Source organism: Varroa destructor, unplaced genomic scaffold, assembly GCF_002443255.2.
Source record: "Varroa destructor unplaced genomic scaffold, Vdes_3.0 BEIS01000007.1, whole genome shotgun sequence".
Lineage (NCBI taxonomy): Eukaryota > Metazoa > Arthropoda > Arachnida > Mesostigmata > Varroidae > Varroa > Varroa destructor.
Genome location: NW_019211460.1, coordinates 37353795 through 37412495, shown reverse-complemented (window position 1 = coordinate 37412495; position 58701 = coordinate 37353795). Strand labels below are relative to the sequence as shown.

At 40.8% G+C, this 58701-nt stretch overlaps 5 protein-coding genes and 1 non-coding gene across 16 annotated transcripts in view; 3 read left to right on the top strand and 3 right to left on the bottom strand.

Annotated features, from left to right (window-relative positions):
* Positions 1–11743: 11743 nt before the first annotated feature.
* TRNAM-CAU (transfer RNA methionine (anticodon CAU)) lies at positions 11744–11816 on the bottom strand. Its single transcript has one exon. It is a non-coding gene; the product is annotated as a tRNA-Met (tRNA).
* Positions 11817–23417: 11601 nt separating this feature from the next.
* Sqor (Sulfide quinone oxidoreductase) lies at positions 23418–29197 on the bottom strand. 7 transcript variants are annotated; one of them, XM_086974441.1, is made up of 6 exons: positions 29045–29193; positions 28128–28292; positions 27113–27214; positions 26589–26864; positions 25386–26244; positions 24009–24846 (listed from the first exon to the last, which is right to left on the bottom strand). In XM_086974441.1, exons 4-6 carry the CDS (start codon positions 26856–26858, stop codon positions 24665–24667), a joined length of 1311 nt encoding a protein of 436 aa, XP_086830567.1. In that variant the 5' UTR covers positions 26859–26864; positions 27113–27214; positions 28128–28292; positions 29045–29193; the 3' UTR covers positions 24009–24664. The 7 variants fall into 7 exon arrangements, with proteins under 7 accessions (XP_086830569.1, XP_086830567.1, XP_022669229.1 ...); XM_022813494.2 differs by having other exon boundaries at positions 28128–28215; positions 29045–29187; XM_086974442.1 differs by having other exon boundaries at positions 27113–27204; positions 28128–28215; positions 29045–29187.
* Positions 29198–29429: 232 nt separating this feature from the next.
* On the top strand, positions 29430–32918 carry CaBP1 (Protein disulfide-isomerase A6 homolog CaBP1). Its single transcript, XM_022813492.2, has 3 exons — positions 29430–29656; positions 30848–31028; positions 31304–32918. Exons 1-3 carry the CDS (start codon positions 29573–29575, stop codon positions 32365–32367), a joined length of 1329 nt encoding a protein of 442 aa, XP_022669227.1. The 5' UTR covers positions 29430–29572; the 3' UTR covers positions 32368–32918.
* On the bottom strand, positions 32910–38058 carry LOC111253702 (transcription factor E2F5-like). 3 transcript variants are annotated; one of them, XM_022813498.2, is made up of 7 exons: positions 37905–38058; positions 36155–36264; positions 35811–35951; positions 35364–35475; positions 34544–34846; positions 33874–34023; positions 32910–33547 (listed from the first exon to the last, which is right to left on the bottom strand). In XM_022813498.2, the coding sequence occupies exons 1-7, from the start codon at positions 38013–38015 to the stop codon at positions 33410–33412; spliced, it is 1065 nt and encodes a 354-aa protein (XP_022669233.1). In that variant the 5' UTR covers positions 38016–38058; the 3' UTR covers positions 32910–33409. The 3 variants fall into 3 exon arrangements, with proteins under 3 accessions (XP_022669233.1, XP_022669234.1, XP_086830571.1); XM_022813499.2 differs by having other exon boundaries at positions 34580–34846; XM_086974445.1 differs by lacking the exon at positions 37905–38058 and adding an exon at positions 37658–37836.
* A 261-nt stretch (positions 38059–38319) lies between these two features.
* Positions 38320–48717, top strand: LOC111253698 (transcription initiation factor TFIID subunit 6-like). Of its 3 annotated transcripts, none has more exons than XM_022813482.2 (7): positions 38321–38571; positions 38747–38952; positions 44818–45009; positions 45320–45522; positions 45711–46476; positions 46667–46964; positions 47077–48717. In XM_022813482.2, exons 1-7 carry the CDS (start codon positions 38385–38387, stop codon positions 47292–47294), a joined length of 2070 nt encoding a protein of 689 aa, XP_022669217.1. In that variant the 5' UTR covers positions 38321–38384; the 3' UTR covers positions 47295–48717. The 3 variants fall into 3 exon arrangements, with proteins under 3 accessions (XP_022669221.1, XP_022669217.1, XP_022669223.1); XM_022813488.2 differs by having other exon boundaries at positions 38321–38575; XM_022813486.2 differs by lacking the exon at positions 44818–45009 and having other exon boundaries at positions 38320–38571.
* A 6632-nt stretch (positions 48718–55349) lies between these two features.
* The window catches only part of tup (LIM1_Isl and LIM2_Isl domain-containing protein tup), a 93573-nt gene continuing 90221 nt past the window's right edge, over positions 55350–58701 (top strand). The window contains exon 1 of the mRNA XM_022815087.2: positions 55350–58386. Within this exon, the coding sequence (XP_022670822.1) occupies positions 58365–58386 (22 nt within the window). The 5' untranslated portion in view covers positions 55350–58364. The remainder of the gene's footprint in view (positions 58387–58701) is intronic.

The following is a 58701-nucleotide window of genomic DNA, read 5'->3' as shown; positions in this document are numbered from 1 at the left end:
TATATATATATATTTGAGCGTTGGCTTTGACGTTTTATTAGCCTGTTCTTAGGTCAAAGCAGACTGATTCTGTGATTCAGGCTTAACAAAAATGAGTGATTTTAAATAGTCGATCCATGCACAAATATGGATCTCACTAATTGACACCATGATTATTGTGATTAATTAGACATTCTCGCGTGACCTTGGCTAGTTTCGAATCGCTAAAGTTGACCACCAACATATCATATTTAAATTATTGAACTTTAGAAAAGTGTAACAAGCCATATACAGGACTATCAGCTCTATTTCACATCGTTCGTGTGCGGCCATCGCCCTTAGCTAATCATGCAACATCGTCGTTGGTAAAAGCCAGTCTAAAATAAAAGCTTAACGGATCCTAAGGCTGAATTAAGCCGCCATCGTAAATCCATCTGTTCGACAGATCTCGTTAATGGCATGTTTTTGTCTGTGTAGTGGTATTATCTTTGCCAACCAGCAGTATACTGTAGAATGCTCCCTCCTTAAAAGTCCTTGTCCTGGGCTTTACGAGTGCAATCCATATTCTTAATAGGATATCCTGCAGGAAATTGAGAATTTAGGTACATATTTGAAAAGTCCTACAAGCCTCATTCAAAAAAACTTTGTCGTGATTGCACCTCGATGACGCAGGCTATCCGAAATCATCTCAACTCTCGCCTATATTTTCTTCCTCAAATTTCCCGGAGTTCGAGTAAGCGGCCTAGATGATCACAGGTGGCCTGAATAGTAAATAAGTTGGCTTCATAAAATTTCCAACTTTACTCAGTTCTCATCTGGCCCGAAGCTATATTCAATCTTGACCCCATGGGGTATGCCGTACGTGCAACCGATATAAAGCCAGCCGTGTCGAGGTTGACCCATGCATCGGCCAAATGAATTGCTAGGTCGAAGTGTTTAATAGAAAGATAAATATCTGTGGATGCATCTAATTAAGACCGTCTAGAGATATGCAATTACATAGATCCAGAGTGCAAATTAACTAGCAATAATTTAATTTTCGGTTAAATTACTATAGAATAAGAAAACAGGCTAATTAATGACTATTATAGCTGAACATGAACATTATAATAATATATGCCCCATACAAGCCAACCACCAAGCGATGACGTCCTTGACTTTGTCCTATGTCCTATCCTACAATTTATTTCCGGCCCACTGCTATGTCTGTTTATGTTAAATAAGAAAAACACAAAACAAAGTCCGTTTTTTATTGAACGAAGAACTAATGGTAACACAGGAGAGCAATAGCTCTGCAAGAAAGCGCTATAAACAAAGCTTTCTTAGGGGTCGAAGATTAACTTGCTTTATAGTACGACTTGATCCTCTAAGCGAGAAGCAAGTGTACCCGAATACATAAAAGGAGGAACTATAACGAAGTATCTATTAGAAATGTAACGTGACCGATTTTCAAACCTCCATTATGCCTGTTCATGTAAGGCGGGGCATTATCGTATAGGCCAGGGAACATCAAAATTATGTTGTCTAGCTAAGAAACACGTCCTTTGACCGTCAGAATCTTAGGACAGGTCGTTTTTAACTCGATTTTCTTCACTCATTGAACAATAGCGCTCGATCGAACGTGGCGCCAGCAGCCGACTAATTGAATCTTTACTTTGAATTCGCAGTAGTAGCTACGCTTAGACTGAAATGGTGTTCGAACTACGTATGAAATAGTCGTAGTGAGGAAAGCTGTTCCATGCAAGTAATTGATTAGTTTTTATTAACGACTCGAGGTTAGGTTTGATAACCTAAACCTCTCTTGGAAGGAGGGTGCCTTTGCAAATCTGGGCAAGCTTCTGAAAACACACCGTAACCGTTTTAGCTACGTGGCTATGATAAATTGGATTATTCGTCAGTGCTGAAGCATTCAACAGATTGCTTGAGTTAAGGCTTATGCTAATACTATAGTACAATTATAATGTTGCCTAAAAAGAAGGTCAGTCGTGTTACAGGAGCGGTCGAAAGGATCCATCCGCCATCGTCAGTGAAAGTGTTTCGATCTATACGTTTAACCATGCAATTTTCAGCGTTTGCTAATGTACACCAAAAGCGACGATTCCAATTATAAGTCAGCGGAAAACAGCATTTACTTCTCTAAACGGGCAGCAAAACTTTTTTTGACCAACGAAAAATATTACTTACGTCAACTTGACATGATTTTCCAGTTGAACACTTGAGACGTTCATGATAAGGTCGATCTTTCGTACGAGCGATACGTGATCAACTTAACCAAAGGTCTCCCTCTAATTAAAACGTATACAGGGGATGCATTTGTGTTTGTTGCAATTGAAACGAGCTACTTTCTAGGCCGAGAGGTTTATTTCCGATCTGAAAAAATATGCACAAGTATGACAGCTTCCCAAAACTGAATAATAGTTTCCTAGACAGTTTTCTATCGTTTCCCCTAAGTACGCACTGCAATAATAACGATGACAATTTCGTCTGCTGGGAGCAATCATCCCTCTCGTTCTGTTTTAGAACATTGCGGGCGTACTTCTACATTCGTATCACTATTCTATTCTGTAACGAACAGGTGTGGATGTTTGCAAATGAGAAGCCTGATAGGTACCGCAGGCCATCATGCTGGAGTACTGCTTTATTATGGCACCAAAAAATGCACCCTGCTACAGCAGCGAAAGCAGAAGTCAATTTACAAGCCCTGATATCTGTATCAAGGGCTTAGGTATATAGTACGTCTGAGTGTAGCTGGCCAACGATTAACAAAAGTCCAAATGCTTTTTACATAACGGCAGTCGGTCCCAGCTGTACTAATCTAGGATACATATGTATATATCAGACGACGATATATATGTATATATCAGAGATGTGTTTCTGCCAGATCTAATCTACGTTGAACATGTTAATACTCGTAGTTTAGACGATTGTAATTTGATTATAAGGGCCGGCTAGTCGCGTTCAGCGAACGAGTTTTTAACGAGGCAGTTTTTCAATTGTGCCGCCGCCGCCGCCGCCGTTAATGCCGCTGGTACTGCCTCTGATAGAAACAGTAGTGAGAACCGTCAATTATTCTGCGCGATGCCCCACTGGACAAAAAAAAAAGACTAAGTAGAGCCTTATTCCAGCATCTGAGATTCTTAGCTCCTGCTCTTGAGCTCCTAAAGCTGTAGAGCCTTAGACGGATTCCTCAAATTGCCTTAATCAATATCAATGGAACTACGTTTGTTAGATAAAACCATATGGAAATTGGAGCGAGTAAGCCAAAATACAGTAACGTCGATATTGTAGTAATAAAATAAGAGTACGTTTTAAGAAAAAACAAAATATTTGAGAGTCCCACTTCGGTTGTTAACGATCGATGTTTTTCCGCGGGTCATTGTTTATTTACCATAGCTGATATATCAACTCTCCCGCGGAGCAGGCTCTCATTTATGAACATAGATCATTAAGTTAAAGTTGGAGTTCACGCCAGAACTGGATCGGATTAAACCCTAGGAAGTGTGCATAATTTAAAGAAATAATTTATGTAGTTTACGAATTGTTTTTTTTTTTTCAATTGTTATTTTGTTTACATACCTAATTACTGTATGAGGCATCTTTATTTTTTTTTTGTCGTAGTTGTCCGATGTTCATCTCATCATTGAGACTGTAAGGCTGGAAGGTTGAAGCTTTTCGCAAACGTCCTTATTTTCCTCTGTTTTCTTAGTTGAAGCTTTAATCAGTTGAATGCCAATCGAAAGGCTTTCCTAGTATTCCACCTACAACACCGTTCGATATCTTTTTTTCAATAGACTGTTGCTGAAAGCGAAAGAAACTTTAAAGCTGTCAGCTGTCACGACCCCTGAACGCGTTCTGTTCACCCTCGACACGCTATGTATAAGAGCACGTAAGTTTTCTCTCATTTTTAACCCAACAAGAAATTAGATCCATTCTTAGTTTAAGCCTATAGCTATTATCTGGACCAATCTCTGCAACGATCAGTTTGTTATTTCTCATCTGGGATCAGAGCAAAGTTGCATGTGGAAACATTGTTTCATCTAGCGAAAGTTACTACTATGACATTTAACTCATTTAACAGATCTTTTAAAGTACTAGTACTTCATGTATGGCAGTATTTCTCCTAATTACTAGAGCATCACAAAAAATCAACTATGACGACGACCTTAAGCATTTCGCGCATAACTAGCCTCATAGCATGACAGTTCACCCGTCTATACCCGCTACGCGTCAAGGGAAACAGCTGTTGGCTGACTGTTATTTGCTGCACTCTGATAGCTGGTACTGTTCGAACTCAAACTTGTCGAACTGCCGAACCTATGAGAGGCTGTCGAGGATTTCTGCGATGCATGAGCCATGACCCTGTATCTACTTAGACTAGTTGTTCGCGGCTACGACACAGTGGGGTGTATAGAATAGGCAGCAAAAGAATCCCCAGAATAACGTGCCACGTGGCTGTGTCGAGTGAAAGGAAGACTTAAGCCTGAGTGCCGGCAAAAAAACGGCTTTCGAAAGTTAAAGTCCTCCAATATCCACTACCCCCACTACCCCCCCCCCCCCCAACCATACCTCACACCCCGTTCTGTCGCCAAAAAGCAAGGCCGATGGCATTCATAGAAGTTTCAAGGACGAGTGGGGGAGTGTGCACTGTTCAAGGTCTGATTGTATGTTCTGCGCTTCAGTCTCTGCCTCACTCTATCAGAGGATAACTGTATGGCCCGCTTACCTCAATGCCATCCACACACTCTAATCGTTCGTTGGCGGCCACGTTTCGTACAAATAGACAGTGGGCAGTGATCGGAGTGCTGCTAGTCGTGGCAGAAATAGTAGAAGTGATAGTACTGCTGCTGCTGCTGCTAGTAGTAGTAGAAAACACACGTTCACCGTTCCACTCATGAGCGCATGTCTTTGTTGAGGGTGGCTGACTGGAGAAAATAGCTCTTATTCCGAGCAACGACCAGCTCTGAGGGATTTTGGTAGGAACAAAGTAATCCTAAAACGTGCCGTTCGGCCTTGATATATATATATATATGTATATATATATATATATACATTACGAACGAAAGATGCTCTGGTTCGACGACGAAATAAAATATTGAACGGGTTTTTTTTTGTATCAAAACTAGCACTAATAAAAAGTGCCATTCTATTGTTTTCGAATCATGATTTTGCGATTAAGTTCATTTTCAAGTTCACTTCGTGCTCAGCTTCATTCATCTGTAAATGGTGCACAAAGCGAAAAGTATAACTAGAATTCTTTAAGACTATATATAGTAACGCGTAGAAGTTGTCTTCGGAAATCTTATTGAGCTTTGCCTATTTCAGTTCTTAAAATAGATGTACATCTTTCCTGGCCCGAAGCAAGATTAACATAGCATTTAAAATAATAAACGCTAGTGACCAAACGCGTTTTTACATGGATATGACTCGTCAGCCAGCCTATGCGACACTTGCTTTTGTCACGCTGCTAATCGACATTAGCACGGTAACCACCGAGCGCTCAATGGCTTCCATGTACCAGCTGATTTACATCTATCCACTTGACAGGTACATGTCTTCGCTAGCGCGCGTCTCGTTCAACCTGAATCGACCCTTCACGCTCGGTATCCTTTTTCTCCCGGAAGAACAGTGTCGAACATAGAACCGATTCTTAGGGGCAAAGTTTGATTTTCGCCCTGGAACGGAACGTTCATTTGGCTAGTCGTAAATCGACCGAAAATCTTTTCGTATTTGAAAACAACACCACAGCAAGTCACGAGAGCGTTTGTCATACGCATGAGCGGGCGTACCGTTAAATGTATGCTTCGGTAGAAATGGTGTTACGCCAACCAGTGTGTTCAGCCTTAGGAGACAGCAGGCCGCTGTTTAACGTTACCTCTATCATGAATATAGCTAGAGTTTTACCTCTGCACGATCCTAATAGAACGTGCCTAATAGCAAAACTGATTCGGTCGAAGCCCATCAGTGACGCTTTTAGAGTCATTACGGTTTAGGTCAGAGCGGGCATGAAAAGTAAGAGCAGATGCTTGCGAAGCTTCGTACAGGCGCGCCTTACTTCAATCTTGCCTTAACTGCCTCATTCTCCCTGTGGATTGATCGATTGGCCAGTGTTACCCACTCGAACGCCACGCACGTGTTGCCTCGTCCTGTCTCGTTCAGATTTGCTCAGTTGACAATTAACATGTGTCAACGTGACGTTACAATGGAACAGAACAAAACTTTTTGCTCTATATCAATGGACCTGCTTGAGGTCGCCTAAGATGAATTCAGATCGAGCGACTATGAAGAACTCTGGCGGCTATTCAGCGTATGACTGCCGATACAAACGACACGTGTAAGATACACTCCTATCTGTAAGTAAATAAACAAAATGGTCTTTGGCATCGAGCTGCTGAACCGAATATCTAAACCTAGATTAAATCTTTAATCATTGAGAAAATAAGCGTTGGATGCGATTCCTCATATCGTTTCGGTGAAATAAGTTTCATGTAATAAAATTATCGTATCATTTAGCCAGTAGATGTTTTCTGAGCGAGTTCCATGGCTGTTTACATGATGCTATCTTCAATAAGTCCAAATTTTAGGACTTGTCTTTAAGCTACGGGCCACACCGATCCTCACAAGATAGCTTAAATAATTTAATGGACTCATGGTAGTCCAGGTGTTTTGTTTAAATGGAAACCATTTTTCCTCTATTCCGAGATGTGGTCTACCTCTATGCACTAATCAAATGGATCCACCTTTATGAACGCTACAGGTTAGAGTTCCTTACTTAACGTTATATAACGGTGGCGCTAATAACACTGTTACGGCAAACCGCGCCTGACGCTACCCCGTTCGTATCCGATAGGGGAACACTTGACCAATAAAAGGTAATCTTCTTATTTGAATAGTTTGTCTGGCCGTCTACTGATCGAGAATATGTTATTTCAAGAAACTTGCATAGGAGTGTTAGCGGAGAAACATAATAGTAGAAAAGGGATATGGAAGCAATATATGCGGCCGCCTGGGTCAGTCACTTTTTTTGCTAGCTTGGCCAATTGGCCGATTTATCCTGGCTGCGTACCGCTATAAGATCGACTGAGCTGCTAGCGCGTGACAAGCGTGTCTCGGTCAATGCAGCAGCTTCTCGACGGGGTCACCGTACCCTTAGCTGTCGTCCAGAGAGGGCACGAAAGGCGACGAGACAGGCGCAAGTGAATCGGTCGATGGAAAACATCTCTGCGTATGAGCAGCAAGCTCACTGCAGTTTTCCATGTGGCTGTTAGATTGTGGGATTTACCAGTACCAACTCTTACTTGTAAAACTTTAATTCCTTGGTTACTTAGTCGAATGTGCTGTAGTGGTTCTCTCTCTCTGGAAATCCTTTCTATAGTCTCTTCAAAAGCAATATCAAAATGGATTTAATTAACTAATTGTAATTCTTCATTTCTGTATAGCGTCTTGTAATTTTTCTCTTTTCACCAGCCTCTTTGAGCTCAATACTTGTCTTCAGCTTTTTTGGCTTATCCAAAATCCTTTTTACTGCTCGTTCTGTGTTGTACTTAGTAAAAATAACTAGATAGATTCAAGATTGGCAGATTCTAATATCCTATGTCGTTCTGATACTCCGTTAATAGCTAATTCAGGCATCTAGGTCATGGAAGCCATGAAAAGAGATCAAGCTGTACCAGCTATGGGCCAAGTTTGTGAAGGTCCAGGCCGACTCCGTTAGCCTGCCAGCCAATCAGCCGGCAAAGCCGCACGACGATCGCGGCTAGCAACTGGACTAAGCTCGAATTGCATAACAACGCCTGCCGCTACGGTCATTCGTATATGTGTGACCGGGAGGAACAATGCTGTGGACCATGACAGGGTTACGGCGGCTCCACCGGTCGAAGCCACACAGATGACCTTCAATTAATAACACCTCCAAAACTATCGGATTTGTTTACATTCAACGCTCCCTGTTTCTTGCATGCTCCACGTTGCGCAAAGCGAGTATATAGTTAATTTTTACGAAGTGGATCCGGTTGGCGGGATTGACTGTGATGGCTGAATTTCAATCGTTAGATCAAACCGCAACGTCCTACATGACTAGGCATACCCATTCGATTGCTTGAACAAAACAGCTACCGAAAATGACGTTATGCTAAGGCCATGCGTATTGTACAGCGCATGATAAATGTGCGGAGAGGACGAGATCACACTGAGGTATAAAATCAACAGGTATTACAGCAGAGTGTACACTTTTTATGTATAATCATATGTAAAGTAATAAAAAACGGGTTGTACCGGTCTTGATACAAAGTGCCGCAAACCCGTAGAGCTCACTATTGTCATGAGAAATCAAAATGGCGTTTACCAAATGAAATGATTGGTATTTGCGCCGCTGCGTGGAAGTTTTTCAGTTGAAAGTACATTGAAATTGAGCGGATGAAAGAAATTGAGTGCAAACTGCTTCCGATTTCATAAGTAAGTTATACATATATACCACAATGACATTAGCAGGTTCCATTAACTATTATATGTGCATATATTGAAAAACACACCGTTGATGGGGCAAAATTACACGGCCTCGCTTAAGTACACCTTGTGAATATAAAGAAATTTCTCTTTAAATATATTTATATGTAATATAAAGAAACAACTGCCAGCTCGGATGGATTAACATAAACCACCGGAAATCTGGAAGTTTCATTTATGACATTGAAAAGTATAATGGAAACCCATGAGAAGCCGGCGTGGTGGAATACGGCCACAAAATGTCCCGAAGTTTGTATAATCCCCATGGATCACACACGGCAAAGGTAACCTAAACATTTTTGGGACATTTAGTTGTTCTTCAAAGTACGATTCTTGTGTTTGAAATTCCGTGAATAAAATTGATGGCTTCTACGTAGTAGCAAAACGAGACGATCTACCCAAACATTTATATGCACACATTCATACACGTATCATCTCGTGCCAAATACATAAATATTATAATAGAAAAATACTTTGAAAAACCATCATCGAGTACGTTGCGTAACCATTAGAGGATCAATACTGTCATCTATCATTTGTGGTGACGTAAATCAGTAATACGTTTCTAGTAAGTGGGGTTCAAATGCGACCCAAATAAAATATCGCCTAGTACTGTTATTATGACTAAAGTCTTTGTCGATATTTAGCCATAATTTGTTTTTATGCTAATAAAGGATTCTACTTTGAATTGTTTTTTTTTTTTCTTATTTTTAAGTTTATTTCAGCCTGTTTCGTTAAGACGATGTTAACTTGTATATTATAATATAGTCAAAGATTATTCAGAAAAAAACTTTCGCAAGACGCGGTGTTGATTATATTTTGTTAAGGTTCCAGATCTGTTCGCGGTAAGTATGTAACGGTGAGTAGTTGTTGCTATTACTTTCTGGCTACACAGAAGCGAGAATCATGTAAACTTGTTTTTCTATTGCCTTTTATGCCACAGTTGTAAGCCAATCGGATTATTCTCTGGGGTTGGCGGGGGAAGTGAAAGGGCGTATAATCCGGTTAGCCACCCCATTTGTGCATCTGTCATCGTCGTATTATTATCAATCTACTATATTCTCTTCGAGCCAGCACGTAAATGAATTTTTACGCGTCGTTGATTGTATTAATTAAAAACTGAAAATTTTCAACACTAGATGCTATAAGATAGTGAACAGCACTTTGCTTAATCTTAAGCTTTCAAAGTAGGTGCTTACCGTAAAATAAAGATCAAAAAGGTCGCTTTGATTCAGCCTTTGCTAGATCTAACGGTACACCTTTATGATAGAATAGTTGGCATCAATTAGATAAGAAGTTGTAGAATAATAGAAGCAGAATTTAATAAATATGCGATTTTTTTGCTCAACAAAAGCAGTCCTAGCAAAGAGTAGCCTAGGCTAATGCGCTTTAGCAGCACGTTGCGTGCATGACTTCCACCCTGTAAAATGCAGCCAAATACAGGTTCGGCAGAGGCAGGCTGATTTTATAACGGTATGTTTTCTTTATCCTGGTCCTGAACGTTGCACTGCTGTTGGATTCAACCCGTGTAAATTCCAGGCTACTGCCATCTGTCATTCGTGGTCGAAAATTTCACGGCCGCATCTACAGTGCGTAGCAATGATTGATCCTGGTTATACGACCGCCTTATTCCCTCTCCAGCCCTATCCGCTTTTAGAATTGTACACGATCCGTCTTATAAAACCATTCCAAGGACGAAAGACATAATTACGATAGAGTTACTTTAGATAGAATGATTTTGGTTTCAAGTGACTATAATGAAAAACGGCTACCCAAGCTGATCAAAGTGACTAAAGGATAAGAACGTGTCGTTTTCGAAAAAAATTTAAAAATTCTATCCGTTAGAGTTATCCTTTATCCTTAGAGCTATTATGTGTACCTGCTTTACAATCACATGTATGCACAGTCAGCAATGAATAGCGGAGATCCAATCACACTTATTTTTTTCTATATCTGTCCAAGGTATACATTATCCTTGTTTTGTCCACCCGTCGTTGGTGATGCTGTTAAAATCATGATAGCTGAAGAAGAACGGACGAATAACTGAAACAGTTTACTGATCGTACGGGTATGAATTGATGTCAATATAATACAATAATAAGGGAAGCTGTGTGTTGTGGGTTGCGAGACGGCGCTGCGGCTATTTCCATCCGCCCTCTACAAATGGTGCCGTTGTCTACGGCCGTTCGTGCCTATTTGAGCCAGTTCTGCTTTACCCACACATCCGGCCGCCTAGCAAGCTTGCCAGTAACGTTTCGTGAACGTTGTCACTTCGTGTAGCGTCCGCGCGCGTGACGGTTACGCCGATGAGTCCGTTATCGAGGACACGTCTGATCGCAGTGACGTCACCGATAACGGGCGGCAGAACGTCTCATTGACGTCATGCTGGCCTTGGCCTTCGCCTTCGAAGGTCGAGGTTACCTTAAAACTGCGACAAGCGGCAAGCGGACGAGTAGAACAAACGAACGGGCGGTGCTCGAGTGCAGCTAATACTGCAGCTCTATGCGAGACTGTGCGCGTATATATGTGTCGACTATGCTGGCTCCACCACACGATCAGACGATACCCACTTTCTGGGAATCGTAAATAGATAGGTGGGCAGGTAGGTAAGCAAAGAGAAGGAGAGAGCAGCGGTCGCGCGGCCTCGTGTATATAGCACGGACAAACGTGTATCATCATGATTACCAGTGCGCAATCGCAAACGATTAATCGTACCTACTTATCGCCCCACGACGATTTCGGGGGCGAGAGAAAGAAGGGGAAACTAAGAGGGTAAATGCACGATCTGATTGCATTTCTGCGATAATCTCGGTAAGGTCAAAACATAATCGTTAACCATTTTAGTCTTGATCTCTTTGTCTGTCTAAAGCACTTCGGGTCTTATAACAGCTCGCTGAGAATACTTGACAATTACTGCAATAAGAAGTACGGCTCACAGATCGAACAACTTTTGAAGATCGTTGTATTGATTTGATTGGAGTCACTCGCGGTAGCCAACCATTTTCTGCTCCACTCCAAAAAACTATGTGGTGGTTTTGAGCTCGAGACTTGCATTTTTTGAGACACCTGGAAAATCATAATCACTATACATTTTCAGGCAGATGGGTTCTCTTAAGTAAAATGTTCTTGGATTCCTACGTGCTACGCTTTCAAATAGGCAGGTTTCTACGCACCTGTAGCGAAAGCAATGTAAACTTGTTCGTTGTTTATTGTTGTTAAAATTAGTTATTAGGAATATGCTATTGTAAAACTTTCGCCGCCTTGCCCCGGGTGAGGATCGAACTCACGACCTTCAGATTATGAGACTGACGCGCTGCCTACTGCGCTACCGAGGCGGTCGTGTAAGCCAGTGTTATACAAACTAATAGAAGTAGCATCCTTTATGCGCTATGGGTCATCACGGTTACGAATTATGACTAATTATATTAGTTATTACATTAATAATAATATTATAAATATAATTACTAATAATAATTAGCTAATTACGACTGCACCACTCGTCAGTGTGCCACCCATTCAATTGCTAAAATATGCACTTTGTAATTATAGTATAAATAAAGGAGGCTGCACGCATAATGCGGATAATAGATACACTGCTACCACTGGGCTTTCCTACTTGATTTCGTGCCCAAACACCTCATGACTCGACTGTTACTGGCACCAGATATGCTGCAGAAGAAAAATCCGTATTAGCAGTCCTAGTTAGTATATTGTTTATTGAGTAATATTCAGTTCTGTGTTACTATCCTCTGGCAGAAAATATCAGATACTTAACGTAGACATGGTAATAGGCCTGTCCTCTGCTCTCGGTGTCGTCTGCTAAATCTAGCACGTAGAATCGAGCCGCTTCTATCGCCGGCCGATTTAAAGCTGACGAGAGAAAACTGAAAGGAAGCAGCAGCGGTTATAGTGAACTGATCAAAAGGACAGATAAGTAATAGACGTTCCTTGTACAACTTAAGGCTAAGCTGGATCTAACAAACAGAGATCAGCATAACAGGTGTTTTGTAACGGTTAGAAAAATGCCGCCTTGCACGTGATAATTACTATAGCATGCAAATTTCCAACATCACTTCGCAAGCAACAGATTTACTTAAATTAAATTGTTGAACTGAACTTTTGTCTATATATCGATGTTTTTTGCCTAGAGTAAGTTAAATTCTATGCACTAAATAACTGGCACTTTACGGCAGTATACAAACAGTAACTAATGTGTTAGTCATATCATTGTTGCTTTAATGGCGTATCTATTATATCATCGTAGCTATAATGATTATATTACTGATGACTAACTCCGGACTGACATAATCAGTCAGGTCGGTCGTCTCCAATCATCTCAAAACGACAAAGTAGGACAGAATTTAGAAATTGCAGATCCATTATAAATATGCTCTCAACAATTTCAAACCCAAGCCTTCATAAAGACTAACCCATTTGCTGTTACATCGTCTTTTATCTTAGCGAATGCTTTTTACCTGGTATAACGTAAAAAAATTAGACTGCAGAGAAAAAATGACACCCGTGACACGGTGTATAACGACAGTTTTTGCGACTTTTGCTGCTACAGAAATCGATCGGCTCTCGGCGCTATCCTTGGCATGCCTCTGGTCGATTTCATGGTCATTTACGCCGCATCAATCCACTCGTTACGTGGTGGAATCCCTCAACCATCGAAACAGCCCAGATTGAGGGACACATCGTTCACGCCACTAGGGCATCACGTTGCTAGTGTCAACTAAGAAACGAAAAGCAGTGTTCCACGTTTCCGACACGACGCCATAATTCGGAGCCAGTAAAAAAAACTACTAGTAATTATTTGTTACTATTATTATTGGGATTTACGCCGCAAAATGGTTGTAGAATCCTACGTGACCGAGCAGAGGAAACAAAATAGAAGCATCACACTTGCACCTATTCGTTGTCCGTTGCACGAGGCAGAACGCATCGTACTTATGCTGTGTACGCTCTGAAGCTGCTTCATTAATGTGTCTTCTGGAGTGCTGTGCGTGCTATCGCAATGACTTGCTTGACGCTCTCATCTAATGAGGGATATTGACGCATACAGCCGATTTCCTGAGTAGCCGATTTCCCTGAATGAGATACGACCCCGTAATGTTATGGCGTGGACTGATTTCATCAAGCAATTCATATGAGAATATCTCCAATCAGCTAATTTATTTATTTAATTATGCTGAACCACTTCCTATCCGCTGACAATAATCGTTTCCGTAATGGCAGGATAGTCTAATTGGATGACGGTTTGGCTGAAGGAAACAAGAGGCTGTCGGTGCAAATACCGAGCGACAAATAGGATTATATAGAGAAACAAGGAACCGTGATCCCTGTTGAAGTCGAACGCAGTGAGAGAATATATAGGTAAACTAAAATAAACGTAATACTGCATTTGCATATTTCGCTGCGTGTATAAATAGTATTCTTTTTTATTTAGCTTCTATTAAGTCAACCGTCGTTGAATGAAAACGGATCATAAAAGCAGCAAATGTTAGCATTTTGAGATAAAATCATAGATTAGATATACATATCGATGTTTTAAGTTGTATTCAACGGACAACAGCACGTCGTCATACGCTGACGTAAATAAGTTATGCTCAGCTGCTCTCGTCCCCCGTAGTACCAAATTAAGCTTGAGCTAAAACTTTAGTTATAGAAAACTTGTAGGAAGGCAATAATGATCTATGGATTGAAGCTAAAAAAAAGCAGTGATGAATTGCTTTTATGTTCGACGCTCTGTCAACGGCCTTCGAGATGTGATCAAAAGCGAAATTTTTTCCGCTTTCGACCACATCTCGAATTTGACAAATAAAAAACATTAGCATAGGTTAATTCTTTACAATATTTTCGTGCATGAAGGTCAAATTAAACAGCAGCTCTTTGAGCGAATGTTTCATTTACATGACTCAGATACACGACCTTTGATTACACCTATTCGGAGACAAGGCTGGAAAGTATTTGAATCAAAGGGTCTCCTTGTGAAGAAATTTTATTCACCTAGAAGTTACCAAATTCATCGCACTTTATTTATGTGTGTAGTAGCCCAGTAGTTAGTTGATTTAAATGGAGTCATCTAGGGCAACCTTGACGCGAAGAAGCTGCTCCTTTAGTTGTTCTATACAAACGTATATTATAGCTGGTCTTCGGCTCTCCGGTCTCGCCGGCATTGACCGTCCAGACCGATAGATCCGAGTTGAAGCGCAACAGGCCGAGGAGACTCGCGACGCGCCCCTCGGTATTCGAAGGTGTTCAAGGCTGAGAATGATGTGGCGAGGAAGAGAAGCATGAGGAAGCCAAGAAGATTTTGCTTCGTGTTAATACCTGTGCTGCTGTTGCTGCTGCTGCTGCTGCTGCTGTTGTTTATGCAAAAGACGAAGGATACCGCATGAATAATACTACCGCTTCAATTTAAAAGCGAGAGAAACTGTATCACGAGAAAAGTCCTCCATGGAATGTTTGCTGTAATGAGAGCTGTTGTTGTTTTTTTTACAGAGCGATCATGTCGGAGCTGTACAACACGTTGTGTAGAAAACGGTCAAACGTTGAGAAAATTTAGTTGTTCATTACGTCCAAGACTGCGCTCTCCAGCGCAAAGTTCAACTCGATTTACTAGACTTTCGTGCCACGTAACTCCTACATAATATTACGCGTTACAAATAATTAAATCTAGAGATACTCCTCTCATATAAACGCCAAGGGCAAAAAACATTAAATCTAAAACGTAATAAATTACAGTTATTTAAATCTTTCAAGAAAAATAGCTAAACGTAATGAACATCGAGAGCTCCTGCTTGCATAGTGGTAAGTCCTATAATATATTCGATAATTGGATTATACATTTATATCACAGCGAATCCTTGCATAACAAAACACCAAGCAGAATTTCATTTATCATATTCAAAAGGAGATTATTACCGTAATTACGGCACGTTCAAAAGATGACGCAGCCCGACTAGAGACTCACCTGATATTTGCGTTGTTGCCAAAAGCTTTCCATGCAATTCGTGTTTGTGTAAACTCGACCCTAGAGTGTTATGGTTTAAGATAAAAACGGGGGGGAAATACACACAAAACAGTTTTCTCAAAGTATGATCTTAAAACTTGCAGTTTCATGAGCTAACCTTTTATAGACTTTTTTCACTGAACTCTAAAAATCAGCGCAACATAAAAAAAAAGAAGTAGGATAGAGCATTGTGTCAAAATTAGGTTTCATAAACCTAAAAATGTGGATAGTTAGCCCCGTGTATATTAGTAGATGTAATATTAATTAATTTTATCAAAAATGAGTCGAAGGTTTCTATGAACAGTTTGATAACCAGTTTAAACTGGTATTTGATTTAAAGATATTAGCGAGTTGCGTAATTTCCTCGCATCAAGCTCGCTTGATTTTTTAACCGAGATGATTTTTTATTTCTTGGTACAGGCTTTACGGCAAAGCATGGCCTTGCGCCATTTCTTTTACACTGGCGCATTTTGACGATGACATAAGTTCATAAAAGGTCACTCACTAGTCACTACAGGACGGCCTCCTGGGTTGTCTGCAACGGGACAACTTCCTGAGAGGCCTCAATAACTACCGAAGCGAACTCTAGCTAGTGGACGAGGTTAGTGATCGTCCAAAAGCGATGGCCTCGATTCTCGGTGTCGGGGTGCCGTTGTCCGTCCCATGACCGGGAGTACACAGACAAAAAGTCAGACACAGAGATAGATAAAAATCGAGAGACGGCGCTGCACAGGTAGCGTAGTCCACCAAAGGACGAGTATTTACAACGACAGGTTGGTGCCAGGATTGACCCCAATTGCAGTGGTCCCTTTTTATATTTGTTGATGCCCAAACCCCACTGGACATTCCTAACACTGCGCTACCGAGAGGCAGTGACCGCTGCTCTGATCAAACGTCTCATCGGTAGAAGTCTCGCTCGCCCCGGACGTTGATCGGAGAGAAAATTCTGCGATTAGGCAGCCAGCCAACCAAGGTCAATCCTCTCCTCCTTCTTGGTGAGAAATCTTGAAGATCCTCTCGCTGAAGTGTTCTTCTTTTGAAAACATCCTGCAGAAGGAGGAGGAGGACGAGGATGAGATGGAATTTTATTCTAATGGTCTTATTAGAGCTGTTTCTTTTTTTTTGGTACTGATGATTCATAGTGTGATAAGCCGAACGAATAAGCAAGGTCACATCGAATGCTTGTACAACACATTATATTACACGCCAGGGTAATATAATGTGTTGTTTACATACACGAATAAGTCTAATGGATAGCTCGTTTCAAAAGAATATTTCTATTAATTAAGAAAACAAGTTATGAGCTCTGAACTTATTTACTAACTATATCTATGAGCTCTATCTATCTATTTTAACCTTTTAATTCAGAATTTCTTATGGGCGTCTATCAAAATTAAGTAAGCTATGCCTTGATGAATTTTTGTTTGCTCAAATTGTTCTCCTTATCAAATGGTTTCCTTTTTTTTTGTATGCAGGTTGGTTACGAAGAGTCGTCGTCGGCGCTAGACGAAAGTAGTCGTTTCTGACCACTAGAATTGATGTTCATTTTGAAACAGCGCCGCTCATAGACACAACGGCTATCATCATCGTCCACGCTAATATATCACCGAATGTATACATACTGTGTATGTACGCAAAAAAGCCGTTTGCTTTTCATTCGCATTTTTATGTACAACGTTACCAATAAGCCTACAACAATAGCAAGTATCTTTTTACTAATTAAAACAATGGAATTTATATTTTTTAAAAACATCTATACAGGTCTCACATTTGAAATTAATGTATAGAATATTAAACTAGTGATCAAGTTGAACTATTTGCCCCAAAGCAGTGGTACCAACAGTATCCTAACAGCTCGTCGGATAAATTCTTTTCTACAATTTCGACATAATTACTACATGTTATCTTACATATATACGTCTTAAGAATAATATGATATAGTATAGTTGCGTGAAATCTATTTTAATTTATATAGAATCATACCTTTGTAGCGTTCCTTGATAGCTTGTTAGCGCGTTGAATCGTGTTAGCTTTTGAAGGGCGTATGTATTATATCTCAATTGTTACGTTTTAAACGAACCCTAACTAGTAATAAAGTTCTAAAAGCGCGTTTTATTAAAACCATAACATTGCAACCGAACGGGTAACATTGAATTGATAATCGATAGTGAAATCCTAAGGAGTAGAGTGGCTAGCGAACGCAATACTTGAGACAATGAGATGTCTTTGAAAGTATACAATCTAATGTTCAATGCATGAATTACAAAACAAAAGTTTGGAATACAATTCTATGCTTCCATTGGAAGTTTCATACACAGTGAAACTTAATAGGAGCAAGTTTCCTCATTGTGGAAATTTTTACAGGCATGGGTATCATGATAATTTCAATAAGGCACACTGATCCGGAGCCAACAAACCCTTCAACGAGCCCAACTAAATCGATATAAAGGCATACTTGTGTATCTCATAAGAACAAACTCGGAGCTGGTGTAGAGTGACAGTATCATTTTTTCGGTCTCGTAGGCAGAGTTTAAATACTCAGGTAACCAGAAAAAAGTCTGAAAGTGGGTTTACATAGAATTGAAAAATCGAATTGCCCGTGTGCTAGTCGGGCCAACAAAATCCGATATAAATTACAAAAATGTGACATTTCTGTAATTTATTATGGAAAGAACACATATGCAACAAATATTTTCGGACCAATATATAAATAATGCATTCATTAAGCAAGGTTACTATTTTACAACATTCATTGGCGGGAAAGTTTGAACATTCTGCTCTTCCAATCTTGGCTTGACCGGAAGTAGACCTTATGTCGTCATCAAAGTGAATGAATGACATTGAGTCAACTCGTCGTTTAGAGCCCCCTTATGGTGTAGCAGGTCACCCACCGGCCGAGGACAACCGCAAATCGGTGGCAGTAATTCCACCGAAAAGGCCTTGGCTGCTCAACGCTATCTGAAATACTATGAAAAGCTCTAGGATCCCATCAGCATACTATGCATATCCTCGTAACTGACCCACCGTTGCGGTTCTGCTAACTTAATGCACTGCAGTTAACTATGCGCATAGTGGTTCGTAGGCTCATCTTAGTTATATGCACTCTCTTGTTTGATTCTAGCGTACGACGATTCGTAATAAAGAAAGGTAATATTTTTCACTTCCGATGCTTGTTTTGGGTGAAGATACGGCTCCTTCTATCGGGAGGCTCCAAGCAGTATTGATGAGCGCAGTCAGTACACTGTAGCCAGCGTGCTATCGATTGATCGGCGGTGCGGCCAGCGAATGGTCAGTTACGCTGAGCTCCAATGAGAAACTAACCCAAGCGGAAAATAGTCTTGCAGAGGCTTGGCGGGTTTCTCTCTCCGTCTGTCGCTTCTCAGTCTGTCTTTCAATAGAGGCTATGTCCTTTATTTCGTCCCGGGCCGAACTTCGAAGGACACTCCGATATCGCACTTTGAAAAAGCCGAAATCTGACGGGATACTTTACTACAAGCGCCTCGCTTCGATTGGTATCCTAAACCAAAGCCCCCACTAGTGACGAATTTAAATATAGTACATTATCACTTACACGGCGCGTATTCGCTATACTGGTGTATTTTTATGTGCGCGTTTTTTTCTTGCCTTTTAGCTGTGTTTTTATCGGATAAATATGTTGCATATATTAGACATAATAGCATTTATTAACCGAGGGAGTCGCTTTTTGTGTCAGCTCGAAACAATGCGCAGGGCCACTTTCATGAATCGTTTGTAGGCAACATTGACACTAGGGAATGAACTAACAGTAGACAAGTGGCTCGCACATGCGGAAGTGTGATGGAACATATTCGATGACCTGCACGATGGAAGAAAGGCTATTTCCGTGCATGATCGATACAAAAAATTCTGGCTCAAGAAAGAATAAAATGCGGGAAGTGCTCCGCACTGGTATTTCAGTGGCTTTAGATGATGCCTCAGTAGGCATAGAAAGGGGCTTCTCAGTAAGTTCCTTTAATGAAGTCAGACGCTCTATTAACTGGAAAGTTGGCTCAGCTCAAGAAACTGACTTTAGAAATTGGTGAACAAAGACCCTAAACGGGCGATGGAAGGCGTTGGGCAATGTCATTGCGTGTCTCCAGAAGCCCTGCGCACAATGAATGGGGAACTCCATTGAGCCATGTCAATAGCCTGAATTACCATGCATAACAGGAACGTTAGCAAGTAAAAATATAAATATATGAAATTATATAGAATAATAATTCTATATAATATAAAAAATATGACTTCTAAAAATGAGTCTCTACATAAATCTTCTTCAAAGGCGGGCTTGGCTTCATTCAAAAGTGAAGAGCGTTCAGAATGAACAAATAGAATGAATGACCTTTTGTAAGAGCAATTTCATATGTATTTGCTTAGCATAAGGTATCTCCAAAATAATACTTTAGATAGGTGTTGTAAGGGCTAAAACCGCTTACACGTTTCTGCGCGCGGCTTTTTAATGAAGGCGTACTTCACATAATATTGGTTTCAGCAACTGAAGAAAAAACAGCCGGCAGGAATTTTCTGCATTAATTTAAGAGACTAATGCAGAGAAAAGGAAAAACATTTTTCATTATAGGCTTTTAACAATACAGGGCAATAATAGCAATCCTGATATTGAGATATCTCAATTAGTCATGTATGCAATTAGATGCATTGAAACATTACTTTATTATATGCGAAAAGTGAATATATACGATAATTACTATATTGGGGGTTGCTCATTAAGTTCTTGCACTTAAAATTGAATAAACCGAAGTAAACGACAGTCGACACTCGATTTTCAGCAATATAGTTGTGTGGTTATGTTGCCTCTCTAACTAGCAGCTGCATATGCCTCATATTTGAAGAACCTAATAATAGAATTTTAAGTAACTTGAAAATATGCTATTAAATCCACCAAATTCTAATCGAATCTATAACAAATTTCACAAGATAATTTAAGCAGATATGGAGCTGTGCAGTTGTGTTGATTATAGAGTTTCGTGGTAACACTGACCAAGTCTTAGGGACAGGCTTGAACTAATGGACGACGATGTTAAACACCAATCGCAAAAACAATTTTTTTTTTTGTTGCACTTCGTATATGCAGGTGAATCGCTCAATATCTCAAGATGAGAGTAAGTGTTAAAGGTCATTAAAACATTTGGTTGGCGTAATATGGGTTATACGAGATTTATCAAACGAATTTAAGGGGTTTGTCAGATACCCTATAGACGGTATGAGGGCCAAACGAGCAGCGTGACATATATTACAGCTTCCCCCATATTTGAAGTACTTAACGCACCATCGTGGAAACCAAATTGCGACGGAATTGATGCATGACGATACGAATGGCGATATGACAGTTTAGTCGGTTCGTCCCTTGCCACTCGTTGTTTTTCATCATACCCGAAACAAACAGATCCCCACCAATTTCTCAGATTTTTTGCTCAGAGTTTTTAAGGTTGTTTCTAAAAGCCTCTGTTGCTAACAGCTCAGACCAACGACGTAGCAGCGGAGAGCCAGCTGGGGGATATGGGTCGATTGAGACGATTTGGGCGTTATACATTCCCGATGCTCTTTGGAGAAAGGAGGCTTCCACGCGGTTTAAGTGTGTAAGGCTCTCCACTGAGAGATCTTTACGAAGAAAGAATAATACGTTATTATCGGAGCTACCTTGGAGCCAAGCCAGCTGAGAGCCGCTGCGAAGGCCAAGCTACGAAGCGATTTGATCGCTCATGAGGCAACGTCGGGTTCTCGCACCTTTCGGTGATGAGCGCGGTAAAGCTACCGTCGCGGAGCAAAACAATTTTAAGTACAAGAACCGGTTATCATAGGCAAGAGGTGACCTCACAAGGTACAAGCTATTAGCGGCCACCTACTTCCCCTTGTAAACTTAATCCCCTCCGTCTCAGTCAGGTTCGCCATCAGCCCCAAACCTGTGGCTGCCGATGGGGCCGAGCCTGAACTTACAAGGTTATCTTACCAAAATTGAAACCAAAACTGGACATAGTTTTTTCTTTAAACCAGGCCACTTGTTTGTCTCAAAGGCGAAAGTTCGGCTATTTTGTTGTTATTATGGTGATTCTGTAGAATTACGGCACGAAGGTTGAGCACATTCATGGAATCACCCACTTCAACCAGCATGCGTATGAGTTTCTTCCTATGCCCGAATGGAATGTTAGCTTGAAGTTAACGAACACCGCGTACAGCGTATTGGTTGACGCAACCAATGCGTTCTTCACGTCTGCTATTAGAATTCTGCTCACCGTTTTTGTGGAGTACTTTTCCTGAACCCGTGTTGCTCTGTTGAGATGGCATGGACACTTTCTGAGTAGCTGTTCATTGTTTTTCGTCAGCAAGCCGGAAAGTAGCAAATAGAAAACACTTTTCCTCGTTATTTTCTCTCATAATATCCGTCCGGTTGGGTCGCCCTTGCTTTTAAGGATCGCTAACAGGGTAGCATTTTTTCACCTAACTAAACGTGTAACACTATGTTGCCGATGGTACATTCAAGATACTCAATTCTAGAATCTATCTAGCTAGGCTGGCGGCTTTTTTGCAGCGTAGGCTCCCATGACCTTCTATAAGCTTCCGCACAACTTTTGTAGAAAGATATCACATTAAAACAACGTGAGATCTTCTATTCCCATGAAAACGGGCATTACATACGCTATCGTATTCATTAACGCAAGCATATCCGAGAAATGGTTTACGAGGGCGAAGATGCTAATCGGACAAGCCGCCAAGCTGTCGAGGTACGTCAACCACTCTTATAATTGTCATTGTGCATCGACAATCCAGCGGGTCTCCAGCCGTGCTAGATATCTACCGTAACGATGTTGCGGTGCGCTAATCACGACAGTGCGTACGAAATTTAAAAAACCTAATGAAGCCTTGACTACTTGTACTATGATTTAACCTCGAGGCTGCAAGAGGTAGAAACGCATGTAGAAACACACGTGTTTTAGGATGGTCTGAAATTGATAACCGAAGTAGAAAGAACATTTTTTACTTCCCCCAAACCCGAAAGAGATTTTTTAAAACGGACGGATTTACTTTTTTTCCAAAAGGTAATAACCCGGTGCGAGGTGTGCTGATAGCTAAACCGGAATTCCAGGAGGCATGATACGCTCGATTTGGATGTGGTGCAAAAACAACCCTTTGTAGGATAGGCTGTACTTCAGGGCTCTCTGAAAGCCCCCAAACAGTGACGTAATCTGTTTGGGTGATATTGTACTTATTTTACTCAGACCACGCCGGCACAGGCGATGCCTGCTGTTGTTTTTAAGGGCTACCAACTTCGCGGTGCTCTTTAGAGGGGTTTTGCATGATTGTAACAACCAATGTGAACGGCGCATCGCGGGAGATGTAAGATTACCTCCTATAGACCTGTATTAGGCTTACTCTAACAGCTGGCCGACGTTCAGAATTCTTGTACGAGATCAGCACGGTCACACGTAGACGCTTCGTCGTAGCCAAGAGGAGCGGCTTACTACAGCTAATCGCGTCATCAGTGATTATAGTACAGCGAGGGCCTAGTCAAGACGCCCTTTTAACCGCTTTCTGGATACGAGGCTGAAGAGCTGCTTACATAAAACGAAACTAGGATTCAAGCAATCCGTTCTGCTCACGATGCTAGCAAGGATAACACGGGAGACGCTGGGGCAGTTCAAGAAGGTAAGGGTCTGATGGGAGCCCTTGGAGTGGCCACGTTTCGAGGACGCTAACTGATCATAAACGCGAGAAGTGTACGGGATTGTGTTGGATAACACAAGTAGGTAGTACACGCAATTTATATCTCTTCTGTCACTTCAACACATGAAATTTCGGTAAGATTTTCAGCATTCTCTTTACGTAGAATAGTATAAAAATATCACACAGGTTAGTATTTTTTTAATTAATTAAGAACAACTCTATATGTAATTCGACATAATAACATATATCTTTATATAAGGTAATAAAAAGGTAAAGTAAACCAGTTCCGAAAGGCCTGTCCACAAATCTCGCAGTTTCGACAACGCCTTCACGAACTGCACTTACATTTAATTTATTTTAAACAATTACATAAACAACGGTAATTTTATTTACCACAGATTGAGTTGGCGGTATTCCATCATTTTGCGAAGACCGTCGTATTAACGCACGATCAATTTCTCTTCCGTTTTGCACGCAGCTGCTGCTTCTGTTATCAGGTGGATTATGCTTCGAAGTACCTGGTTCAGTGTAGTCAAAAGGTAGTCATACAAATACAAACTCAAACCGGAGGGTGTCTTTTAAGATACAAAATAGAAATTTCTAGCCTCCTCATGTAGATCGACTAATTAAGGCCAAACATAAATGACCTGTTCGGTAGGGTACACTCCCTTCAGGATTATACGACATGCGCCTTTATAATTCGACGACAAATACGTGTAAAGTCTTATTTAAAAGTCCGTATCCTGCATTATTGGAAGACAACTCATATAAGAATCCATTTCTTTTTCATTTATCTAAGTAATAACAAGTTGAACACGAGTAATAACTCAAGTAACAGCTTACGTTATATATTTTTCTTATTAATAACATAAAAATAATTCAAAACCCAATTATTTATAATTAGGCTTTGAAGTCATGCATTATAATGTTCGTTTAAATAATAGTAGTTGTTTTTTGTATATGTAGTTTTCAAATCGTTAGACATATCGAGTAAGATAAAGTTTCTGATTCATATAGAAACATGCAGGGGCTCCACCCTTGATAACACCGTATTGACCGAGAATGATTTGGCAAAATAAAATCTACGATCATATCTAGAGCCATATGCCGTCCTCTTTTACATAGTAAGTTTGGGAGGCCATTGTAGCCTTCCAAACCTATTTATATAGCAAATGTTTTCAGTGCGACGCAAGTAACTGAACACTTAATAGGGCCCGTTGGACAACACTACCACTGGCTAACACCATTTAGTAACATCATACTCCTTACTACTGTTTAAGTAGGTGCTGTTATAAAAATCGCAAACAACAAACAATCATGCCCCCGATATATTAGCACATATGGTATCATTTTCTTGCCCCAAATCACGCGTAAGTAGTATTGAGTCCAGTTGAATCCACGGATTCAGATAGTGAAAAGGGGCCGGGAAGGTAATACTAATAATGGCCCATAGTTACACATAACAGACTCCTACGAAGATCCGAAGCGCATCAAGCGTCGTAGAGTCGAAGGCCCCGTCCATTTCCCTTTGACAAACAGTTTCCAATATATCGCAGGGATAACGTCTCGTTTAATATAATACATGCTCCATCGTTCTTTGCTTTGATCAATGGGGAAAGTTTCCATGGGTTCTGAGGTGAAACCATCAAACTCTGTAACAAAGTTAATGTAGACAAAAATATCATGCATTAGTAATTATAACCGTAAGTCCCGCCGCAACCTAATGTTATCTCCTGCTACTGATTTAACATGAAGATCCGTCTCTTTCTAAAATTTCGCTTTGAGAAAAGCTAGTTTGCCATCTGTAATGGTCTTATGGTGCCAAAACCTATTTGAGCGGATGTAATTTTTAGAACGCTCGTCAAGCGTTCAATGTTATGCCGTAAGTACACAAAGAAGGTTCATAGTGCGGTTCGTAATAACTTGAGCCTAATTGCAAACCGAAGTTAATTTTGATGTCCTAAGGATGCCGTGCCCAACAAGCGGTTCTTAAACAATTTTATTAATCGCTTAAAGGAAAAACTCAATGCACGCTAGCCATGCCCATATAATACAAATGCAAGAATACAAGCTACATGTAATAAACACGAACAAAGAATTATTAAGCGCATTTCTAGATTCGGTTAATTAATGGAAGATAGGTACAGATTGATTGTTATTTGATGTCCTCTCTCTAAAACAAGATATTTACCGGCAAGGATACACTTATTGAAGCCAGTAGTAAGTGGACAAGATGTGTATCCGTTATAATACGCTTTGATGTCTTTGCCAGAGTTAAAGGCCCTCACATTTTCATCTAATATGGCCAATGAGGCAGCGACTGCTGCGGCAGTTTTTGGAAGGTGCGCGGTACAGTCGCCGATGGCAAACACATTCTTGAACGTGTTGTGTTGGAGCGTTCGCCTGTTAATATCGACGAAGCCTGCGCTGTCAGCTAAAGGACTCTTTGCAGTGGCCTCTACAGGAAACATCGGTGGGGTGACATGAAGCATTTCGTAATCTACTGAAACTCGTTTTTTCACATCTCCCTGTGTCTGCTCAAAGATAGCTTTTTGCTGACCTGGTTCGACCTGCACAAGCTTGTGGTGAAGGTTTACTTTGATGCCCTTTTTATTGGCAACCTGCCATAACGAATCGGCGTACTTCTTCACACCAAAAAGTACCTCGCTAGCTGTATTATAAATAAGATTCGCCTTATCCCGCTTTCCTTGCTTTCGTAGATACTCGTCGCTTAAATAGACGGCTTTCTGTGGAGCACCAGGACATTTGATGGGCGTCGATGGGTATGTAAAGACAGCATTGCCATGCTTGAAGTTGCGTAACGCACTAAAGGTTTTTGTCACCGTTTCGGGAGTGTAGTTAGAACCGACATTAGGTGTTTTTAAAGCTTCGATAAGGCCGGGAATTTTTGAAAAGGCTGGATAAATTCCGGTAGCTACGATAAGAATATCGTATTTGATTATTGTCCCAGAGTCTGTTATAACAAGATCTTGTGTCGGCTCAAAACTAGATACGCTCTCCTTTATCCACTGCGCATAGAGCGGTATCACCTAAAAGAAAAGCAGAGAATAGGAATCAAAGTGTGCAGCAAATACAAGACAAGTATCGATGTTAGCTTCAGTCGCATATACGGGACTTCCCGGGAAGTTCTGTGTACGTGTGTATATATATATATATATATATTTAAAACGCAGACACGTTACATGTCGATTTTGATAACCGCATTTAGTACGGAAAATTAAACTAAACTGGCCTATATGCCCTAGATAGTCATGCGTTAAATTCCTTCTATCATTCATCAACTAAATCAACTGGCAATTATTTAACACATAGCATTTAATACATAGTGTTTTCATAAACGTTTTTAAGATTCAATCCAGTTGTTTTCAGGTACCTTTCGCATTGGCAGGCGGCATTCGTTCAGCTGCTTAAGTCCGACACCAACAAAAGTGAAGTACGGCTGATAGTAGTGAAAATCGCCGGGTTCAACGACGATGGTCTTGAACTTGTTTCCGAGAACGGCAGTCGCGCCCAAGCCACCTGAACCTCCTCCTACCACAAGGAGTTGACAATGCTTTACTAGGTTCGACGACGGTGACGACGACGACGACACGGAAGGAGTGGCCTTAGAGCGCCACGCATTGAGGACAGTGCGACCGATCATCGTTGGCTTATTGTAATGATTTTTACACAGAGGCGAAATACAAGTTGCCGTACACAAGCTTCTAACTGCCTTCTGCTTTAATCGAACGTTCGCTTGCAAAACGGTACTATACTCAAGTGCCGCAGTGTGACATCAGTTAGCTTTAATGTGATAAAGGAATTAAAAAAAATGATCTACTCAGAAGAAGGTCTTAAAAATGCATCGTAAGGGTTCACACTGGCTCATCGGTAAGCTAAAATCGAAAATAAACTTACCGTAAAAATTACGCTATTTAGTCAGGATAAAATGCCGGTGTTTCTGCCGGTGGTAGCCTTTGACTAGGTTGATGGTCTCACTGTACTTGAAGCTTGGCACACCTCATTTCATATATAAATATGACAACACAAACATTAACATCATAAAGTAATTTATTAATGAATAATTCACTAAACATTATCCAGAATGAGCTAACTATACGTTGTCAATATTATTAAATTTGACATAGATGTGGCATCAATCTCAGCAGTTACTACATCAATTGTTTTCTCTAGCTAATATATAAATGACATCTACTCATGGAAATATAAGGCAAACTACGCTTAACCAAGGATGCTGTTTTTTTCTTGTAGAGCTAGCACCACTTGCATGACTCACCCAACTAAGATATATATATATCGAATTTTTTGTTCGTATGATATTATGAAGTGTATTTTGTTATTCCCTAAGCGATTCTAATAACTAGAAAAGCGCTTATCAATAACTTGAACAACAAAAAAAACCACAGAGCACTACTGTTGCGAGCAAATAATCTATACCATAATTGGTTGTTATTATACAGCAGCAGAGTAATCATACAGGATATTTTAATAAATGCAAGTTTACATAAACGGAGATTGCTTTCATGTTGTTCATGTAGCAATAAAACGCATAACAGAAAGAAAGAAACCAACTTCATCGGAAGCAATTGGAATGATATGTTTTCGATCCTCAAGTTGCACGCTTTATGTTTGAGTTTTGGGTCCGGTATCTAAATGAGGTCGAAATAACAATCATTAACAAAAACGCGATTGTATATATTAGCTATACAGAATGATTCTTGTCGCGCAAATACGATTCGCCGGAGCCTTCACGATGGAACTTTATTAATCATACTTTTGTTATCATTGGCACATATTGCGGATCAACCTTAATCTCTATACAACGGGTTCATTTAAAAGTATTAGTTTATGCCGTACTTTTTTTTTTAAAGAAACATAGCGCCAAATATCACAATTGGCATTAACAGCTCACCAAATGGACGCGCTGTTGTGCCACTATCTTTACTATGTACAACGTCAACAACAGATAGATGGTCCATAAACGATCATAGTCTTCCTTCCTTAAAAAGACACAGCATTTGTCTGTACGTAGCCTTCACACTCATTCGAGTACCGTACAGTCTATTAACAGCACTTGCTATAAATCAGACTCAACACAAAATGTTTTCGCTACAAAGTCATGTATGGCCTCACAGTTCGTAAACGATAACAACATTTGATGATGTCATTTGATCGTTTACCAACAGGAACTAACACTATAGCTGCGCCGGCTACGGCGACCTTTGTTGTCCTTCGACTTAAAGGATCAGTCGTGTGCCACTGATCTAACTGCTTCAAACTTCAGCTCAAAAACATAACCGAGACCAAAATGGCTAGCATACGCTTTCTTGTATTGAAGAAACGATTCAAAATTTGATCGCGTTGACTATAGGTGGAGTAACACTTGTTTCATAGATTCTACTAGCGAATATGTGGTCCAAAGACTTTTTGATGGAGGAAAGAGCAGAACGATATGGATTTATGGACAGTTAAAACAGCAACAATGCGGAAACAATGAAGAAATGGTTATAGTCAGAAGTGGCAGATAGGTTGGAAAACTGGAGACCGTCGCTTATTCCAGACTATTAAGTGTAGACTCGATGACAATCTCACGTATCCCAGCATGCAGGCATTGGTATCATGCTTTACACAATCTTAATACGGTTTCACCCAGCTGTGGACAAGGGAGGCAGTTTTACACACAGACCCCATTAAATGGACTACATTTACACATTTTTCGACGATACTTAAATGCCATCAATTCAAAGCATGAAATGAATGGCAGCAACGAACAAAGGCCAGCTTAACGGAAGCGACTTGATTTTAATTTGACAAATAACTAAAACTAACAAAGACGCCAGGAAATGTGTCTTGTTGATTTTTGCATAGGCGATTTCACAGCAGAAACTATACGCTCTACATGTGGATACACTTATTTTACAATATGGAATAATAGTTCACTTCCTTCCTAACTGTCAGCAAAAACATTCTCTTAATGATGATTTTGTTGAATGGTACTCTAGCTTTGATCTTTTACTAGGCCGTCCTTTATTGCGCTTATGTAATTACAGGTGCGTCATACATTGATTAAAGGTATGATGATAATAATATTAAGAACTAGCAGTTATCACAGTTTCCATAACCTAATAACCCATTTTATGCAAGCCAATTTTAAATTTTCCCGCCATATGACGTCACAGCCAATAGGGTTTCACCACGCGGGCAGCTGACACGCCAAAGAAGCCGGTTGGTTTGTTTAGTCCGTAATCAGCACCATTTGGACGAACAGCCTTCAAGGCAGCATAGCGTTGTTCTGAGTGTGCTGAAGTTTAGCCAGAGTAGCCTCGGAAGGTGCGTAATTAAGACTGGAGCTCGAAAATGATGAGGTGTGTCTTTTTGTTGGTATCTGTCTTGATATGTAGGGCGGCGGCACTGTACGACTCACGGGACGACGTTGTTGAGGTATGTGCATTTGCAGTGCAATCCTTAGATCTCTAGCTCCATTGGGAAGCATGGATGGTTGTGTATTGACGCATCGCGCTCCAAGGGATGGTGTTTAATGCGCAATCCCTTCTGTTATTTCTGACTGTTGCCACGTATAAGCAGAAATCCTTAATCCTAAATGCATCTGCGTAAACTTTTTTCTTATACAGCGATTTTATTTATAGATGCTATGTATAGGGTTTAGTCAAAAGTACACGTTGGCTTAGCGAAACTAAACTCAACCTGCAATAAGTATTTTGTATTGTATTATTGTTGTGTAGCAAAAGGCATTTTGGGTCACTTGAATATAGAGAATTCTGCATTGCTTGACTGTTGTGATACGATATATGCGCGTTAATGCAACTCGGTGGAATAGTTACTCGTGTAAACTAGGGCCACGAACATATTTGGAAACGGCGAAGGACCAAAATCCTATCAGAGTGGTTTTACCCGTACTAGTGCTTCTTTCGGAGAACTGCTTCATGGGTCTAAATGAACGCTTTGGGAAATAGTTATCTCGCATACGTTTGTCCATTTTTGGATTACTGAACAATTAAGCAAATAAAGGGCTCGATGCATTTAAGACTAAGTTAGAAAGATTTTGTTTAGAATTATTGGTTCTGTTTTGTCTTTGTTGTTAGTTTTATTGAATATAACATCCATGCTTTTGCGCACGTGTACGGCATGGCCCGTGATTCTACGCCTTTTTATTTTGCCCGTGAATTACACCTTTATTAAACCTTGATTTTACAGAACAAAAACACAAGCAATAAATCACCCTTATATATATATATCATTTCTAATTAAGAACTACAACACCTTTGATTCTTAGTGACTTGTAGGCCAAGTTGGCCCCTAAATGATAATGATCCTTTTGATTTTACTAGTAGAGTTCAGGAATATATTTCGAACGTGAAATGATTTTTCGTAGATTTACGGTAAAAACACGATTGAGAACGACAAGTCATTAAAAATCATGTTTTGCCGCATAGAACGTGTGACCGCTCAGCTGATTAGTTAGACAGTGTCAATACAAGCTGACAGCGTTTTACCTAGGCCAGGGCTAAATAGTTGGCCTAGTTTGTTCCTATCGGTTTTTTTACGTCTTTAATAACATCGCGTTTCAAGAAGTTTCGACATAGTAATTGAGATAATACTTATCTCTCACAGCTGACAGACAGCAACTTCCGAAATCGGGTGCAAAACAGTGATGAAGTCTGGATTGTCGAATTCTTCGCCCCGTGGTGCGGTCACTGTAAAAATCTGGCCCCTGAATATAAGAAAGCAGCACGAGCTCTCAAAGGCGTTGTGAAAATTGGAGCTATCGACGCGGACCAACATAAATCAATCGGTCTGTTATTACCATTGATTTCGTAATATTTAAAGAGAATCGGTGATAATCGGAATCTGATGGTCTTAAAAAATAATGCTTGGAAGCTTTGTTCTTCCGAAACTAGTTCTTCTCTTTTGCAAGATAAAATCACTTCAATACAATATCTCTTGCTAAACAAAATTCTGAATTGATAAACCGTGTCCTTTAATAATCGTACTATTCTTTCGTAGGTATCGGTATCATTTGCTGGGTTTTTCTATTTATCTAATCTGTATTTGATTGGTCCTAAACAGGTGGTCAATATGGAATTCGTGGATTCCCAACGATCAAAATATTTATTCCTGGGAACTCAAAACCCATCGAGTATCAAGGAGCACGTACCGCTGACGGACTTGTTGACGCTGCCCTGAGAGAACTGAAGAATGTTGTCAACAAGAGGCTTGGCAGAGGAAGCTCTTCTAGCGGTTCTTCTGGGACAGGAGGATCTGAAAATGATAAAGATGTTGTGCAACTAACCGCAGAGAACTTCAAAAAGCTGGTCCTTGATTCGAAAGATCTTTGGCTGGTTGAGTTCTTCGCACCATGGTGTGGTCACTGTAAAAATCTTGCACCACACTGGGCTAAAGCGGCCACACAGCTGAGGGGTCAAGTGAAACTCGGTGCGGTTGATGCTACTGTGTACCAAGAACTAGCCCAGGAATATGGCGTTCGCGGATATCCTACTATCAAATATTTCCCGGCTGGACCAAAGGATCGGTCATCTGCCGAAGAGTATAACGGTGGTCGAACTGCCGATGACATCGTTGCCTGGGCATCGGAGAAAGCGCTCGAAAACGCTCCACCGCCTGAAGTAATTCAGCTCACAAATGAAAAACTACTCATCGATGCATGCACTGATAACCAACTATGTGTGGTGGCCGTTCTACCGCACATACTTGACTGCCAATCGGAATGCCGTAATAACTTCATCACTGACCTTAAAAGCCTCGCGGAGAAATTCAAGAAGCAGAAGTGGGGTTGGTTGTGGTCCGAGGCCATGGCTCAGCCGAAACTCGAGGAGGCCCTAGAAATCGGCGGTTTTGGCTACCCAGCTCTAGCTGTGGTCAACTCGCGCAAGATGAAATACTCGCTTATGCGCGGCTCCTTTTCTTTCGACGGCATCAGTGAGTTCCTTCGGGAGGTGTCCTTCGGAAGAGGCCGTAGCGCACCTGTAGCGGGCGCCAAACTGCCGAAGGTCGAACCGATCCAAGCTTGGGATGGTAAAGATGGCAAATTGGAAGAACCAGAGGATATTGATCTATCTGATGTGTCTCTTGAAGACGATGAACCTAATCCGGCCAAGCGCACCGAGCTTTAAAAAGGCGTCTTGGTCATGAAAGCGTATACCAACAGCATGATAATTAGTCGAAGTTTTAATAAGACACCAGACTATTCCACACCGATGGCCACGCTGGTCCAGCACAGTACATGGCCACACAATATTATATTCTGTGCAGCAGATTAGCAAACTAATCTTGCGTAGTAAAACGTTGAACTGTTAAAGCAGTTCTGACAGCGTAACACGTTTTCCAAGCTTTGTCAACCAGTTGGGAATATATTACAATCCACTTGATCCTCAATCCGTACAGCTCCTGCCAATGTCTACGACAACGTAGTTCTACAACGTTGTTGTAAATCTACAAAGTCGTGGAGCACGGTACCATTGTAGTTTTGTAATTAAAGTTTTATAAAAAAAAATGGAAGAGATAGCTCTCGCGTGGAAAGTTTATACTATTATCGTGGGTATAATAGGGACACTGAATATCGTGGCACAGATATGGAGCGCAGAGACGCTGTTTCCAGACAAGCGTATATATATATATATATATTATATGTAAATAAAAGTATGGAGAGGCGGTATAGGGGTGATACTTTGTTTTCATTCATTATTTATTTCACATGTGATCTTTTTGTAGGTATTTACAACTTAAACGACGTGGTGAACACCCGGGTCACCGACACATATTAATAAATACATCATCAAATGTTATACCCCTCCCCAATCCTTTAGCTATCCGCCGGACTGCCTGCTACAGTCTCGCTGACGACAATTGCATATGTTCATTTTTACATTGAGATGCTGTTCTAGAGGGAGGTTTCTATACGAAATAGGAAAGTTGCCCAACTCTCTCTACGCATAGCAGTGCTACAATTATTTGCGTGCTTGCTTGGAAAAAATTTAATCAACTTGCTCACGCAGTGCATACAAGAAAGTGAAGGGCTAGCCGCAAAAACTACAGCAACAAAATTACTATTATATACTACAACAAACGGGAAAAAGCCAGGCAAACTAATTTAGTTTTCCTCGTTGTCACGGTATCTGCACAATGGCCGAAAGAAGCTTGGAAAGCCCTCTCACTTTACTCCTCGCCAAACAAGTCACAGATCCCTTCTGCCGGATCGAGCGTATAATTAAAGTCGTTTTCGCTAGGCGCAGGTGAGAGTATGACAAACGGCGGTGGATTTGACGTTAATAGTGAATCGTACTCAATCAATGCCTGAAAAGTACAGGACAAAAATAAACAAAAACGTTTGTTGTAAAGCTTGACATGATGCGTAAGATACTATTGAAAGCAGATGGCAAATTTACTAAATAGTAAGTTTGCCATCTCGTTGTGGATTTGAGATGGTAAGCTGCCACAATAAGACATGCCGTTCATAACGAATGAGTGTAAAATGGCAGTAGTACCTTAACACCCTGAATTTTGTGGAGTACATAGATAACTACTAGCTTTATAAGATATATAGTGAATTTATCTGTGTTCATATATCCCTAATAAAAATACTGAAGCAGGGTGAAAACGAAAAAATTGTGTTAAAATACCCTCAGAATATCGTGCGGTTCCTCCTCGCTGGGGACCTGAGTACTGCCGATAACAGTTGTATCGTCGTCGTCGTCGTCTGTCTTCTTGACCTGCTTTCGCAGTTGACCTTCGTTCGCCGCTGTTGAACTTCTCCGTTTGCGGACAGGGGTCTTAAACAAAAATCGATAGTGAGTGAGGGTGGTTAGAAAGTTAAAGATGCCGTCCTTCCTTGGATGGCTTCGACGCTACTAAAAACCGACTAAAATATTTCCTAGTTATTGCCGTCCCAAAACATATATTTATGTGCGTCATGAATTTGTGAGCTGCTACTATTACTTTCGAGGATAATACGATCGCCATACTTTCGGAATTGGCCTATTTTTGTAAATGGACAATCTGGATTCCGCAAATCGTTAAAAAAGTAGTACTTTTCTTACAGATTATTTATTATCCTCTACCATAGAATAACCTATAAAACGAGGCTTAAATTAATTGGATATTTCTGATAATGAATATTGTAGCCTGAAAATCAACAAACAGGGGCTTAGGGGCAACTTTTATCATATTCCAGATCAGGATACATAGTTAGTTAACGTGACAATAAACAAAAAACACCATATATATGTATACATATATATAACCTATTTATAATTATCTAGTTCTCATTGTTGCTCAGCACACGAGCGATACCTGCTGTTGTTCCTCTTCAGGTGGGTCAGTTCGTACTTTTTTAGCTGGGCTAAGTCGTGCGGCTTCTGTGTCAGTAAGTGTCTCCTTGATTAGGCTGTCTAAAGCGTCGCCTACATTTTGATCTGTTTCGCCGTTTCCACCCGTCGAAGTTTCGTCATTATTTCTCTCGAGTGTTGCTATATTACTCGCCAGTGCGTTCGGTTTGCGATCAATGAGATGTACGTCAATCGGGCCCATATCGCTTCGGCATTGTACCCAGAACCCATTGTTTGTTTTATCCCTAACCGAACGTGGATCAATCACCTGTAAAGCAGAAGAAGAAACATTTAAGTAATACATGCAATATTTTAGTATTTTATTTGTAATAGACTTTTTGTGACATAGTTGTAAGGTAAAAAGTATGCGACACAAGACCTCAGAAGGAATCTCCTTCTGTCATTTCCCTATATTAAACGAGAGAAAGAAGAGTATAGGTAACGCTAAATAGTTATACGTCAACTCAGAATTTTTTTAGCTCTATTAAAACAAGCACCGTGTTACTTCGTATGTTATTTAAACAATCCATCAAACTCTCATTTATCTAAAAAAAAATAGCTTAAAGCCTTCCAAAAGGAACAGATTAAAGAAAGAACCAAATATGCAACAGCTCTCATTCAAAGAATAGGTTACCGATTTTACCAAAACGCAACCGTTAATCTAGATAACAACGATGATAGTTAATTCTTTTATCAAAATTTAAGAAGCTTTTTTTAACATGAAAGCTTCTAACTCTTTTCAATTGGCGAATATCGGAAAAAGCCATTCAAGGGTGGCTTTTTACCTTTACTGCTGTGTCTAAAGGTCCCTGCAGTGTTAACAAGCTTTCGCCACCCATCACATCCCATAGCTCACGGTACGTTACGAAGGCCTTTCCTCTGTTTGATATATCCTCTCTGAAAACAAGAATATAATAATAAAGAATCCAAGTAGGCGTATACATGCATTACAATGTGGCGTAATAAAAAATTTAACAACATTATACAGAAACACTGGAGGGTCCCAGCACTGACAAAGGGAAAAGATGCACGCTTAGATATAACTTATCCTAAACATTAAAATTACAAATAATCTTGTGTATAATGAGAATGATGGTTAGAAATTAAGTAATGGCTGGCTAAAGCCGCTATTTTACACTAAAAGCTCCAATTTTTTTTATTTTATACACAAAATTGCACGTTTTACTGAAGAAAATAGAAATTAAGAAAAAGTAAACCAGTTACAAACTTACCGAATATTGAGAATGGACTGTTTCACCTGCTTTAGATGTTCATCTAACGCCTCTTCTACGTCTTGTTGCTCTTCCACCTGCGCCGTGAGCTCGATGCGGCGCTGTGTCAATTCCTCCGTGTTACATCCAGGACCGCCGCCCCTACATAAAAAAGCAAAAAACGAAGCAGTAAGGAGCGTTTGATGCACGTAAGATTTGGAAGTACACAGTTTTGTTTCGTTAGTCCTCTAACGTAGTTTCAAAAATAACTGGTCGGAAAACATCGTAGTTCTGATGCTGCACAGTAATACATACATATTATATAGCATTTCAACAGTTTCTAGCATACGAAAAAGATCACTTACTTCCATATAATAGAGTTTTTAGTTCGTTTCTCAATTAGCCCGATTCCTTCCAGTACGCTTGTAATATCGTATATTCTGCGCTTCTGCCGAACCTCGAGAATGTCCACAGCCTAAACAATTATAAAAAAAGCTTAGCCTCAATTTATACTTGAAATACGAAGTAGAGTAAAATTGTGGTATTGAAAAATTTATAAATAACCATTTCTTAGAATTAGAGTAACCATGCCGAACTCACAAGATGGAGCAACATGTAATGTTTATTCTATCAAGTCATTCGATTGCTGGGATTTGTTATTTTAGGTTAGTAATTATAACTAAGCCACGTTTAGTTGAAATGTTGGAGTAAAAAACGTTCCGGAATTGCTGTTCTTACAGTCTGAGCTATTGTTGGCGTAAAGTAGAATTTCGTCTACGTGAAATCAGTCGAGCATCTATGAGTAAGTAGCCCATGTTCGAATCTGGATATCCACTAAACAAGTTCACACTGATTTTTTCTTCAAGATCTCAACGATGAGGAATGAGCAACAGCGTCTCATCATTGAACTCTATCACCGCCAGGAGATTAAAAAAAAATTTAGGTGTTGAAAAATACAATAGCTCTTTTTGTGATATTAGACGATACTGACGGTCTGTTTTACTTCTCGTAAGATACTTGATACGAATCTTTGATAGTAACGCTAATCTGAACGACAGTAAGAATAAACATTAGGTAATGTAACGGTAATGATTTTGTCTGCAACCGCATTTAAAAGACGCGCACTTGCTATCAAAAATTAGTAACGTACTTGAAGTGCTACGCCTTTCTTATCCTTAAGTAAATATATAGTTATCTTATTAACAGGCATAAAGTGCACTAATGGTTAACAAGGTTACGCCATCTCTTAGTTCGCTGCCTTAACTGCTGTACAGGGTGGTTCATGAAAGTGTCAGGTTTGTTCCTCCCAGAACTCCATGATCAACTGTACGTCTTATTGTGATTATTGATGTTCGACTCACATCTTTACCTTGCTTTCTCTTTATTGATTTTTCTATTGACCCTAAACAAAACAACATTGTAGTGAGTGCCTTTGTGTTAGGATTTCGCCCCCGTATATTTCTGACCGGCTAACCAAAGTAAGTATTAAAAGGTTCTTTTGCTAAAACGTTTCCTGCTGAAGATACATTCGTTTTTTGCACAGTGCCACAATGCACATTGCTGAAATCTATGTGTTTTGAGTTTTACGTCGGTGCCGCCGTAAGGCTGGTGGCTCCCTGCACGAAACGAAGTATGTCTATGCCGGAATTCGAATCCAGACCACCACGTGTCCCTAAGATTAGCAGGCAAATACGTTACCCACTAACCTATTACGGGAACTGCTACATGAAGGCTACCCCGTGATCTTCCGCTTAGAACGGCTGCAAACCCCTTCATAACACAATTGTTTGTGGCGGGTGCGCCGTCCAAATCGAACGTCGCTGACTCTAAGCGTCAAGATGAGGTGGTTTGTTGACAAATATGACTACACCTGGTCGAGCGTTGCTGTTGATGGCGTTAATTTCCTTTAGATCGGGGCTTCCTTCAGTAGTACCGTGAGGATCGCCCCCGCCCATCTGGCGTCGTTCTCATGTCAGGGGTGAAATTTGAACTTGGCGGCTTCATTCGGGTCCAAGACGCGGCCAACCCAAATTTGAATCGGCTCCCGCCGAAGTACCGGTGACTAGTTGGGGTCAAATCAGAACAGAAAACGATGCTTGAATCATAGCTACGTACCTGCTTGAGATCGAGTATTCCATCTTGAGCACCTTTGAGAAGATCCACAAACTTCGTAGTTAACAAACCAAGCGATTTATCCGCTCGGAGAAGATTAGGGTCCGCCGCCATATTCAATGTTGCTGTCTGTGAAATGTTCGTTCGTTATATTAGCTCGGCTTAGTTCACTGGTTAGCCTTTAAGGAATTGGACCGCCGGAGTACCACAATCCACCCGTACGAACTCGTTCACTGGCCGATCTAAAAATGATAAAACTCAAAACTTCCCGCAGATGAGTCGTTTCAATGAATACGTTGTTGTACTATAGACATAACTTGAAATCGACTTTGATAAAACGCTTCTTTCAAACAGCAGATCTCGCCGCCCGCGCAGTAGAGCGATGCGTTCATTGTGCGATGGTATTTTGAGCTCATTGGAGAGAGCTAGATAGCAGGAGGCAGCTTAGCGGTTAGTCAGTTTGTGGCGGTAGCTGTGAGTGCTATGCGAGGTGCGTGCCTTCAATGTGCGAACTTGAAATTGTTGTTCTATCGACAGTATTCAAAAGTGTTTATTATCCAACGAAGTAGACAAATTCACAGACGCGCAAGTGACACAAAGCAAGCCGACACAGGAAATGTAAATGCTTTTTGGTCATTGCGACCATGGCCATTGAGCATTTTTACTTCTAGTAGGTGAAATATCTGTTTATAACATCTTAAAAAAGGCTGAAATTTAGAAAATTGTTTGCCTTAATAGCAACATCGTAAGCCACATTATCTGTGTTTAGTTAAAAGTGCTATTGTGCGTCCGTTTTTGACGGTGACGGTCCTATTTGCGGTATGCAAACTACTGCTCAATCTTAGTTTCGGCCTGGAATAGGCCCCGTAACCGACGTTCGATGCGTCTTGATGAGCGCAGGATGTCGGCGAAGGAGCGAGCCGTGAGTCAGCTGAGCGTCGAGTCGGTGAAGATGATGGCCGAGTCAGTGGGAGTAACAGCACTACCAGAAGACACCTGTAGAGAGATCTCGGAAGACGCTACTTATCGGTTACGGGTCATCATCCAAGAGGTGTGATAATTAGCTAGGTCATTTTTTTTAGTTATTACAGACATTAATTCAGTATTAACTGATTTCATTTGTAACCATTTCATTACCTAGGTAGTGCGGTTTGAACAACGCTTATACGCAAACTAGATTTTACAAGCTGCACTTTTATATCAATTGATCAGCGTACGTATAATCTAAAAGTATGGAAGCAATTTAGCGAAGCGGTCAGTGCATTTACTGTAGTCCGCGCAAGAATCATGATAAGTGTTTACCTTTACTTTTAACGGATACTTCGAATATATACAAGTGCGAGTCACAGAATATTTAGATGTTTTATGCTAAAGTTCTTTGACACAATGAACCGGATTGGTGACTTCGATTGTTCAGTCATCTCTTGCGTTCGACAGTTTTCTGTATGCCTGTACTGGTTTCAAGCGTGTGCACTATAGATGTTTAAAACAAACTGTAGTAAAACGATATACACGAATTAACACTAATATGCATTGCACATAAATGAATTAAGATAAGACTGGAAGTTTTTAACTTAAAATTAAATTTAGTCAATGTACTGTTCGAATAGATCATAGGGATTAGTACAGTATCGGTTAGTATTAAGTTAGATAACTATATTAAAGTTGTTTTACCTAATGCAAACATTGATTGAATACCATGCATAACAAATAATGTATAAAATATATATATATATATATACATATGGTATATAGGGGATTCAAGAAATCTATGCACAGTTGAAATGATAACATCAGTTTTGATTAACATGCAATTACTATGTGAGTTGCAAAAAATTAAGCCCTTCTCATTCCCCCCATTTGTTTCGAAGATGTGTTCATCAAGATATGCTCTTATATCGTGATAATAAAGTGCAAGTGCATTGTTCTATTGTAAATAAAATTCCAAACCACGCGTGGTAAAACAGATCCAGTAAATGTAATTAACTGACCAATTAAATTAACCATTTAAAATGGTCACGCTAGTCGCTTGCTTCCTAATTCCTAATTGCTAATTCCTGCTAAATTTACATAGTATTTCTGCGAAATATATGGATTCACAGTGGGTACAGTCATGTCGGTCACTTGTATCGTATAACTATAATGTAGCTTCCCCAAGAAGTCGCTCGAATGATCCTCCCTATAAACTAGTGTTTTCCGCATTTTCCTAACTCACAATACCATTTTCATTTATCCGGAATTAATAGCCTGTGACATTTTTCAAATGTAACTTTTTTTTTATTTATAACGTTTTGAAATGCAATAGACGCTGATGCCAAGCTCACAATTTGATTGTCGAATAGACTTTTTGGATGTTTCATTCCACCTTTTTACTGTTATTTCTTCAAGCTCGTTGATGTTCTTCAACGTCATCTGGGAACGTATGTCTTAAACTTATCTTTGATGCGATTAATTGTGGTTTTACCTGACACTTTCAGTATCTTACGTGCGTGTGGTACATTTTCCCAACAGCATTTTATAAAATTTTTGTTAAAAGTTCAATTAATGTAAATAATCAAGTATACCTTGAAAAAACAACCGTATTTTCTTATAACACCCTATATGTACGCATGTATACAGTAGGCTCGGCTAATTGCTAACACTCAATGAGCTTGTGTATGCTAAAATTAAATATGAGTATTTAATTAAAACTCTTTAATCGAATTACCTTTTATCGATTTTTGGTACATTCTTAGGTACGTAGTTGATGTAGCAATATGAACCTGTTTTGCATTCTTTTAACAGTTAAATTAAGCATTGTTTGGATCCTACAGTGAGTGCTAGTACTTGAAAGAAGCGTGGTTAGGAAAGTCCATTATCATGTAATTATTATGAACTGGTGACATTTTACTGAGATTTTATCGATCCATAAAAATAATTACCATTTGAGGCTGAGAGAGCGAAGCTATATGTTTTTATCCGTCATAAAGCAGACTTCACTTAACGTAAATATATACATCTAGATAAGAATTTTATATCGCATGTTAAAACATAACGTAAAATTATCGTTGGCGCATAAATTTAGTACATAACATGAACTGATAATTACGCAACCTGCCACAAAAATAGGTGATTAATTTTTCTGGAATGGCTAATAGCTTTGAATAAAGCACACATACTATTGGGGTGTTTGTATAACCATATATCAGCATGTCGAATTTCATTGAATCTTCATTGACTGATACTCGTTGCATACGAGTAAATTTACATAACTAAATATAATATTTTTTTTACAGCTGACTCATACCTCGGTAGCTCTGTGTAGTATTGTTTCAAGGACATGCTGTCAGGGCTGTTGGAATTTTCAGGGAGAAATGTGTCTAAACTAGGATTCGAACCTACGCCCACCTTTATGTAAATAAGAACAAGAGCAGATTATTGATTACGGATACACAACGAAACAATGGCATAGTATGGACATCACACCGTTTCACATAACCGAATGTAGGCTTTGAACTAAATGCCCTAAATATCTTTGGCTTACGAATTCAGCTTTTTCACGAACTTTATAAAACGTCAAAAGCGGCTCACTCAAGCCCTTAGAAACTTCAGGCCTAATTAACTAGGTTCCTCTGAATATGTAATTAATTTTTAACTAACTTCTACTGCCTATATGAAACACATCGCAGTTAAGGGTTAATAGGGCAAATCTCATCTATTCACGAAGTTTCAAATTATAAGTTTTAGATATGGTATGGTTCTCGGCGTATTTAATTGGGATGTTTAACTTGACATCATTAGTACACACTAATTGCTGCCCCCTCTATTTATTACGTCATTGATCGGATCAATAAATAGTATAAAAAACTTTGTCTAGTACTGTGTCCTGTGAGCATTCGGTAACTTGCTGAGTAGTAGAAGTAAGGCACTGAACGCGTTCGTTTTTGAAAAACAATGCTAAGACTGTTGAAAGTTGAGATTTCTCTTGGGACCCATTTCCTTCACTTATTGTTGACGAGTGCTTCAGATTGACTGATTCAAGCAGGAAATCTTTGATGAGCACAGGTAATCTTGCAAAACGTGTAAAGCTACGGGGCATTCCTGTACATTGCTATCAAAGTAGTCGCTCAGCAGGTCGACTTTTAGGATCGGTTAAGACCTCTGCGCAGGACAGAGACATCATCTATGATTTCCAGCTCCGGTGCTGCATATTCAAAAAAACGTGAAAAGCCTTAAGGGTTCATCTTGCTAACTTTAGAAACAGTTTGAAATATTGATATGGGGCTGAAAGACGTGTCCTCCGATTGTCTTCGCCCTTTGCATGCAAAGCGAGTTTTGGAATGCGCATCTTGTAATGTGCACATTGTGCCAAAAAAACGCTGTTATTTTCATCAGAGCCATCAAAATGCCATCATTATTATTTTATTATCAGTTAGTCTACATTGCTCTAATCGATTCCAGCATTACCTTTTTGTGGTGTAGCACTTGCATGATGCATCTCTCCTGAAACGAACTTCAGTAGCTTGAACGTCACCCACACTTCCAAGGTTTTATCCTTTGTATTTTCTTTAACTTTACACTTATTTGTAAACATTTTAAATAATACTTTGTTTAGTCAATTTGCATTAGAAAATCATGATATTGAGGTAGTTTGAACATTAGCAGTTTTGATATTAACTTTTATTGCTAATCCAAGATTACGTTTGTTACTTAACAGAGGGATCATTTGAATCATATGTGTAAATGTTATTAGCTATCAATGACATTAATCGTATGGCATCTGCCAGGAATGGGTCGGAACACGACTGGGTGAAAATATATAAGTTCATACGTTTAAGTTTTTGGCTATTTTGATAGGCTCACGTGAAAGTGCGTCTATGATAGCAAGCAAGGGTACTTAGGGCCCTCTACGAGAAGTGCATATTATATGAAGCACATTCGTCAGCTTTTCTATACGTTAGCTGCTGTCAATTCCTAGTAGCCAAGTAAATGGAGTGGAATCAGTTGAATGTTAACCACGGTAGAACAGTTTTCCTCGACAATAACCGTGTTTGTTCCTAACAAAAAAAACCTACCTTTTCTCATTCGTCAAACATTCGTCATTTCTGAAAATGTTCAATAATAATTCCCCATTCGTGAAACATATCAATTCAGAGTTGCCCGCTGGTGATTTTAGGCGGTCATCTTTAATATTCTTATTCGTTACATTGTTTTATGCAATCTTTACCGGAGTTGGGCATTAGATTGGTCCGCACTTGCGATAAGCAGACGATCGTTTGACTTGTGTGATCAATGCAAGCGGTGCCTTTACTTAATTTTAGTTTGTAATTTGGTTGGCATTGTTGGCCGCTGGTTACTTTAAGGCAAACCATTGGTGAATACCTATACTGCTGCTTTGGGGTGGAGCGCAAGACTGTATAGAACAGAGTCAATTCTTTTTCATCGGTTGATGGCATATATAACGCCTGCAATCAGATACGGCGAGAGAGGCATACATTAGAAGCATTTTTTCTGCAATCATATGCGTGCAACTGATTTTGTTGTGAAACATCGGGATTGATCTGAGATACACGTATAACAGAATTTTAAGGAGGTACTTTCTTTAGCGCTATACTTTTGGCGCCACAACCACGTAGTCCTTAGTTATCAGTGAAATTTATCTGTAGTTTAATAGAGAACTGCGAAACGACTGCGAATTTCGGATTTTCGCGATTTTTGCGAATTTTCGAATACTACTTTGGAAGACATGCCTAGATAAACCATAGTCAACTCGCGCCTCGTGTACCAGGCAAGCTTCAATAAGATCCATTGTACTTCTTACATTCATTGTATAGGCCTTCTTCAGTTTCGAGCAAGTAATCACGTAAAAAACAGCACCATAAGGAGCAGTATCGTTCGAGCTAGTCTTCTAACATTAAAAATCCGCAAAACCAAAGATAATTGATAATAAGGTCAGAGGTGCGGTTTGACACGCGGACAATACTTGCAGCAGACGAAACTTGAATACCTTTTCCAATATGGGCCGTAATATATTCAACTCAATGTGATAATCTCCGTAAGTTTAAATTATGCATTATCCACCAACAAAGAATCTTGCCATAGGACTAAGCAGAATGTATGGTTACGTCTAACACACCTATTTTTAACGTTCATTCACATTTTGGTGGTTTAAAAGATCACTGTTGAATTTCGTGAAGCTTATTCTCTTTATGTAAGTAGCAGAAACTATATTTCTGACTTTTCATACTCTTTTTGGAACAACTGAACACTTTGAGATTTCCTGGGTTCGTTATTAATGCAGGTTTTAATGTCGTAATTTAAGATGAGAGTGGTAGAAAATATGTAGGTTATATATATATATATATGCTTTAAAGAACCTAATAAGAAATAAATGCGTACCAGGCTGTTTTCGCCTTGCAAAATATGAATACTGTCATCGTAGCAGCTGCTTACTATGTTTTATTCCAGGAAGAGTAAGTCGAATTTATAATAGATTGACTTATGATATTGTTCCGCTTATAATTTATTATTTACTTATAAAGTTATGTACGTTGACGTAAGGCTAGGAGCGGTATCTTGACTGGATGGCACTTAGAACTTGAATTATGTTTGAATATATTGAAGCCTTGGTATTTCATTTTAATGTCCTTTTTTTAAAGCAATGGCCTGTGAGAAATTTAGCTTCTGTTGGATATTGTGAAAACAGCAGAGCTACACTGAATGAAAAATTGAGATACATCTCAATTTTTAGGAAATTTCGTCTTAGTTATTGACGGTCAGGTGCCTGAAAATGATGCTTTAAAACGCTACATGAGATCATCATATTGTTCGTTGCCACGATAGAAATTCTGTTTCTATTCATCTAAGAGGATTCCGGTCACCCTATTAGATTTTGAATTCAGGTTTTGACATTCCGAGTTTGTGGTTTTCCCGGCAGGCTATTAAGTTCACTCGGCATGGCAAACGGAAAAGGATGACGTCCTTTGATCTGGACAATGCATTGCGAGTGAAGAATGTCGAACCCCTGTATGGATTTACGGATCCACATTTTATTCCATTCCGATTTGCGAGCGGAGGTGGTCGCGAACTCTACTTTCATGAAGACAAGGAGCTCGATCTTGGCGAGCTGGTAGGTATTCCTTCATCCGTTCATGAAATCTACATCCAAAGTATCAGCTTGAATACAGTGTACCTACAGTACAAAAACCTCTCTAATCTCTACTACTCTCACAGTAATGTCAAGTAGAACTGTACATTACTATTTGAAAAATAAAATGGACTATGTTATGACTAAGAAGACATTAAATCATCATATATAAGGCTGTACCATTTAAAGAAGCAGGCCAAGGAAGATAGGAGAATCTAGTTGTCAGCTTCATCTTCAACATTTTAATTTACTTATTAAATGTGTATTGCTTCTTCCGAATGATTATTCTCAGGTTTCTGGTTCTCTTCCGAAACTTCCACTTGACATTAGCTTGAAGACCCATTGGCTTTCTATTGAAGGCATCCAACCTACGATAGCCGACAATCCCCCTCCAGTACCGAAAGATCAGCAACGGCAAGAAAGTCTAGATCCACTTTCGAAACTATGTAAACCTCAGCAAGCGGAGAGGACTGCCAAGCACGTCGAAACAGTCAGGTACTAATTATAATTAGGTGATTTAATCGTTGCTTGTCCATGCAGTTCATCTGCATGCAACAAGTGGACTATGTGTGCCTATTTTTCAGTCGCTTACGTAAATAATTACTCTGCTTGGGAACTATGAGCAGAGATAACGATATACGTAGATATCATATGATAAATCTCAGGTCTCAAATTGGTTGCAGAGTCAAGCAACTGGCAACACACGAATTATCGGTTGAACAACAGCTGTATTATAAGGAAATTACGGAGGCGTGCGTAGGATCAGATGATTCGCGGCGTGCTGAGGCTCTTCAATCATTGAGCTCAGATCCTGGCCTTCACCAGATGCTTCCGCGACTCTGTACGTTCATCTCGGAGGGAGTAAAAGTAAACGTTGTCCAGTATAATCTTGCCTTTCTCATTTATCTTATCCGTATGGTAAAGGCCCTACTCGACAACCAGTCGTTGTATCTCGAGAAATACCTGCACGAGATCATACCTTCTGTGACCACATGTATTGTGAGTCGACAACTGTGTACACGGCCAGAAGTTGACAACCACTGGGCGCTTCGCGACTTCGCTTCTCGTCTATTGGCACAAATATGTAAAAATTTCAATACGTCGACGAACGGTATCCAAGTTCGTGTGACGAAGGCTTTTAGTAAAGCGCTTATGAACGACCGTATGCCGCTCGCTTCAATCTATGGAGCGGTTAGTGTTCTCGGTGAACTGGGTACGGAAGTAGTTCGTAGCCTACTCATTCCGCGCGTCCGGGAAATCTCAGACCGTCTTCGGCGATGCCTCGAAGAGCCTGGTGTCGTATCGAGTGAGAAAAAAGCAGCTGAACAAGCTAAACAGATCCTTGTGCGAGTCGTAGCGCCAGTTTTGAAAGCCACGAGATCTCCACCCGATAACCACGAGCAGTTCCGCTCCGAATTCGGATACCTTGGACCCTTTTTGATTGCGCAGGTAGGTACTCTAGTTAGCGAGAGCATCATTAAGTAAATAATTATGTACCCTCTATTTATTTAAAGTGACTTAGTCTTTGTGAAAACGCACTAAATATTGTAACGAACATGTAGGCGTAGGTTTTTTAGGCGTCAAAGATGTACCTTCATTGATTGATGATTCTCGTTTGTTGTTGATGATTTGTAATTAGGTGACTCGGCTTCGTACCCAGGCGGCAGCGGCAAGTTCTGGAGCAGGCGGCGGTCGACCACCTGTAACAGTAGCCCACACAACAAGAGTAGTTCAACAGGCAACTCCACTAAGCGGCAGTTCCGCTGGCACGAACAGTTTATCTGTAGCCCCCGCTGCAAGATCAACCTCAACTTTGGTAACAAATAATTCAATAGGTCAAGCGACGTCCAGTGGACAGAAGTTCCTGATCACACAACGTGCGCAGACGGTATCACAACAATCTACATCTACAAGCCAACAAATTGTCCGAGTTGTGGGTAAGTAGGAACACTGAGAGACGTCCTGCAAACCCTTTTGGCCGTTCCGCTCGATCTGAATCATTTTTGGAAGTACTCCGGCATTACTGTTGAATGTATTTCTGCTTTACAGGAACCCCGAGTGGTACGGCAGTGAAAACAGCAGTTGGGGTAGCTTCTGGCCCAGCAACAAAGGTCGTCGTTATGGGCCAGAAGCAGGTCCAGTACGTTATGGCTGCGCAGGGAAACCAGAACGCGGGAAGTCCGGCGGCGCGCTCTGCTAACTCAAGGCCAGACACGCCTGATGTGCAGCCGGAACAGCAACATGATATTAAATATGAGCCTCACTGAGCTGGACGATTATGTGTTTTAAGGCAAACAGGACGTAAAACGGAGGAAATGTACCGCTAAAGTGCAATCTGCAACATGCGAACATTGTCTATTTGGTTATTAACAAAATGCTACTGCTTAGATACAGTCCTCTGACTTGTCAGATGTCTTTCCAGAGCTACGTTTCGCGCTGTTAGCGCCTAGAAAAATGAAAATCATTTTCATGAGTTTTGTATCTGCTCTTGAAATCCTTTATTGATAACGCAGAAACTGAACCGCATAGTGAACTTTTTCGACCTGAAGGTCTGTGTTTGATATTTCTAGGTGTGTGCACGTGCATTGTTAATTCTGTACTGCTTTTGTGAAATTCAAAAAAAGGCCGGTCGACAATTTTAAATGAAATCCTACCTGCCGCGCAATTTCGGCCAAAGTGAAACTTTACTTTCCGTTTTTGTTCGCTTCGGTTTATTTGTGTTTGCACCTGTATGCCTGCCTCCCGATGTTATTCTGAGAAAGCGAATATATGTATCTGATGTGTTACTGACTATCGAATGAAAGAACGATAGATTTCAACCCACATGACCGTGTAATACTGCAAATGTTGAATAAAAGGAAGAAAACTGGAAATAGATGCAAGCTCTGCGGCGGTGCAGTCCAAGACACGCAAGAGTGCAAAATGAATTTATGCGTAGACACTATGTATATCACGACGTACGTTTATGACAACTATAATGTATTCGATCTGTTCGTGCTCGACCCACGTGTAAAAGCTCGTGAACAGAATTATGAAAATCACGGCGTAGCCTGTTATATAGTAGAGCTAAAAATTAAAAAATATCTCTATTTGTAGTTTGTCATCGCTTTAGGCATTGCAACGACAGAAATTATAGTGGCAGGAAAAACATACAGCATTCAATAATAGGCCTGGGTCAATTTTACTTGTTCGCATATGCGTCGATTCGGACCAATAAATTGTCTTCATATTGGATTATCATATAGATATAAGGTCAAGTTAATTTAGTCAGATCGAGTTCGTAATCTAAAGATAGCACCAACAACACGAAAGTGATAAGCAAGAAATTTGCATTGATGTCTTTGCGGTTATGCGGTCTGATCGTGAGAAGTTCCAAAGCGATCTGTGGCGTAATGATTGTACATACATACGTACAGCGAAGATTTGTATTGTTGACATTTTGTATCCCCTGAGCAAGGGAAAAGAATGATTCATAATAACACATTTATAATGAAAAAGATAACAACGTTATCCAGTTGGAACAACTGGGAACTATAATCTATGTATATGTGTGCATATATCGAAGGTTTGTCAAGACCTAGTTAACCGACAAAAAACGAAGATAAAGATCATCAAGCCCAAACAAGCTGTTTGCATGCACCGTCAATAACAATAAACGTCTATTAGTAGTTGTTGCGTCGGGTCGTAAAACTGAGTTTTTTTTTATGTACATTTTCCAAATGGTTCTATTCGTGGTTTCAGAAAACAATGAAAAAAATTAGCCTACGAAAATAACCGATAAGCGGCCATGGATCCGGCTATTACGTCGCTGTGCTGCATAAAAATGTAAAGGCTATTACATGAAAAATTAGACACTTTGTACATTGTCCCTTTCCAGGAGCGCGAGGGTATTCGAAGATCGAGATGGACGCATTTTATGTGATTGACTTGCACGTAATAAACTGATACGTTGAATCATTCAGGTTCAGGTGTATTCAAGATGTTGCGAGCGCGTTAGTCTATGTGAAATTTAGGAGTTCGCAGTAATAAGTAATCCATATTTTCTACAACTGATTGGCGTAGTTGTAGGTCAAAACTGGATTCTTGGTCGGTGACCATATTACTACAAAGCTTAAACATATACGAGTCTCGGACTTATGAGTCCGAGACTTGTAATAACCTCTGAAGAAAAAAGTTTGGATCTGTACATGACACTAGATTGTTAATGTGCGAAAACAAGAATGTAATCGTTAGCTGCGACGGTAAACGTCCGAAAATATGCTAAGGCGCGGACATTCTTACTATGAAATTAATCTATAGTAATTAAGAAGTGTACACATATATGCATGCGTACCCCCCACAGATAGCGTGGCCCATATAAGTAACCGCCGATTGACATATCAATATTAACATGTAGCGCACATCATGCCAAGATAGAATAGATTTAACGGATCCGGTGATACAATTGACGGCAGAAGACTGGTTGAAACAATAAGGTTAAGCTACAACTATGAAGGAGCCGCATTTGGACCGATTCGAAGACCTTGGATTCAATTTTGGCAGAACCTATTATCACGCAAACAAAAACGAACTGCACTGTATCTCAAATTTTAATACAAATTTGCGGCCAAGTAAACATTTTTCAAAACACAATTTGTTTTATTTACTTTCTCTCTATCATCACTGTGGTCGGCTCATTCCTGCTTGAATTGAAACTGTCTATTATAAAACGAGAACGCTTTAAAAGTGTTTCGCTTGGGCTCTACCAGAGGGCGCTACGTGCCCCATGTACCTCCTTTAGCCTCATATGCTTGCCTGGAGTATTATAATACATAAATGTTAAGATAGAAGCCACAGTGGCACCTAGAATCGTGTCGAAGTGGCGGCGTGCTAAGCCATCAGTTGTTACGATTCTGAGCTAGATCCTGACCCGGTTATCCTCTAAAAACAACCTGACATATTTTTTAGTTATTCAGGAGAAATTAAACTATTAATTTAGGCAAACTATTCGGCGCACCGCCGATTCGTCTATGGATCACTAGGAACGCTGATATTTTTTAAATTAATGTTTTCGTACTTGTTGTACAGGGATACCACCCACTGTGCTCGGGTTCCTAAGAAATATCTTGCAAAGAAATGTCTTCATAGTCGCGGATGGGGTAATCGGTATCAAATAGACAACGGAATTTTTCCAAGCGGGCCATCTAAACCTGCTGGTGTTCTCGTTCTTTATCAGTCATTTGCCTTCACAAATCAAGCAAGAACACTGTCCCATAAAAAGAATTTTTAAGCCAACGATGTCTTAACAAATCTTGCCTTTAAATAAATAACGCAAAAACTGAAGCCATGAAGTTCAAACGAGAGGGCAGGTTTGCAAGTGCTAATTCGTATCATTTGGATAAAGGAAGCCTGAGAACAGTTTAGACCTTTATGCACCTCGGTTTAATCTCAACAACATCTGGGAAATCTTCTATAGAGCAATAAGCATTATTAGAGAGTCCCAAAAACTATTAGGTATATATTGTCCTCACCCTGTTCAATTTGAAAATAGCACCAGCTGCCGTTAATGGCATTCAAGTAACCTGGAGGAAGCTAACCCAAGATCTAACTATGATAGATCGAGTTAGACCTGCGTACCTAAAAGTAACTTTCATATTTCAAACCCAAATCGCCCGATGTATCTTTTAGCCGATACCTCATCGTTCATTTACAGCGAAATTGTAGCTTATCGTATCGTCATGGACAGACACAGGTTTGAAGGGACGAAAATGGATTCCATGTTCTTTACGTCGCCAGCGATAGCTGGTGATAATTGCAAACGTACTACAGGAGTAACCAGGTTTGCAGTTCATGGGTTTTATCGTCCGGTTTGTAAAACACGATGAATTATAAGAAGTGCATTTGCAAACATGGTAAAACTAGACGCTATAGATATCATTCCAAATAATGTAGCCAAGTCAGATCAACGAACCGGCTAACTATCTCAAATATGTATCCTTTTAGGAGCGAAGTAAAAGATTTAACGACAGCGAATATCAGTATATTTCTACCTATTTTATTGATATCGTGGCACGAGCTGTGGAAAGTAAATATGATGTGATATATTTTTGCCTGTTTCACCGCATCACTATCTGCTGCATTTAACTAAACACTATTTCTATGTAGTGTTCGAGTTAATTCAACTTAACCGGACTGACATTGAATGCGCAATGGTATATTATACATTTCAGCAGCCTCATTTTAGATATAAAAAGGCAGACATACTGGATCTAAGGTATGCTGATTTGGTACGAGAATTGATCGGTTCTGCTATTTTTACATGATCAGTAATCTGGGTGTTTTGTTGTATTAAGATTTTTCGAGACATCCGTCGTGTGCTAATAAAGGTAACGTGTCGTGCCGATTTTAATGCCAGTAGACCATTTGGGCAGCACCAACATTCTAAAATCTAACGTGCAGACCTGTCTACTAATTTTTGAATTTGTATAGTAATATTCTTCAGTACCTTAAATGCGTTTCCCTGGTAAAATACTTCTGACTAATTGATCTAGCAGTGGAACAGCATCCACTATGTAAAAATGATTTAATTTTTATTCATTGAATTTTGCCTAAACTTTGTACTCGATTTTGATTTTACGAGGGACTGTTTATCGAGCACTGTAGAGTGTTCCTTTTCATGATCAGTAATGAAAAAAGTATTCTATAGAAAAAAAAAGAAACGAATAAGGACTGACTAGATAGTTGTATCTACGCTTTTGGGTTAAGTTTGCAGTGCATAAAAACGGTACCCCTGCTCTTTCTAGCCGCTATATTATTACCGTTGTTGTTATTTTTACTCCTATATAGTATGTTGCACAGGAGGAGGTTCACTATTCAAGATGGCTTATAAAAATTGACTTCATAGTCGCGATATCCGTTCAAGCTTATTTTACTGGAGCAGAAACGTTAACGTACAAACACCTCTTGACTAACCAGGCATCAATAATGCCAGTAGCCAAGAAGGAAACTGTGAGGGAATTTCGTAGAACATAGACGTGTTCACACACACCCTGTGATGATTTTACCAGTTTTATATGGTGATATCGCTTATTATCAATATAATAATAGCTTATCGAGTCTGCGCAGCCTTAAAACAAACGCTTCGTTACCTGTGATGAAAAAGGGTAATACCACGGAGGATCAGACGAACGCTGTCATAAACAACGTTTTGTTGGGAACGCATCATGTAAGATCGTATTCTATAACTTTACTAAAAACGGTATTTTAAATAATTATTTTATTTTTAAACAGCGAATGCCGTATTTTAAAACAGCGAATGCAAACAAAAGCAGTGATGACCTATGCATAGAAACTCATGCTGAGTAACTTCCACGATCGATCTTCTCTCTAGGCTTGTGTGAGGTGTGTAAAAAATCGCAAAAGTGTATATATATTTAGAGGAAACGACTACGATTAACTTGATAGTACCAAGTTTCTGTGAAGATTAGTCTCTAAGGAAGGTGAGATTTGGCTGTAAACATGTTTATAGTTGTTCACTGAATCTGTTTTAATTTGAACGGTACAAAACTTAAGCAAATGCGTCGTATCAACTGAAAAAGAGGCCTGTAATTCAGTCAAGAATAGACTACTGGAAGTAGTGCTAAAAGTAAAACGTTTTTCCACTATTGGACCATTTGTTACAGAAAATAATGAGGTGGAAGTTGTCTGTCCACCGATATTTTCTGTAGACTCCATTACAAAGATGTCAAGTAAATATCATTAAACACAAAATTGCATCTTGCTACGATGCTATGAAAGGTAGAGTATGTATTATAAATTTGCTAGGGCATAAATATCTAGACGATTTCTGGGTAAAGCTAGAGAAGTTTTTATACTTAATGCCTTATCATCATTATATACGTTTCATAAAGTCATTTTATGTTATCATAAGTTAAATAGTGTTAATGATTGATTAATAACAATTTGATATTACATAAATCTGATATTTCATATCAATCTAGGATTTCTGTGAAGATGATTTGCTCGAAATATTTGTTCTTATTATCTCAAATTACTACCCATATGGCTAGCCACCTATATTTAAGCATAAGACAAACTCTTCGGCAAACTTTGAAGTTTGAATTCAAGTTGACAAACTTTTTTTTTGACACGAAAATAAAAAGCATTCTGTAGTGTAAAAAGGAATACGACCCCCGTCATTCATAGCTATTGTTAATAATTTCTTTGTATTGTAAAATTGTAAAAAAGTGATTTCAGAAGTTATGGCACATTTTCGATAGAGCCTATTAGCTCTGTCCTACAAATAACGATCGCTTTGTTCAGTTCAGAGAAGTGGCAGGTATTTTGCTTCTCGAACGATAGCGATATGAAAAGCAGATCGATTGTATAATGCCATAACAGACCCTTGAAACGTGTTTGTTTTAAAATCGCCTTTCTACACTTTCAGTAGGTGCGATCTCCTCATTGAGGAACGGCATAAACGTCTAGATAAAGCAGTAGCTTTATTGCAGCAGACGATTATATACATATATATGTATATCGCTTTATTTTGTCATATATATATATCTATAAGTTCTCCTATTTGTTGACCAAGGTCCAGTGTTTTGAACACTTGTATGCTCAAAGTCCCAAATAGGACTTACAGTGTGAAATCAAACATTCTGTAGTGGCCTCGATCTTTAATACTACATATTTTCGATTGTTGAAGTCTGACCCTAACCCAATGCCCGACTCAGTTATGCTGTACCAACTATATACCATTCTTCCTATGTATTTATAACTGACATATAAATCTTAACTGAGGAATATCATATCTTAAAAAGAACTTACTATGCGAATTTTATTCAATTTCGCCGGCATCCGTATTTTGAAAGAAATTTTGAGTATAGTTTGTCTGTGTTTATGAAGGTACAATTATATTATGTAAGGGTATGAATTGAGAACTAGGAAGCTGAAGTTCAACGTTCATTTCTGCAATGCCCTCAGATAAGAATCGAGACACAATTTACATCGCGAAAATTCGCTCGTGGTTTTGTACAATGATTCTCTGTGGCGCTTGACCGCTAGACCATCGGTTCATATTAATGGTTCATCCCATTTTCAGCTGAAATTTCAAAGCGGAACCATGTCACAAACTTTATTTAAAGATGTACATTCAGAGGACAAGTTAGAAAGGGTGATCACTAGTTAGACAGACGTTGCTTGTGGGAAGTATCAGTAATGCGGTATCCTCAAAAATAAATTTTGTGCTACAGAGTAAACCTTCTCTTGATAATAAAAGTAGTGTGGCATGTATAATCAAATACACGAAAAACCATATGCAAACTTATACATATTTAAATAGGTAAAGTAATAGCGGTGTGTCAACTTGCAGTACTCACTACACACTTGAGCTAAAATTCGATGTTACTTTCCACCGTTGTTAGTTAAAGCTAAAGTCTCACTCTAGAGCTCTGCCCCTTCCCCGGCAAATTTCTGAATTCCTTCCGGTCTACTTGCCCTTAATTAAATTATTCGAGCACTAGCTGCTGCTAGGAAAAGGATAGAAGAATCTGAACTCCCATAGTTCATGGCAAGATGGCGGCTTAGGTCAACTCCGGACTATTTCAGCCATGACTTCTATCGCCGTCCACAGGCGTAGCAATAGCAGTACTACTAACGTTGTCAATACCGTTGTCTCCATTCAGCATTCGTTGTAGGCGGCAGTGCCGGCGGCGCCCTAGCGATGAGGGCTCAGTCTTACGACATCCGACTTCAGTAGCAGCCTCCATAGAAACAGAAAAACGGAGAAGGGAATTGTTGCTGAGGCCGTCGGCTGTGGTGACGCAAGCTGTTGATGCTGCTGCTACTGGCGTCGCCGCCGCTATTCTGACGCTGTACGGGATGCTGCTGTTCGGGCGGCATCGATGCACACTGCCATTGGCTTCGCCACCATCATAGTAAACCTCTCCTTTACAGAGATTCGACGAATGGAACATGGACAACACAGCACAGCATAGACAGCAGCATAGGACGGAGCACAGCGGCGCCATATGATACGATGGGACAGAATTGAAGCAGCAGCAATGCTGATAGCGGTGGTAAAACACACAGTAGTACATCTCTGGCCGCTGCTGCTGCCATCACTCTCCGCCTCCGTCGACCGCCCTTTCGGGAGGCGGAGTCAGACGACGACGACGACGACAACGACGACGAGCGCTGGGCGGAGTCAACGTCGTACACGGCTTGCTAGCCCCCTCCCTGCTCCTGACAGGCAGATATGGCGCTTGGCTTCTATCGCTGAACAACCACTGTAAGGCAGTAGCGGTGACTGCTTTTGCGCTCTGGCCACCGCGGTGTTGGTAGCCGCTAGTAGCGGTGCCCTGTTTCTTCCTCGCAGCGGCGGCTGACAACAACGAAACAGCGGTCGACAAACCAAACGGCCGCGCGGCTCCGCATCTGTTCACATCCTTCCTGCTGCTTCTCACCACCGTCGAGTGAACGACCGAACGACCAGGACAAACGAACAGCGGCAGCAGCCAGGCCCACAAGGTTGGTGGCGGCTGCGACAACAACGACGACGACGACGACGACGGCGGTGGCGGCGGCGGCGGCGGCGGCGGCGCCGCTGCTACACTACCGCGGCCACTGGCGCCACGACAACAGCAATAGCTGAGACCAACAGCAGCTGCACGAACTGGTTCCTCGTAGCGGCAGCGGCGCTTCCCGCGCCGGTCCTGTCTGTGTCCGACTGGGTTGAGATGTGCGTGTGCCGAAGCGTCGTGTGAAGAGTGACGAGAGTGGTGTACTCGAGGGTTCGTTGTGTGATTGCTGGCCCATCCATAGGCCAGTGGCTGTGCGCCGCGCGCGTCTCTGCTGTGTGACCGGGTGGCTGCCTGCCTGACTGACAGCGCTGGTTGGCTGGGTACGACCGGCTGCCGGCCTGAAACTGCTGTTCGATGGCCTGTTGGCCGTCGTGGTGGCGAGTGTTGCTGACGGTGGTAACTGCAAGCGAAAAGCAGGCGCGGGGCGAAACGAAGGGAGTACAGCGCTGGGGTAGTGGAGTGCGTGGCAGTGCTGCTGCTGCCATTGGCGCAGGGCAGGAGCTACAGTGGTGTTGGCTGACTGGCTGGCGGCGCCAGTGCTGACTGAGTGGGCTCTCGTGGAGGCGCCTAGGACAACAACACAAAGAAAGGATCCATGTAGGACGACACAACGCGACACACACGCGGATAGTAGAGAGCGAACGAACAGGGGACTACGACACGGGTGAAACACAGAAACGCTCTCGAGCCAGTAGCCCTCAGAAAGCTTTCACTACTACAACAATCACTATTACTAGTGCTATTCGTGGGTGTGTGTGTCTTGTTGTTGTAGTGAAACGATGTCGATAACAAACACGTACTAGCTTCCTCCGCCACGGCAACAACATACGATTGACTGACTAACTGACAACTTACTTGCAGATGTTGACTGGTCAGGCTGAGACCCTGTTCGAATCGTCCAAATACGACAATACTGTTATCGGGCAGTGTACTAAGGTGGACGACGATGGTAAAAGAAATCGCAGTTAGTCGGAGCTCCCATCTTTCCCACTTCTTTATTAAAGATAGAAGAAACAAGAAAAGGGGCGACGATCCTGATAAAGTGGTTTCATCAGCCTGCTGATTCACCGCGGACTGATTGATCCTTGCACCTTCTTTATTTACAGCAGAGAACGCAGATAGAATAGACGGCCAATAGCCATCGGAAGCGCAAAAACAATGACAGTCAATACCTCCGTTTGACTTCATTCGCCGATCTGATTAGCAAACTACTTAAACTTAGTAAAATGAAACAAAAAATAAAGAGAAACCGTCAAGTGGAAATCAACAGAGGCGAAGTGTGACAGTGTCCGCGCGCGAGAGCACGTCTTATACTGCTGCTTACCTGGGGGTTTGTCAGATGTCGACAACTGGCTTTTTTTTTTCAGACTGAGTAACAGCTGCGACAGCTGTAGCGCTAATGGTAATCGTTTAGTGGTCCTGTTGTGGAGAGTTGGGTGTTCATCGCTTTAACAGGTGACTCTCACCGGAGGTGGGGTCGAGAAGTGGATAATAATAATGCCGACGACAATGATTCGAATCATTTCGATAGTGTAGGTGGCGATGTACCTCTGCTGATTAGTAAATGTTCATGTGTGTTTCGAGCGTGCTGTCTTAAAGGAGCGATTACGTATCCGTTTATCTGTGCCTGTGGTCAGAAGTGTTTGTTCTGTGCGTGTGTGCAATGGTGTGGCTGTTTCTCTATTTAGAACATGGTCTGTAGGGCAGTCGACTCGCGCGTGCTGGCAGAACTACGCCGGTCAACAATAACGAGACCCCTGTATCAATAACGACAACGTCAATAGCAAAAGACAAGGACGAAGTGGACGCGATTCGTTCCGTGCGGTGAACGTGCAACGTAACACACACGAAACGTTGTTTGCAGAAACTGTCTGTGCTGGTAGTGCGTTTTAAGTTCGGAACGAATTACCAGTAGATTTCTGGAGTACGTACAAACAGCGAGATTGTCTGTATGGTATTGTACGGAACAATAGAAGATGGGCAACGTAACGTGCTTCTTATTGTCTCCCGGAAGTGAGTACATAATGAGCGTACAGTGTGATTGAGTGACGTGTTGACAATAACGCGAGCCCATAAAACGGGAGGCCACAACGTGCGTCCAAATCCATTGCGTGTAAGTTAAGGTGGCGGAGCTACTTGTGAAAACGGACGGACGGATGGCAGTGAAAGTGGCATAGGTGGTGAATTGAAGACAGTGTGTCGACCATACGTGCTGCTATCTGCTGCTGCTGCTGCTGCTGCTGCTACCGCTTCCAACAACGATACCAGCTGCAGTGCTGCCGTTGCTGCCGGTGGTTTGCTGGTCACTTCGCTGGCTGGCTGACTGGACCCCCTCGTACGTCGTAGGGAGGAGGGCGGGCGCCAGGGGTGCCCGCAAGAGGCGCGGGCGTTGTGGCGTGTGTGGCGCTCGGCACCACCCTGGGGAGCCTGGTTGAGTGGGGAGGCGGCGGCGTCGGCGGCGGGGAACAACTTGGTACAGGCCCCTTGGGTTCTCACGCGGGCCCGCCACAGCCGCTGGGTGGGCCCCCGCACCCGCACGGTCCACACGGACATCATACCTCGCGGGAACTTCGCTTTGACGGGTTAGACTCGCCCGGCCAACCGCTAAGTCCCCTGCGGGAGACCCTCCGCGAGTCTCTCCGGGACCCGCTGAGGGATCGGGCACCCCCGCAGACCACCGAAGGTGGCCCAAATCCCCTCAATACACAACAGCACGGTCAGCAACAAGAGCTGCTAGGCGGCAAGCTGGAGCTTCTCGTAAATCTCCATGGGGACATGAACGACCGCCAAAGTCAAAGTAAGTAATAGACAATATGAAAATAGCTGTGATGGATGATCAGGTGTCCTAAATGGATGCTACTACAAGACACTGCCTCCGAAACGAACCTATAATAAGACTATCAAAGTACAGTGACATAAACATTGCAGTTAGCACCCCAATTGCTTGAATCCGTCATAAAGTAGCAATAAATGACTTGAGCTCCTGTTCACAGTTAGTTTGCTGTGATTTATTATCTGTGCGACCCTTAAGAGATCGTGTACAGCGGTGAGTTGTTAAGCTATCTAATATCGTCTCGCTGAGCGCATAGTCTCACTATGAATAGTTAGCATA

Excerpts from the sequence above, each read along its gene's own strand:
- Sqor (XM_022813497.2), bottom strand. The coding sequence starts at position 26,858 with ATGATCGGTCGCACTGTCCTCAATGCGTGGCGCTCTAAGGCCACTCCT. Across the intron at positions 26,245-26,588 it reads GCCGCCTGCCAATGCGAAAG|GTGATACCGCTCTATGCGCA; the intron begins GTACCTGAAAAC and ends CTTTTCTTTTAG. Across the intron at positions 24,847-25,385 it reads CAATAAGTGTATCCTTGCCG|AGTTTGATGGTTTCACCTCA; the intron begins GTAAATATCTTG and ends ACTTTGTTACAG.
- CaBP1 (XM_022813492.2), top strand. The coding sequence starts at position 29,573 with ATGATGAGGTGTGTCTTTTTGTTGGTATCTGTCTTGATATGTAGGGCG. Across the intron at positions 29,657-30,847 it reads CACGGGACGACGTTGTTGAG|CTGACAGACAGCAACTTCCG; the intron begins GTATGTGCATTT and ends TATCTCTCACAG. Across the intron at positions 31,029-31,303 it reads GGACCAACATAAATCAATCG|GTGGTCAATATGGAATTCGT; the intron begins GTCTGTTATTAC and ends GGTCCTAAACAG.
- LOC111253702 (XM_022813498.2), bottom strand. The coding sequence starts at position 38,015 with ATGGCGGCGGACCCTAATCTTCTCCGAGCGGATAAATCGCTTGGTTTG. Across the intron at positions 35,952-36,154 it reads AAAAACTCTATTATATGGAA|GGGCGGCGGTCCTGGATGTA; the intron begins GTAAGTGATCTT and ends TTTTTTATGTAG. Across the intron at positions 35,476-35,810 it reads CAGTCCATTCTCAATATTCG|AGAGGATATATCAAACAGAG; the intron begins GTAAGTTTGTAA and ends TCTTGTTTTCAG.
- LOC111253698 (XM_022813482.2), top strand. The coding sequence starts at position 38,385 with ATGCGAGGTGCGTGCCTTCAATGTGCGAACTTGAAATTGTTGTTCTAT. Across the intron at positions 38,572-38,746 it reads ATTGAGCATTTTTACTTCTA|TTTCGGCCTGGAATAGGCCC; the intron begins GTAGGTGAAATA and ends GCTCAATCTTAG. Across the intron at positions 45,523-45,710 it reads AAGCACGTCGAAACAGTCAG|AGTCAAGCAACTGGCAACAC; the intron begins GTACTAATTATA and ends AATTGGTTGCAG.